The following is a 72089-nucleotide window of genomic DNA, read 5'->3' as shown; positions in this document are numbered from 1 at the left end:
CTTTTGCAACCAGCCTTGCTTTATTCCTTGTAATTATGCCATCACTATCAGTTTTGTTTCTGAGCACCCACTTTGTACCAACAACAGATCTGTTCTTTGGTCTTGGCACTAGGGTCCAGACTTTATTTCTTTCAAATTCATTTAACTCTTCCTGCATTGCTTGCACCCAATCAGCATCTTGAAGAGCTTCTTCCACTTTCTTTGGTTCAGTCTGAGAAAGAAAAGAATGATAGAGACATTCATTTAATGTACCTGTTCTAGTTCTAACACCTGCATCAGGATTTCCAATAATTAAGCCAGGTGTATGTGCTTCGGTCCAGTTCCTTGCAGATGGAAAGTTATCTCTAGAACTGGATGTTCCCCCATGATCCATGCTGTCTCCATCAACATTTTATGATGCCCCCCCTAAAATTATGCTCTCTGAGTTGGATCCTTCAGAATTTGAGTTTCCAGAAATATCAGAATATGAGTTTCCAGAATTATCAGAACTTGGCCCATCAGAACTTGATGAATCAGAACTTGAAGAGCCTGTTGTAGATTCTGATGCTTCTTGAGATGTGGTTAGATCTTCAATATGCTCCCCCTGCACAGGTGCATCTTGCTTTGGCGTAGTCACCACAGTTTCAATAACATCAGAGTTTAGTCCATCAGAATTTACAGTATCAGGATTTAGACTATCAGGATTTAGACTGTCAGGATTTACAAAATCAGAATTTAAAACATCATTTTCGAATCTCAGCTGATCAAGATCATTGAAATCTTCAAGTCCAGTAATCTTCTTATCATCAAAAGAGACATTGATAGATTCCATGACAACCCTTGTTCTTAAATTGTAGATTCTGAAGGATTTTGTTGAAAGTGGATATCCAACAAAAATTCCTTCATCAGCTTTTAGATCAAATTTGGATAGCTGTTCAGGATGAGTCTTAAGAACAAAACACTTGCATCCAAATACATGAAAATACTTCAAATTTGGCTTCTTTTTCTTCACCATCTCATACGGTGTCTTTCCATGCTTGTTGATAAGTGTTGCATTCTGAGTAAAACAAGCAGTCTGCACAGCTTCAGCCCAAAAATAGGTTGATAACTTTGCTTCATCAAGCATAGTTCGTGCAGCTTCAATAAGAGTTCTATTCTTTCTTTCAACAACTCCATTTTGCTGTGGAGTTCCAGGAGCAGAGAATTCCTTCTTTATTCCATGATTTTTGCAGAACTCTTCCATAATAAAATCCTTGAACTCAGTGCCATTATCACTCCTTATGATTTTCACAGAGTCTTTGACCAATTTATTCAGTTGTTTGACATGATCAATCAAGATAGATGCAGTTTCACTTTTTGGCACTCCTCTCACAAGATCTTTCTTGACGAGTTCATTTATATTGTTGAAATTTAAATGAGAGAGTTTCTGGTGCCAATTCCAGCTTTCTTCAATTGATGCTCTACTTAACAGACAGATTGCAGAACCATCAGTACTTGCTGAAAGCTTGGCTTCATAAATGTTACCATGATTGTATCCTTTCAGAACAACTTTGCCTGTAGATTTGCTTACAACTTCACAGTGTTCTTCAAAGAAATCCACATGATAACCTCTGTCACAGATTTGACTAACACTCAACAAATTGTGTTTAAGTCCTGAGACAGGAGCTACTTTTTCAATGATGACATTCCCAAGATTGATATTGCCATATCCCAGAGTTTTTCCCATGTTGCCATCTCCATAAGAAACACGTGGGCCAGCTTTCTCCACAAAGTCTGATAGCAGGGCTTTATGTCCAGTCATATGTCCTGAACATCCACTGTCCAGAACTAGGATGTTTTTCATGTTGCCCTGCAATCACAAAGACCACTAATGATTAGTTTTAAGGACCCAAACTTGCTTGGATCCTTTGGCATTATTAAGTTTGTTAACATATGCAGCGGATTTAGCATCAGAATTTATGTTAACAGTTTTCTTATCAGAATTTGCAATATCAGACTTTGCATCAGAACTTACACTAGAAGGAATAATGCTAACTTTCTTTAAAGAATGTTTTATTTGATAATAATCATAGTACAAACTATGATATTCCTTACAAGTATAAATGGAATGCCATAAACTACCACAATGAAAACAAGGATTTTATGGCCTATATCTAACAGACTGACTCTTAACTCCTGATTTTGAAGGTAAGGAGTTTATGTTCTTATTCTTCCTGCAAAAAGAAGCCAGATGGTTAAAATTTCCACAGTTATAACATTTCTTTCTAGGAGCATTAGGAACAGGCTTATAATCATTGCTTTTATTCACACCTTCCTTTCCATTCCTATTTTTCCTAGGTGGCTTTACCTTGTTTACATTCTTAACATCTTTCAGTTTATGCTTAAGCTGCTTCTTAGTCATTAAGCCTATGTTAACTTCAGTTGGCTTATCCTGTTTTGGTTTGTCAGAAGTTAATTTCTCTTTAGCTTCTGATTTATCAATATCAGACTTTATAGCTACAAACTTAATAGGATTTACCTTTGGCTTTTATTTAACAACTATATGCTCAATTTCCACAGTTCCTTTATCATTCTTATCATCTCCATAACCTAAACCCTCTTTCCAGTTTCCACTACTTAACAACTTCTGAGTTGTTCTTCCAGAGTTAGTCCAAGTCCTAATAATCTCTCTTTCCTTTTCTAACTCAGTTTTTAGAGATTCATTCATTTTAAGTACTTCATCCCTAACATAAAAGGCATCATCTCTATCTTTCTGAGTTTGATGGAACATGACTAACTTTTTTTCTAAATAATCATTCCTCTTTTTATAAGCAAGATTTTCAGAAGTTAATCTTTCACATATTAAAGTTTGATCTCTATGACTAATGAACATGGTTTTAAGATATCTTCTCAACTCAGTAATATCATCAGTATGAAAGGCATAAGTAGTTTGAGGTACCTTTAACTCAGCAGCATCAGAATTGCTATCAGCATTTACCATTAAGGCATAGTTCACCTCACTTTCAGAATCTGAAGTGTTTGTCCAGCTTTTCTTCTTTATGACAAGTGCCTTGCCTTTGTCACTCTTCACTTTCTTGCAATCAGGAGATATATGGCCTTTCTCACCACAGTTGTAGTTTTTGACATTTGAGTAATCTCCTCTGTCAGACTTTCCTCCTTTGCCTTCAGATTTTCTAAAACCCTTCTTATCAGAACTTGCACCTTTCCTGGAAAATTTCTTTCCCTTTCTAAATTTCCTGTATGCAATCCTTGTAATTCCTTTCACCATAAGAGCACACAACTTCATCATCTCTTCATCAGGATCCATCTCAGGTAAGGTTTCAGTTTCTGAGTCATCATCACTATAAGAACTTGATGACTCAATATCAGACTTTGTGATGAGAGCTTTTCCCTTTCCTTTTCTTGAGGCAGCTACTTTGGAGACATCCTCCTCAGCCTTAAGAGCAACTGTCCTTGACTTTCTTCCATTCCTCTTGCTTCTTTGTTCCATCTCAAGTTCATGAGTCTTGAGCATCCCATAAATTTCATCAAGAGTTATTTCATCAAGAACATAGTTGTCTCTTATAGTGGTGGCCTTCAAATCCCAACTTTCAGGAAGAGCTAACAAGAATTTAAGATTTGAATCTTCAAGTTCATATTCCTTGTCCACTAATGACAGATCATTCAAGAGTTTAACAAATCTGTCATATAATGCAGTTAATGATTCATCAGGTTTTGAGTCAAAGTGCTCATACTCTTGAGTGAGTATAGTCCTCCTGTTCTTCTTAATTGAATCAGTTCCCTGACATCTTGTTTCCAAGGCATCCCATATCTCCTTTGCAGTCTTGCAGTTGATTACCCTGTTTGACATGACATTATCAATGGCACTATATAGCAAATGTCGTACCTTTGCATCCTTAGCAATAGATGATATATCTTCAGCTGTACACTCACTTTTCTCCTTTGGTACTGTCTGTGCCGGCTGATCTGCAACTACAACAAAGAGCTTGGTTGGCTTATGTGGTCCTTCATTGATTCTGTCAAGGTATTCTGGATCTGTAGCTTCCAGAAACATAGACATCCTCATCTTCCATATGGGATATTCAGATGGTTTCAGTATGGGAACCCTAATAGTCTCATATCGATTATGGATTTGAGTCTTTGGAGGTTCTTCAGTTTTGGTGGGCTTGGCTGGAGTTTGTGTTTCTTCAGATATGATTGATTTTGGATCTTAAACTGTTTTTGTGTTAACAGATTGCTCTGATACCACTTATTAGGTCACACACACTGTAGAAGGGGGTTGAATACAGTGTTTACTACAATCAAATCGAATATAAGAACTCAAGTAACAGAAAATAGATTTTATTCAACATAATAAACTCTGTTACAATATGGAACTGTCCTCTCTCAGTGATGAACAAATTATCACGAGAGCTGCTAGGGTTACAATGAATAATATTTTCGATAATGATAACACATATAGTGTAAACCCTATACCTGTGTTTATATACTACACAGTTACAAGATAAACTTCTAATTGATATCGAATATAATTCTGCTTCCTAAAATATATCAATCAGTTATCTTTTTTTCCAAGTATTCTATTCTTCATAGAATTCCTTCTTCATGCATATCTCTTCTTGCGTTTGTCTTGATCTTCTTTCTTTTCAATCAGCCGCCTTCCTTATCTGAAAGTCTCCTTAAGTCCTGATATTATCTCCTGATAAATATCTCCTGATAACTTAAGTTCTGATATCTTAAGTTCTGACTTCAGTATAAGTACTGATTTCCAGTTAAGTACTGATTTGTCCTGTTAAGTAAGATCTGAAAACTAAACACAAATCATCATTAGACATGACATCACAAATATATCTAACACTCAATCTCAATAAACTAGGTGGCAGTATTACAAATTATCTAGGAAATGATCTCAAGATAAGGATTCAAGGGATTTGAGGTGCAAGTGATGATTATTCAGATTCTGGATCAAATGATAGGGTCCTTAATAGATTTCAACAATCCCAAGATGTTCCAATCTTTAAATGACAATTTCAAATTATTATAAGTCAAATTTAAATCAAAAATCAAGAGATAGTGCTTATTGCATAATAAAAACCTTTTTTCATTATTTAAACAACATAAAACCCTTTTTTATTAGATTTATCCATCTTTTAAATATAATACGGGTGATCAGCCCGTACTGACCTCCATCCGGTCATTATGGTACCTATGATATTATTTCAACCTATAATATTGGACTAGCCCCGCTAGCCTCCTATGCGACTGCACTTTCCCGCCTAGTATCTTAGGTCTCTATCCAATCCGTAGGAATTCATCGAAAACCTTTATATTGGAAAACAAAGTAAACTTAAATAAAGATTCTTTCTAATCATTACTAACCTTTGAAATCATTTGGACTCTTTCAAGTCGGAAATCATTCTTATTTTCAATTCAAGAAATTCAAGTGGAATAAGTGATGTGTTATTTTATATCTAACCGCAAGCGAACGATATCTATTGCTAGTATAAAGTGGCAAGTGCAGGTCGTATCCACAAGGAAACTAAGTTTTAAGAATTTCAATTTAATTATTATGAACTATTTCCAAGAGAAGAACGAATATTGAAGGTTTTTAACTAGCTTACTAATGCAAATTAAAGCAGAGATATGGTTTCTTTCTAAACCATCACCCAGTCTTATTACCTTTGGATGAGAAGAATTTTCATTGTAGCACAGACATTTCTCATTCAGTAACACTTCAAGCTTAGCAGAATCCTTCTTCATTGGAATTTCATCTCCATCATCTTCAACTATATTAGGAATGAATTCCGTAACCCTTGAACCGGAAATTCTTGCTTTATCTCTTATGGTCTTCAATATGAAATTTGACCATCTCCTGGTAATATCAGACTTTACCTCTAAAAGGTAATGAAAGAATTGAAGTTCTTTCAGTGATTTGTTTAGCACATCTGATTCTGACATTTGATATGTCCTTCCATCTTCAAGAAATAGAATCAGTTTTTCCTTGACATTATGCTTGTCATGAGCATCCAGTACCACTTGAATAGAAATAACCTTATCAAGGTGTTTCTATGTAACATCTTCAAGAGGTCCGTTAGTCAACAAAAATGGATCTCTTGTAAGCACTTCAACTCCTGTTTTGATCTTAGCTTCATCAGAACCTAGTCCAGCTCTGTCTCTTGCTTCTCTGGCTTTCAATCCAACAGTCATAAAATCAGATAACAATTGGCTTTTCTTTGGATATGATGGTTTGACATTTTTCCATAGGAGTTTCTTTTTATCAGCTACTTTCATCTTGTCTAAATCAACTTGAGCTATGTCAGAGGTTGATGTCTTGATGACTTTATCAAAACTTGCTGTTTCTTCTGTAGCTTGCTGTTCTTCACTCTGAACAACTTGAGCTCTGTCAGAGGTTGTCTTGGATTCTTCAGTAATCTTCCTTCTTTTCAGAGTTTGAATATCTTCATCTTCAACAAGAGTATCATCATGAACTTGAACCATTTTGCACACTGGTTTCATCGGGATTTGAGAAATTTTCATCTCCAGTGGCTTGGTTTATTCATCAACTTTTCCCTTCCCTTTGTCTTTGGGATCAATCTCAATCTGTAATCTTGTTTTGGGCTTTGATGCCTCAGTATTTGATTTCTCCTTGATCACAATGCCTTTTACCTCAGGCCTTGGAGGTTTCTTTGCAACAGAAGCTTTTGGCTTTAGATTTGTCTTTTCAGCTTTAAATCTAACTTCTTCCTCCTTGAGATTTTCTAAATCCATTCCAGGATTATGTTTCAGAAATAATCTTCTAGCAATCTCTTCATCAAGTGTCTGAATCTTGGGATCCTTGTAGTAGACTGTAGTCTGCTTTCCCTTGAGCTTCAGAGTTTGCAGAAACTTCTGAGAGTCTTGACTTCCACCTTGAATCAGAACATCAGGCTTTGTCATCAGACTTTGCTCATCAGAACTTGATATGAGATTTTGAGTTTGAGCAGCTTCAGAACCTGTCTTCTTTTAAATAGAAGATTTGCTTACATCCGTAATTAGTTTCCTAGAAGAAACCTTGTTGCTCTGCCCTTGACCTTGATCTTTTCCATGACCTCTACTCTTATCAGAGTTTCCCTGGTCATCACCTTTGTCATACTTCTTCTACAGTATCTGAGTGATTGAGCATTTGGACTTACTTACCTTCTCCCCCTTTTTGGCATCATCAGGTAGTAGGAGAGAGAGAAGAAGTTCAACTGAAGATTGGATTTCATCCAATTGAGCTTTTTGAGGAGCTTGATTCTATAGGACCTCATTAATTTGGGCTTGCTGCTTCTCCCGAACTTTCTCAATTGCTTCAACTTTTTTAGAAATAGGTCTGGTAAACCTCTTTTTATCAAGTTTGGTCTCCATATCCAGCTTTTCAGCCTTTGCAAGAAGTTTATCAACCTTTTCATGAGTAGCAGAGTGTAGACCTTGAAGATTTTTGGTAGACAGAGCTGTGACTTTGAGTTGTGTCTTGAAATCAGAATTTGTGAGCAACTCATCAGCTTTTCTAATATGGTCTGTCAGTACTTTGGAGCTTGGAATGAAATCAGTTTCTTTCACTTCTTGGTCCACTCCACACCTCTGTGAGTATCTTCCCAAGGAATAGGTGCAGCTTGCTCAACAAATTTCTCAATAAGTGCCTCCTTTCCTATAATGGGAGCTGTAGTATCAACAAAAACATTGTCTTCAGAACTTAAAGAAGACTCATTATCTTCTGACAGTACTAGTATGTGTGTTGCTGTTGGAGATTCTGCAGTAGCTTCATCTAAATTCTGATCATCAGAATTTATCTCCAGAATAGGAGTTGTTGGTATGTCATCCTGTAGAATAGGAGAATTGACTGTAGATGGCTGTGCTGCTATTGTTGGAGCTTCCAGATAAAGAACAATTGGTATATTCAAATTGTGAATATCTACTTCAGAACTTGCAGCTTGTTCTTCAACATTATATGTAGCTTTATCATGAATAGGAGCGACAGGAGGTGTGAGCACAGTATCATAAGCAGTGTCTTGAGTTTGAGTTGGAGATGGCAAAGCTTCAAGTACAATTGGCTGTGAGATCAGAGGTTCCTGATCCCCTTCCTCAGCTTCTTCAGTATTCTCTGATGAAGGCTTAGCCATGTGCCTTCTTGCTCTCATTTTCTTTAATCTCCTTGATAGTGAAGGAGTTGCTTTATCATCAGAACTTACAGTTCTTTTGTTAGGCACAAAACACGCGCTAATAATTCACACAAGTATACGCGTTCGCAAGTAATATAGAATGATTTCTAGTTCATTCCCACAGAGACTCAGACTAATTATATTTAATTAACGCTCACTCACCAATGTGTGATTACTTCTCAATGTCAAGACAATAAAACTTAAGGTTGATTAACTAATTATTAACTACAATTAACTACAAGAATAAAGCACTTAATTTATTACGTGAATTAACAATATTAAACACACATGAGATCATAACTTCATTACTACTTCATTCAACGGTTATTGTTATTACCCTTAGCATGTAATGGTGATGATATTAATCGAACAACACGAAACTGATAAAAGCCATCTTTCATTGTACTAGTACCATTCTACCAAACATCCACAATTAAGATAGAAGTTGCATAGGCATCAATTATGTTGAGACCCTATATGTCTACAGAATTTGACAACATTACGATTTAAGCGCAAGTTATTCATTATGATTACACAGGGCAAGTAAAACGGATAGAGTTACCCACTAATCATAAGAGATTAACAGGTTATCTTATATGTTCGCGACGCACATAAGACGAATAAGCACAACCTATACTATATATCATACAATCATCACACACCAAGGTTTTAAACAATTAACTAATGAAATCTATAGTAAATCCGCTACAATCCCATAATCACGATTAGCCCATGATAGAACTCATCGTCACCATGGGTTCATATAAAAACATGATAATAAAATGACAATATAAACTAAATAACTATTTATTAAAACCAGAGTACATCACAAGAGTATATAGGTTCAAAGTAAAGAAAACTAGCATCCACGGTTACAATGAATAAAAGAATCACAAATTATCGTATACTTCCTCTTCTTCATTGTGGTGTGCTAAAACGGTCTTCTTTTCTTCTCTCCTTGCTCCTTGCTTGATGAATACTTCGTGTTTTGTGAATGTCTTTGAAGATTACTTATATAGAGACCACAAGAATCAGCTGTCTCAGAAGTCCATTAGAATAAGGATTATAAAAATCAGAATTTAATTTGCCGACTCCGGGCGGCTGCCCCAGCTTCCCGGGCGGGCGCCCCAGCACTTTCTGGAAAAATCCTGCATTCTGCTCCTGATTTTGCTGCATTCTGCTCCTAACTTCCCACAACCAGTTCCAAGTACTTTCCTAGGCTTATTATGATGAATTCTTCCTACATACGCAATTTATACCCTGAAATGCAAAAACACTAGAAAAATGCATCAAATACACAAAATACTTGATTTCAAAACATCAATTCAAGCCATTATAAGACGTTCTAAGTGGTATAAAATGCCACTTATCACACCCCCAAACTTAAATCGATGCTTGTCCTCAGGCGTCACAGACTCAAAAATAAAAATAAAAACATGAATGAATGCAAACTACATGAAATGCAGCGATCCCCCTTTGCAATGACTGAATCAACCAACACATGACATCTCAACAAATGCAATTAGGTGACTAAAGGCCAATCAAATCATGCAAGCTAACATACAACTAGAAATGTGGTGTGTGCGGATGCTTAACGGATATGCTTTAAAACTAGATCAATCATCATGACTCAATTATCCTCAAGACAATCACATGATTATACAAAGAATAATATTCTAGACACAAAATGACTTATAACACTTCAAGATCACTGGAGCTTATCACGGAATCATGCTTTTATTCAACACAAAAAACAAATACTTATTTGATCGTGCAATGAGTGAGGTCCACAAAAGACTTATGCAATGACATCCATTTAGCGAGCGTTAGGTTAGCGGATCCCAGACTATAAAAGCCTTAGGTCACTACGCACAAAGTCCCCTAAGAACTTAATAACTCGAATACCAAAGAGCTCACTCGTGATCAATCATGCATTAAACCATATTTTTTTCTTTTTTTTCTTTTTTTTTCTTTTTTTTTCTTTTTTTTTCTTTTTTTTTCTTTTTTTTTCTTTTTGTGAGCAAGTGCGTTTCACTCCATCTTGCTCAACCCTAGACTACTCGCATACAATACGAGCCGGCTACTAGCCATTTGACGCCTAGCCATACTAGCAATGATTTCCAATTTTTACTCCAATTTTATCTTTTCATGCCTTTTATCATTAAGAGCCCATCATAAATTCTAAGCATAATCAATAGATTAACCTCAAAACCCATCAAACCATGACAACAATCTAGTCCTTAAGCATACTCTAAGACTTAGTGAAATTACAAGTGTTTCTAGCATGCATGTCAACCTACAAGATTCAACATCACTCTACCACTATCACTACACTCGCATCAATATCACATATTAATCGGTAAAGCAACACAAAAGGGATCATGGTATATGCATGAGCTAAATGACATGATAAATAAAGCTATAAAATAAATAAATAAAACTATATGGCAAAAATATGCAACTATATGAACTAAATTATCATGAATATGCACCTACATGACACACACACAAATATGCTCCTTAACTACCACCCCCAAACTTAAAATCTTCACTATCCCCAGTGAAGGTAGTAGAAAGGAACACAGGGTATACCTACTCAGAGAAATCATCATCATCACCCTCAGAGGGTGGAGTGTCAGGAGATGGATAAGCAGAGTCCTTACAAAAAATGGGCCACTGGATATCAGCTCCAAGGCCTCTAAAAGCAGTCCCAAGTGCTAGGGTGAGCTCCCGAGCAAACCTACTCTGTGACTCGTACATCGCATCATTCCTCCTCGATAGCCTCCTATACTGTGCATCAGCACCTCCCTGGGCCCTAGAAGAACCTGCCTCCTCATGAGCCTGACTAGGCCTAGCCATCGTAGCACCAGCTGCTGGACGTCCCCCTGGGAGACGATATCCCAAACCATGCTCCTCGGGCTCACCACCCGTCCACTCCTGCATCGTGTTCAGCGTCGATAAATCAATAGAAGCGGCCGGCATCTGCAGCTGCTCATAAGAAGGCCAGTGGACTCCAACTGCCTTGCACAGCCTCGTGACAGTAGAGGCATAAGGGATGTTGCTTTGCTTCCTCCCCCTCAAAAACTTCAAAATCCCTTGGTAGATGTACTCACCAAGGTCCACATAATACTCTTCATTCAAAATACCCCACAACAACCTGGTTCTCTCAACTATAACCTCATATGCATGCGAAGAAGGCAAAATATTAGCACAAATAAAGGCATTCCATGCACAGGCATACCTGTTCATCACAACAGCCGGAAAAGAAGGATACTCGTTAGATCCCATCTTAAACTTCCACACCGTTCCCGGCTGATAGAGAGTAGCCACAATCAAATTCAAATCAAAATCCTCGGGGGTCTTCTCATTCCAGTTCTCCTCCTCGGGCTTCCTTTGTCGCTGCCCAATAACACAGCGAATCGCCTCGGGCTGGTAATCCACTGTAAGCCCCCTAACAACAGTATACCCATTCTTGTCAGCCTTTGTATTCGCATAAAACTCGCGAACCACCCTCATCGGGAACGCCTCCGGTGACTCACAATAAGAAATCCACCCTTTCTCAGCAATCATCGGCAATAACTCACCATCCCTCCCCGATGGCAAAAATCCCCTCTCATTAAGAATCAGCTTAGTCAGAAGCCTTTTATACTCCTCCTCAGCAGCCCTGTCCACCAATCGGGGCCTCGCAGCAGTACCCCTCGAAGAATCAACATTAGGAATGGTGCTGGTGCTATCAACAGTGCGAGATCTCTTTGGGGCCATTGAAACTGAGAATAAGTGTTTGAGATTTGTGTTTTATGTGTAGGAGAGAGTTTTTAAGTTGAAAGTATGTGGGAGATGTATACGGGAGGATGTGTGTATATATAGGGTAAGATTTAGGTTTATAATTAGAATATGAGTGGGGTTATGGCTTGTTTGTGGGGGAAAATTCGTGGGTAATGGGGTTATGGTCGTGGGTTTATGTTTTTGTTTGTTTTTCTGTTTTTTTTATAAGGCCTAAAAAAAATTTCTAGCAGAAGAGCTCCAGGCGGCTGCCCGGGCTTTCCAGGCGGGCGCCCCAGCTTCTAGGCGGCCGCCCGGGATTGCCAGGTGGGCGCCCAGGGGGTCTCTGGAAAAAAAAAATTCTGCCCATATTTTTCTGATTTTTTTGGGTTTTTGGATAACGTACCGACTTCTAAGGATTCCTATAGTATCAAATATTGGGTTGCCTCCCAAGAAGCGCTTCTTTTACGTCATTAGCTTGACGTAGAGTAGCTCGATCAAGTTGACAATAAAACGGCACTAACCACTTCCCGATTTGCCGTGTCTGCATAATAATGCTTCAATCTCTGACCATTAACCTTGAATGCTTGGCCTGGATCATTCTCAAAAATCTCCACCGCTCCATGTGGAAACACAATTTTGACGATAAATGGTCCAGACCACCTTGATTTCAACTTTCCAGGAAAAAGTCGGAGTCGAGAGTTGAATAAAAGAACTTGTTACCCCGACACAAATGACTTAGGAGATAACTTCCTGTCGTGCCACCTTTTAACTTTTTCCTTGTACATTTTGTTGTTCTCGTACGCTTGCAGTCGAAATTCATCAAGTTCATTTAACTGAAGCATTCGCTTTTTCCCAGCTGCATCTAGATCAAGATTTAACTTCTTTAAGGCCAAATAAGCCTTATGCTCAAGCTCTGCAGGTAAATGACATCCCTTACCATAGACAAGTTGAAACAGGGACATCCCAAGTGGAGTCTTGTATGCTGTTCTATAAGCCCAAACAGCTTCATCGAGCTTCAAAGACCAATCTTTCCTTGACGGACAAACAACTTTCTCTAGAATGCGCTTGATCTCTCTATTAGACACTTCAGCTTGACCATTAGTTTGCGGATGATAGGCAGTAGTAATACGATGATTGAATTGTAGCACTGCATCATAAAAGTGAACTTACGGTTGCAGAAATGTGACCCCTCATCACTTATGATTACTCATGGTGTTCCAAACTTTGTGAATATCTGCTTATGAAGAAAATTCAACACTACCTTTGCATCATTCGCCGGCAGAGCCTTGACTTCTACCTATTTCGAGACATAATCGACTGCCAGCAAGATGTACTAATTATTGCAGGACGAGATAAATGGTCCCATGAAATCGATTCCCCAAACATCAACGACCTCAACTTCAAGCATCATATTTAAAGGAATCTCATCCTTTCTAGTGAGATTCCTAACTCTGTGGCAACGATCACACCTTAAAACGAACTGACGTGCATCCTTAAACAATGTAGGCCAGAAAAAACCTGCTTGCAGAATACGAGATGTTGTCTTTTCATCACCATAATGTCCACCATAAACTGTGGAATGGCAGTCTCGTAATATCCCCTCAGTCTCACAGAATGGGATACATCCCCTGATGATCTGGTCAGCTCCTTGTCTAAACAAATATGGTTCATCCCACATGTACCACTTCACCTCATGCAGAAACTTCTTCTTTTAAGCTATATTCATATTATGAGGTATTACATTGCTGACAAGATAGTTCACAATGTCTGCGAATCATGGTTCTTCCTCCTGAAATGCGAACAACTGCACATCCGGAAAAGATTCGTTGATCAATGTCTTATCATGTGAAGTAGAATCGGGATTCTCCAATCTAGAGAGATGGTCAGCTACTTGATTCTCAGTACCTTTTCAATCCTTGATCTCTAACTCAAATTCCCGTAGCAAGAGCACCCAACAAATAAGTCTAGGCTTCGAATCCTTCTTTGAGACCAGATAGTGAATGGCAGCGTGATCAGTGAATACTGTCACCTTTGTCCCAAGTAGATAAGATCGAAATTTTTCAAAACCAAAAACTATAGCCAAGTGCTCCTTCTCAGTAGTGGTGTAGTTCAATTGAGCTCCATTAACCATCTTACTAGCATAGTAGATCACATGAAAGATATTATTCTTGCGCTGCCCAAGAACTGCTCTCACTGCATAATCACTTGTATCGCACATCATCTCAAAAGGTTCTGTCCAATCAGGTGCCGTTATAACTGGTGCAGTTATTAAACTCTTCTTGAGAGTCTCGAATACTGCCAAGCATTCATCATCAAATTTAAAAGGCACATCTTTCTCGAGCAAGTTGCAAACGGCTTAGATATCTTAGAGAAATCCTTAATAAAACGCCGATAAAAACCCGCATGACCAAGGAAACTACGGATTCCTTTCACAGAAATAGGTGGCGGAAGATTTTCAATGACCCCCACCTTAACCTTATCAACCTCAAGGCCCTTACTAGAGACTTTATGCCCAAGAATGATGCCTTGTTACACCATAAAATGACATTTTTCCCAATTGAGCACCAAATTAGTTTCCACACACCTTTTGAGCACCGAACAAAGATTATTCAAACATTCATCAAAGTAATGTCCAAAGACGGAGAAGTCGTCCATGAACACTTCGACATTATTTCCAATCATATCAGAGAATATAGCCATCATGCATCTTTGAAAAGTGGCAGGTGCACCACATAAGCCAAATGAAACTCTGTGAAAAGTAAATGTGCCAAATGGACAAGTGAAAGTAGTCTTTTTTTGGTCTTCTGGTGCAATGAAAATCTGATTGTAACCCGAATAGCCATCCAGAAGATAATAATACTCATGACCATCCAACCTGTCAATCATCTGATCAATAAATGGAAGAGGGAAGTGATCCTTCCTTGTGGCTTTGTTCAACTTTCTGTAATCCATGCATACCCTCCATCCTGTGACTGTTCGAGTGGGGATGAACTCGTTCTTCTCATTTGCTACCACAGTAATACCTCCTTTATTAGGTACACATTGCACGGGGCTCACCCAAGAACTGTCAGAAATAGGATATATAATTCCTGCATCCAGCCACTTTAGAATTTCTTTCTTCACCACTTCTTTCATGATAGGATTAAGTCTTCGTTGTTGCAAAACAGTCGGCTTACTACCTTCCTCTAGCAGAATTTTATGCATACAGTACGAAGGGCTGATCCCTTTTATATCTGCTATAGTCCATCCGATGGCCGATTTGAATTCTCTCAAGATCCTCAAGAGCTTGTCCTCCTCACTACCTGAAAGGTCAGATGCAATAATAACAGGCAAAGTATATGCATCACCTAAAAAAACATACCTCAAGTGTTCAGGCAATGGTTTAAGCTCCAAAGTAGGTGCTTCCTCAATAGATGATTTGAGCTTTCCCTCAGCATTCTTGAGATCAGTATTACCCAGAGATTCAAATGGCATGTCTAACTTTCGTCTCCAAGGAGAAGCATTTAGATATTGTAATTGCTCATTGTCTTCCTCATCTTCACTGTCAAACTCCCCCACTAAGGTTTTCTTTAAGGCATTAGATATTAGCACATGATCAAGTTCTGAAGTTACCGCAGAATCAATCAAATCCACCTTTAAGCACTCCTCGTCTTCTGTAGGGAATTTCATCGCCTTGAATACATTGAATGTCACATCCCGATCCTGCACCCTCATAGTAAGTTCACCTTTCTGCACATCTATCAAGGCATGGCCTGTATCTAAGAAAGGTCTTCCCAAGATTATGGGAATCTTCTTATCTTCCTCGAAATCTAGAATGACAAAGTCTGCAGGGAAAAAGAGCTTATCCACCTTTACAAACACGTCTTCCACGATGCCTCGTGGGTATGTAATAGAACGATCAGCCAATTGTAGAGACATGTAGGTGGGCTTTGGATCAGGAAAATTCAGCCTTTTGAAGATAGACAACGGCATCAGATTGATGCTTGCTCCCAAATCGCAAAGGCACTTGTCAAAAGACAACTTGCCAATGGTGCAAGGAATGGTGAAGCTACCTGGATCTTTAAGTTTTAGAGGTAATTTTTGTTGCAGCACAACACTACACTCTTCCGTTAGAGCAACGGTATCAAGGTCATCCAGTTTCACCTTCCTCGAAAGAATACTCTTCATAAATTTTGCATAACTAGGCATTTGCTCCAGAGCCTCAACAAAAGGTATGTTGATGTGAAGTTTCTTGAACACCTCCAGAAACTTACCAAATTGCTTATCCAGCTTTTGTTTTTGCAATCTCTTAGGATAAGGTAGTGGAAGATAGAGCTGTTTCTCCCCTGTATTACCCTCAGGAAGAGTGTGTTCAATAGTAGTCTTCCTTAGTTCCGCCTCTTTTTCCTTTTGCTTCTCTTCTTCATCTACAACTTCAGCTCCTTCATCTTTTGCTTTTTCAGCATCAACAACTTTTCCAGACCTTAAGGTAATAGCTTTGACCTGCTCTTTAGCTTCCTTCCTACCTGGAACTTCAGTATCGCTGGGAAGTGTGCCAGGTTGATGATTGAGCACGACATTGGCTATTTGACCGATTTGATTTTCCAGGGTCTTGATGGAAACAGCCTGACTTTTGCACAACAACTTTAGCTCCTCGAAATCAGCACTAGAAGGTGGAGCAGCATCTCCTTGTTGAGGATATGATTGCCTTTGAGTATATTGTTGAGATTGCGTGAATCCAGGTGGATTAAACTGTTTACTTACACCTTACTGATATGTGTGCTGAACCGTATTCTGACTATTGCTCCAGCTGAAATTGAGATGATTTCTGTTATTAGGATGATAAGTAGTTGGCACAGGCTGCTGTGGTCGCTGATAATTGTTCACATACTGAACAGATTCATTAACGAGAGAACATTGATACGTGGCATGAGAGCCTGCACAAAGCTCACAGACCATAGCTATCTGATTGACTCCATAGTTGGCTAAAGAATGGACCTTCATAGATAGCGCTTGGAGCTACGCTGCAATAGCTGTGGCTGCATCAACTTCCAAAATACCTGCTACCTTCCTAGGCATCATCCTTTGAGTTGGGTTTTGATGCTCGTTTACAGCCATAGTTTCAATAAGATTATAGGCTTCATTATAGCTTTTAGCCCACAAGGCGCCTCCAGCTGCTACATCGAGCATGGGCCGAGATTGAGCCCCCAAACCATTATAGAGCCCAGTGATCATCATCCAGTCAGGCATACCATAATGTGGACACTTTCTCAACATCTCTTTATAGCGCTCCCAAGCTTCACACATAGATTCTATTGGTTGTTGCGCAAACTGAGTAAGAGCACTCCTCATAGCTGCAGTCTTGGCCATTGGATAGAACTTCACCAGAAACTTTTGTTCAAGATCTTGCCAAGTAGTGATGGACCCAGCTGGTTCAGAATGTAACCAGTCCTTAGCTTTATCCCTCAGAGAGAATGGGAAAAGCCTCAGCTTGATAGCCTCATCATTAACACCATTATATTTGAAAGTACTACATATCTCGACAAAATTCCTGATATGCATGTTGGGGTCTTCAGTGGCAGCACCTCCAAAAGAAACAGAATTTTGCACCATCTGAATAGTGCCCGACTTGATTTCAAAAGTATTATCCTGAATAGCCGGATGAAGGATGCTTGACTGAATGTCATCAATTTTAGGCCGAGAAAAGTCCATAAGAGCTGGATCTGCCACTGGAACTATAAGATCACCCATGATTACCGGTTCTTTCTGCTCACTCTCTTTATCCGAATCTTCAAAATCTATCTTCTCCGGAATATCAAGAACCGAGTCTGTCTCCTCAGCCGTATCTAAAGTCCTCTTGTGAGTGCGAGAACGTGTTTGAATAAACGCTCGCTAGAGTACCTGAAACACAACCGGAAATAATAAGTAACAAGTATTAATCAATGAGTCCTAATGACCACTGATGGCAAGTACATAAACTAAACAAATTAACACCGAGTCCCCGACAGCGGCGCAAAAAACTTGTTAGGTACAAAATACACGCTAATAATTCACGCAAGTATACGCGTTCGCAAGTAATATAGAATGATTTCTAGTTCGTTCCCACAGAGACTCAGACTAATTATATTTAATTAACGCTCACTCACCAATGTATGATTACTTCTCAATGTCAAGATAATAACACTTAAGGTTGATTAACTAATTATTAACTACAATTAACTACGAGAATAAAGCACTTAATTTATTACTTGAATTAACAATATTAAACACACATGAGATCATAACTTCATTACTACTTCCTTCAACAGTTATTGTTATTACCCTTAGCATGTAACGGTGATGATATTAATCGAACAACACGAAACTGATAAAATCCATCTTTCGTTGTACTAGTACCATTCTACCAAACATCCACAATTAAGATAGAAGTTGCATATGCATCAATTATGTTGAGACCCTATATATCTATAGAATTTGACAACATAATGATTTAAGCGCAAGTTATTCATTATGATTACACAGGGCAAGTGAAACGGTTAGAGTTACCCACTAATCATGCATACAATACATGAACCTATGCTAGCATGGCAAGTTTTAAATCTCAAGATTCACTGTCGCTTCACAAGAGATTAACATGCTATCTTATATGTTCACGACACACATAAGACGAATAAGCACAACCTATACTAGATATCATACAATCATCACACACCAAGGTTTTAAACAATTATCTAATGAAATCCATAGTAAATCCGCTACGATCCCATGATCACGATTAGCCCATGATTGAACTCATCGTCACCATGGGTTCATATGAAAACATGATAATAACACAACAATATAAACTAAATAACTATTTATCAAAACCAGAGTACGTCACAAGAGTTTATAGGTTCAAAGTAAAGAAAACTAGCATCCACGATTACAATGAATAAAAGAATCACAAATTATCATATGCTTCCTCTTCTTCGTTGTGGTGTGCTAAAACGGTCTTCTTTTCTTCTCTCATTGCTCCTTGCTTGATGAATACTTCGTGTTGTGAAACGTCTCTGAAGATTACTTATATAGAGCCCACAAGAATTAGCCGTCTCAGAAGTCCATTAGAATAAGGATTATAAAAATCAGAATTTAATTTGCCGACTCCGGGAGGCCGCCCCAGCTTCCCGGGCAGGCGCCCCAGCAGTTTCTGGAAAAATCCTGCATTCTGCTCCTGATTTTGCTGCATTCTGCTCCTAACTTCCCACAACCCGTTCCAAGTACTTTCCTAGGCTTATTATGATAAATTCTTCCTACATACGAAAGTTATACCCTGAAATGCAAAAACACTAGAAAAACGCATCAAATACACAAAATACTTGATTTCAAAATATCAATTCAAGCCATTATAAGACGTTCTAAGTGGTATAAAATGCCACTTATCATCTTTTCCTCTTCAAAGTACCTGAACCCTCATCTTCATCTAAATTCTGATGGGTTGACCCTTCAGCTTCTTTCTGAAAAACCACATTTTCAGCTTCAACAGTCACAGGTTCTGATGCATGAACCTGTACTTCATCATCATCTGACTCATCCCTTAGAATCATCTTCCTTCTCTTTAGTGGAGCTTGAGGAACAGACTTTTCCCTCTTAGGCCTGGAAGATGAAGGTATGATGGTAGGTGTAGATGGTTGTTGTTGTGAGGATTGAGCTGGTTGGAAGTATGTTCTGATGGTAGGTTAAGTTGGTCGAGGTTGAGAGGTGGTTGGTTGTGTAGTGGTTGGAGGTGCTGATGGAGGTTGGGTTGGTTGGACATCAGGATATTTAACAGTGTATGTGGCTGGGTCAGAGTTTACTAAAGACTGTTTGACTGATTGTGGAATTTGGAGGGGTCTTAGAACAGTTTTCTTATTATCAACAGATAATAAGTCGGTAAATGCTCTATTAGCAAGTTTAAATGGTGAAATTAACTCACTTGCTAGTTGGGGTGCATCAGAGTTACAAAAGCTGTAAATAAGTTGACAGAATCTAGCAAAATATACAATATTTCTATCTTCTGTCATCCTATCCCCTATGAATCATAGTACAGCAGTAGCATAATCAAAATGAGATTGAGTAATCAGAGCATACCCAATTTGCCGACTTAGGATAGGAATTACATTAAAGTTTGAACATTTGTTTACAAAAGTTCTGGTGATGCAGTCAAAGAAAAAACTCCATTCCCTCCTTATGCGGGGTCTCTTCAACTGTCCAAGCATTGCCAAAGTCTTTTCATAGCCCAGATTAGCCATTAGCTGTTGAAGAGCTGGCTCCTCAACTATTGAATAAGTGCATTTTTCTGGAAATTGTAGTGCTTGGCGAACTGTAGCAATAGTCACCACATGCTCATCATCCCCTGTAGTAAAGATAATACTTGGGGACCCATTGACACCACCATCATCATACACACCACTCCTCTAAAACTCCAGCACTTGAGTTCCTGAGAGTGTGTCTGGTTGGGTCAGTGCATAGCCTATTTCACTTCGAGACAAAAAGTCTTGGATGAAGTGAAGTTCTGATGGAGCTTCATCTTTAGAGAGAATAGCTGAGTAGTTGTTAGGAACAAACTTAGCTCCATTGAAAACTATGTCTTTTGGTGCCATTTTTGTAAGAAATAAGTGATAAAATAGAGTGTGCACAAGGTGTTTGATAAAAGTCCTATAATAAAAAGCTTCAGAGAATATTAGAGAGAGAAAGATAATAAGAGAGATTAGAGAAAGAAAAGTAGGTAAAAGATTATAAAATCTTTTAACTCCCATATATATACTCTCTTTTTGACAACTGTTATGATTGAAGTAGAACAGACTTTAGACACCTGGAAGCATATCATTAGTCAAAACATTATTAGTGGGCACGGGTAATAAGCAGTAATAAATGTGCACATGCAGTGTTTCAAGAAAAACACGCTTCCCACTTACTAAATGATTATGACTGTTTTTATCTCACCTAATTATATTCTGATAAAATATGATCGTTACAATATTTACCACAAATGAGTCAAGTAAATAAATAATGCACGTAAGCATCAGAGTTTGCATCAGGATTTAATATCAGAACTTGACTATTATCAGATTTTAACGGTCATTAGAACATGGCTTCTGTACTCAAAAAGTGAATGTCTGTTTCTGTGATTCTTCATACAAATACTGACTTGTTTCTTCAGAGTTTAAGCATCAGAACTTCCATCAGAACTTGTCCTCAGAATTTATGCAAATGACACTTAACTGTTTATTTAAAACAACTTAATCACCACAGTAATTTTCATTATTCATATGGAGTGAGAGTGTGTGCATTTAGCAAAGTATTAGATAAAGATTAAATTCCGATAAACTTCAGTACATCTTAGAAATAAGACATAACTAAGAAAAATGCTTAAAATCTGTCATTAATAATGAAGTCTACTATAGAACAAATTTATGCAAGAGTTCACCTCAACTGTTTGTGCTCATTTTATGCATCTTTTGAAATTCCTTTTTACAGTGGCTTCTCAGTGTAAGTGAGTCACAACTGCTATCAGAATTTATGCTATTATCAAAGTATTTCTCCAGTAATCAGAGAATGTGAAAAGTCACCAAAAAAAATTTATTTGCTTTTCTAATGCATATAACTTAATACCAGCAATGCACTTGGGTCTTCCCTTCCACATATTTACTCTAGATCTCAAAAGAGTACCTGACTTCAATTTTCTTTTCTTTTCTTTTCTTCAGATAAGTGAGGCTTATCAAGCATATAGTTCATCCTTAAGATTTATTGACATCAGAATTTGACAGATAAGAAGCAAGAATCTAGTTTGTGACTTAGTAATAAGATACACAAAGTAAATTTGACTAAGCTCAAAATCAGAATTTGCTTGTGTTAATGAATTTCCACATAAACAACTAATTCAAACATGGGATTTCTAGTATGTTACTAGGTCAGAATCTAGCACAATAATCCTCATTGGATTGAATAGTCACAGAATATTCAAAACACTATCAGAGTATATAGATCCACATCAGATAACAATCAGTATTTAATGTATTTCAATTTAAGCACAGATTATATAGAGATAAGACAATCTGTAAACACTGATCATAAAGTCAGATACATTAGAACAAAAACTAAGCAGATTTTGAGGAAGAACCTGAAACCATTCCAATTTCATTTACCAGTCTTGTAAAAGTAGCTTCACATAGTGGTTTTGTGAAGATATCTGCTAGTTGTTGATCTGTTGGAACAAAATGCAATTCCACAGTACCTTCCATCACATGTTCCCTTATGACATGGTACCTAATGCTGATGTGCTTTGTCATTGAGTGTTGAACTGGATTACCTGTCATAGCAGTAGCACTTTGATTATCACAGTAAATAGGTATTTTAGAAAATTCTAACCCATAGTCCAGTAACTGATTCTTCATCCAAAGAATCTGTGCACAACAGCTTCCTGCATCAATATATTCTGCTTCTGCAATTGATGTGGAAATTGATTTCTATTTTTTGCTAAACCAAGAAACCAATCTGCCTCCAAGAAATTGGCAGCTTCCACTAGTGCTTTTTATGTCTATTTTGCATCCTGCAAAATCTGCATCTAAGTAACCTATTAGCTTAAAATCTGATTCTCTAGGATACCACAACCCTAGATCAGCTGTACCCTTGAGGTACTTGAAAATTCTTTTCACGGCTATTAAATGAGGTTCTCTTGGATCAGCCTGAAATCTTGTACAGAGACAGGTAGCATATTTGATATCAGGTCTACTTGCAGTTAAATGGAGTAAAGAGCCAATTTAGCAAAAAAAAAAAATAGAGTAAAGAGCCAATCATACCTCTGTAGTTAGTAATATCTACTGATGAACCAGTATCTTTATCTAACTTGGTTGCAGCGGCCATGGGAGTGGATGCAGTTGAACGATCTTGCATTCCAAATTTCTTGGGTAAAGTTTTGGTGTACTTGGATTGATTTATGAAAGTACCTTCTTCATTTTGCTTGACTTGAAGTCCCAGAAAATAGCTAAGTTCTCCCATCATACTCATTTAATATCTTGACTGCATTAGCTTTGCAAACCTTTCATAGAGTTTGGCATTTGTAGAACCAAATATGATATCATCAACATATATCTGTACCAAAAGTAAGTCCTTTCCATGGTTGAGGTAGAACATTGTTTTATCAATTGTACCTTTGTGAAATCCACTTTCCAGAAGAAATTGAGCTAAAGTCTCATACCATGCTCTTGGAGCTTGCTTAAGGCCATAAAGTGCTTTATCAAGTCTGTAGACATGATTAGGAAATTTTGAATCTACAAGTCCTGGAGGTTGTTCAACATATACCTCTTCTTCCAATTCTCCATTGAGAAAGGCACTTTTCACATCCATTTGAAAGACTTTGAACTTTTTGTGAGCAGCATAAGCCAAAAAGATTCTTATGGCTCCCAATCTAGCGACTGATGCAAATGTTTCATCATAGTCAATACCTTCCTATTGAGAATAACCTTTGGCAACCATCCTTGCCTTGTTCCTTGTAATTATGCCATCACTGTCAGTTTTGTTTCTGAACACCCATTTTGTGCCAACAGTTGATCTGTTCTTTGGTCTTGGCACTAGGGTCCAGACTTTATTTCTTTCAAATTCATTTAACTCTCCCTGCATTGCTTGCACCCAATTAGCATCTTGAAGAGCTTCTTCCACTTTCTTTGGTTCAGTCTGAGATAGAAAGGAATGATAAAGACATTCATTTGATGTTGCAGTTCTAGTTCTGATACCTGCTTTAGGATCTCCAATTATTAAGGCAGGTGTATGTGCCTTAGTCCACTTCCTTGCAGATGGAAGTTGTTCTCTAGAACTGGATCCTCCCCCATGATCCATGCTGTCTCCCTCAGCATTTTCTGATACTCCCCCTGTAGTTATGCTCTCTGAGATTTCAGAATTTGAGTTGGATTTTTCAGGATTTGAAGAATCAGAGTTTTCAGAATTATCAGAATTTGGCTCATCAGAACTTGATGAATTAGAACTTGAAGAGCCAGTGAAAGGTTCTGATGCTTCTTGAGAGTCTTGAGATGTGGTAGGATCATTAGCTTACTCGTCCTGGACATGTGCATTTTCCCTTTCAGTAGTTACCACAGTTTCAATGACATCGGAACTTAACCCGTCAGAACTTACAGGATCAGAGTTTAAGTCATCAGAATTTACAGAATTAGAATTTAAATCTTCATTTTCAAATCTCAGCTGATCATGATCATTGAAATCTTCAAGTCCAGTAATCTTATTATCATCAAAAGATACATTGATAGATTCCATGACAACCCTTGTTCTTAAATTATAGACTCTGAAGGCTTTTGTGGAAAGTGGATATCCAACAAAATTCCTTCATCAGCTTTTTAATCAAATTTTGACAGCTGTTCAGGATGAGTCTTAAGAACAAAACACTTGCATCCAAATACATGAAAGTATTTCAGATTTGGCTTCTTTTTCTTTACCATCTAATATGGTGTTTTTCCATGCTTGTTTATGAGTGTAGCATTCTGTGTAAAACAAGTAGTCTGCACAGTTTCATCCCAAAAGTAGGTTGGCAGCTTTGCTTCATCAAAGCATAGTTCGTGCAGGTTCAATGAGAGTCCTGTTCTTTCTTTCTACAACTCCATTTTGCTCTGGAGTTCCAGGTTCAGAAAATTCCTGTTTTATTCCATGCTCTTTGCAGAACTCTTCCATGATTGAATTCTTGAACTCAGTACCATTATCACTTCTTATAAATTTGACAAAATCTTTGACAAATTTATCCAGCTGTCTGACATGATCAGTTAGAGTAGATGCAATTTCATTCTTTTTGTGCAAGAAATACACCCAAGTGTATCTTGTGAACTCATCCACTATAACCACAACATATTTCTTCTTTGCAATTGACCAGACATTAACTGGATTAAATAGATCAACATGCAGTAGGTGATAAGGCTCAAAAATTGAGGATTCAGTTTTGCTCTTAAATGAAGATTTTCTTTGTTTTGCCTTTTGACATGAATCACAAAGGCCATTAGGAGCAAATACTGATTTTGGCAGTCCTCTCACAAGATCTTTCTTTACTATCTCATTTATGTTGTTGATATTTAAATGAGAGAGTCTTTTGTTCCAATTCCAACTTTCTTCAATTGATGCTCTACTCAACAGACAGATTGTAGAACCATCATAGTTTATTGAAAGTCTGGTTTCATAAATGTTACCATGCCTGTAACCTTTCAGAACTACTTTGCCTGTAGAATTACTTACAACTTCACAGTGTTCTTCAAAGAAATCTACATGATAACCTCTGTCACATATTTGACTCACACTTAGCAGATTATGTTTAAGTCCTGAGACAAGAGCTACTGTTTTAATGATGACATTCCCAAGATTGATATTGCCATATCCCAGAGTTTTTCCCATGTTGCAATCTCCATAAGAAACTCATGGGCCAGCTTTCTCCACAAAGTCTGATAGCAGGGCTTTATTTCTAGTCATTTGTCCTGAACATCCACTTTCAAGAACTAGGATATTTTTTCTGTTGCCCTGCAATCACAAAGACCACTATTGGTTAGTTTTAAGGACCCAGACTTTCTTGGATCCTTTGGCCTTTTTAAGTTTGTTAGCATTTGCAGCGGATTTAATTTCAGAGTTTATGCTAACATCCTGTTTATCAGAGTTTATATCAGAATTTGCATCAGACTTTACACTAGAAGGAATAATACTAACTTTCTTCAAAGAAGGTTTTATTTGATAATAATCATAGTACAAACTATGATACTCCTTACAAGTATAAATTGAATGCCATAAACTACCACAATGAAAATAAGGATTTTGTGGCTTAAACCTAACAGACTGACTCTTAACTCCTATTCCAGGAGGTAAAGAGTTTATATCTTTATTCTTCCTGTAAAAAGAAGCAAGATGGTTAGAGTTTCCACAGTTATAGCATTTCTTTCTAGGAGCATTATGAACATGCATATAGTTATTTCACTCCTTCCTTTCCATTCCTATTTTTCTTAGCTTCCTTTACCTTGTTCACATTTCTAATTTCTTTCAGCTTATGCTTAAGCTGCTTCTTTGTCATTAACCCTATGTTTACTTCAGCTGGTTTATCCTGTTTTAATTTCTCAAAAGTTGACTTTTCTTTGACTTCTATCCTAGACTCTTTCATCTTTTCAGAATCAGACTTTATGAAACCTTTCTTATCAGAACTTCCACCTTTCCTGGAAAACTTCTTGCCCTTTCTAAATTTCCAGTAGGCTATCTTTATGATACCCTTCACCATAAGAGCACACAGTTGCATCATCTCTGCATCAGCATCCATTTCAAGTAAACTTTCAGTTTCTGAATCATCATCATCAGAATATGATGACTCTGAATCAGACTTTATGATGAGAGCCTTTCCTTTGTCCCTATTTGAGGTAGCCACTTTAGGAGATTCCTCCTCAGCTTTAAGAGCAACTGTCATTGACTTTCTTCCATGCCTCTTGCTCCTTTGATCCATCTCAAGTTCATAAATCTTGAGCATACCATAAATTTCATCAAGAGTAGTTTCAGTAAGGTCATAGTTGTCTTTCATGGTAGTAGACTTCAAATCCCAATTTTCAGGAAGAGCTAAAAGGAATTTTAGATTTGAATCTTCAAGATTATATTCCTTGTCCACCAGTGACAAATCATTCAAGAGTTTGACAGACCTGTCATATAAATCAGTTAATGACTCATCAGCTTTTGAGTCAAAGTGCTCATACTCTTGAGTGAGTATAGTCCTCCTATTTTTTTTGATTGCATCAGTTCCCTGGCATCTTGTCTCCAAAGCATCCCATATTTCCTTTGCAGTCTTGCAATGAATTACCCTGTTTGACATAACATTATCAATGGCACTATGCAGCAAATGCCTTACCCTTGCATTCTTGGCAATAGATGAGATGTCTTCAACTATGTAATCACCTTTATCCTTTGGTATGGACTTTGCTGGTTGATCAGCAACTGCAACAGCGAGCTTGGTAGGCCTATATAGTCCTTCATTAATCCTATCAAGGTATTCTGAATCTGTAGCTTCCAGAAACATAGCCATCTTAACTTTCCATATGGGATACTCAGAAGGTCTCAGTATGGGAACCCTAATAGTCTCATATCGACTATGGATTTGAGTGTTTTGAGTTTCTTGACTTTTGGTGGGCTTAGTTGGGGTTTGTGTTTCTTCAGACATGATTGTTTGGATCTTTACTGTATGTGTGTTAACATAAAAGCTCTGATACCACTTGTTAGGTCACATAACACTGTAGAAGGGGGTTGAATACAGTGTTTATACAATCAAATCGATTTAACACAAGTATGTAACAAAGATCAAGTATATTGAATAAACTCTATTACAATAAGAACTGCCGTTCTCTCTCAGTGATGAACAAATATCACTAAGAGCTGCTATGTTACAATGTATAATCTTCTCGATAATGATAACACATATAGTGTAAACCCTAAGTCTGTGTTCAAAAAGTAACAGTTACAAGATATATTCTAATTGATATGGAATACAATTCTGTCTCCTAAAATATGTCAATCAGATATCTTCTACGAGTCTTCCAGTCTTCTAACTCTTTTCATGCATATCTTCTATTATTTCAGTCCAGATCTTCTCTCCTGTAAATCAGCCGCATTCCTTATCTGAAAGTCTTCCTGCACTTAAGTTCTGATATTAAGTTCTGACTTCCAGTAAGTCCTGATTTCAGTAAGTCCTGATTTGTCCTGTTGTTAAGTTCTGAAAACTAAACATAAATCATATTTGACATTGACATCTCAAATATATCTAACATTTTCAATCAATTAACTTAACGTCTAAGGCGATGCAGGTTCACCATGTTTACACCAAGCTAATCATAAAAGTATAGCAATTCAGTGGGTCAAGTAATTAAAGTAAAAGTTAATTTGTCCCAAGTATTAACACTTTCAGAAATCCAGTGATGCTCCCGCTCTAATTTTCAATTCTGCTATCGTATGTGTGCCTCTAGTGAGTAAAATCTCCCGATCTATTACCCCTATTGTATATAGATAATCTATGATATTGTCCAATTACACAGATTATGTATTAAAACATATCAACTAGAATTACTTTTTACCCATTAAACTACTAATCAAATTTAAGCATATTCATGGTGCAAACATGGCTTCCCTTTGCACCCTATAATTAAACTACTTACTCATGCTAGATGTAAAAACAGTAAAAATAATGATGAACGCCATGTAAAACATATACTAATTGTTGTGTAAGACATTCCGGTACTTTAACAAGACTAAATCAAATTGATAACCCTAAGTAAGTTGTATTGTAATCTTAATTTATATTTTGTACTTGTAACATTTAAAGTCTGTAAAAATGTCAAAAGATCAGACTGGAGTATTTTTCTGTAAACAGTGTCAAGCCTAAGAATTCTATCTGGAAGAAGATCAAGAAGATTATGCCTCAAAAGAATTATGAAGAAGCTTGGGGTTGAATAAATCTATTTTGGGAAAAATGTTCTAAATCAAGATCTCTACAAATCACAGATTTAGTGTTATAGAGAAGTCATTCGAGAACTCCAAATGACTTATCGAGAAGTAGCTACTAGAGAACTCAGAGAGATATCGACAAGTCATTTTTTCACTAGAGAACTCAGATTTATCAAAAAGTCAAAATTCATTAGAGAACTCTGAGTTATCGATAAGTCAAATTTCACTAGAGAACTCAGAGATATCGACAAGTCAAAATTCACTAGAGAACTCTGAGTTGTCGACAAGTCAAATTTGACTAGAGAACTCTGAGCTATCGACAAGTCAATAAGTCAATAAAGAACTCAGAGATATCGATAAGTCAAAGTGAAGATATGAAGATTAGAGATCTCGATAAGCAAAATTCTCTTATAGAGAACTCAGAGAGCTCTACAAGTCAAATCAACTATGGAGTATTAGAGATCTCGATAAGCCAATATACTTATTGAGATGTCAAGATCTCTATATGCCTAACTGGAGATCTCGAGGTAAAATCTCAAAGTACAAAGTGTAGACCAGTTCAATATCCAAGATTAACAATCAAAAAACAATCCAACCAGCTGGATTGACAAGTCTACAAAAAGCAGCTTGAAGAGTGTGCAAGATCAAGGATGAAGATTAACTGACAAAGAAAGATCAAAGTTAACACTGTGTAAACCAGTAGTTAACTAAATTATAAAGTTAACATATGTCCTTTGTTAGATATAACAACTTTAGATCAGGAACTCTTATATTCTCTCAACAAAGAAGCTAAGCTCTTTATCAACAAAGAGCCTAAAAATTTTGTAGCAAAATATTCTTAATTTTAATATAAAATTAAGTGAGTTTTGAAAGATCTGTGTTCTTTATTATTGCATGTTTAATTTCTGCATGAACACATTTCACTACAAGATTTAATTTACTTTGCTCACAACCAAAATAGTTCAAGAAAATCATTAAAACACAAAAACACATTCACCCCCTGTGTGTAATTCATTACCTAACAAGTGGTATCAGAGCAAAATCTAAAAGTAAACAGATTGAAGATCTTGAAAGAATGAATACACAACAAATCAGTAGCATTAAAATTCCTACTTTTGACAAAGCTAACTACACTCTTTGGAAAAAGAAAATGTTGTTGTTTATCAGGATGGCCAATCCACTCTACATTCAGATTCTCAAAATTGGGCCCTTCACTCCTATGGTTAGAGTTGAAGAATTAACAGATGGTGATATGGTCATTCCAGCTCATTATGCTTCAAAAGACCCTTTTGAGTACACTGAGCCTGAAAAAGAGAAAGTTTCCCTGGATAGTGGTTTGCAGCTGATATTGATAGAGTCACTTGACAATTTAATATACAACAACATTGTCAACCGTGACACTGCCAAGCAAATATGGGAAAAGATTGAAATACTCTGTGAGGGAACTGTGGAAGTTAGATCTAATCAAAGAAGGATACTGATTTCAAAATATGAGGGTTGTATGGCCAAGCCAAAAGAAAGTATCACGGATGTGTTTGAAAGGTTTAATAAGATGATAAATGACTTGCAGCTCCATGACAAATACTATGAAGCTGAAGAAGTGAATCTAAAATTTCTGCTTACACTTCCTGGCCATTTGGAACAGAAAATTTCTGCAATGAGAGAAGGGAGAGATCTAAGCAGGATAACACTGGAAGTTCTTTATGGAATCTTAAAAACATATGAATTAGAAATGATTCAAAGAAAATCATCAAGATCTAGTCAAGGGCATGTTGTAGATGGTTCAAGTGCTCTAATTGTCAATGAAAACCAGATCTCTAATGATGAGCTAAGATTCCAAACACCAATTACCTCAACAAGTGAGCAAAACACCAATGGTTCACAGGAACAAGTCATCCTGGAATTGGAAGAAGATGAATTCTATACCCTAGATGAACTTTATGAGCTTGATCAGTCAATGGCCTATCCGGAAAGAAAGTTCTCTAATATTAGAGTAAAGAACCCAAGATTCTTTAAGGGTAAAGGATAATCATTCAACAAAGACAACAGCTGGAAAGGAAAAGGGAAGTAGACATCTGATAGCAAAAATGGTTACAAAACTGGATTTGTTGATAGATCAAAGATAAGGTGCTTCAACTGTGATGGACTAGGCCATTTTGCTACAGAATGCAGGAAACCCAAGAAAGCAAAAAAAGACAAAGTTTATCTTGAATCAAAACACTAAGTAATAAAACACAAGCTTTAAAACTTTCTGGTGGATTTGAAGTATCCACCAGATATATATATATATATATCAAATTGAGAACTCTGTAATACTTTGAATAGCACACAACTACTTTACAAGTGAATAAACAAACTACAAAGAAATTCTTAAAAAATACAGGTTTATCTATCACTCTGAAAAATGTGCTGGCTTAGTTAGTTAGTTCTACTTGCTACACTTGGTTTATATATCACCAAGTTACATGACAGTAACATAAGATAATAAAACAAAATAAATCTAGTCTAATATCATGCTACAACATTACTATATCCAACATCTTTGAATATCTTCACATCTGCATGGAAATGGTAATGCTTCTTTGTTCTCAAAATCCTGCTTAACAGGCTGCCACATTCCTCTTGCAAACACACGACGCATGTGACTGTATTGTCACTGTCAACATCTATTTTGAATATGATCATCCGTCGGGATTATGTTGAACATCCGTCGGGAATATGTTGATCATCCGTCGGGAGCCTTGTAGATCATCCGTCAGGAGTCTATCTATCACTTGACTCTATTTCACTTATACAGAATTACAAGACATCTCATATTTACAATTAGCCAACCTATTATGTATATCATTCAAGTAGTCAACATGACTTAGAGAATCCTACAGAATCTACTAGACTAAAACATGTTGTTTGCAGAAATATGCTACAGTACTTATTTGTTACATAAGCTACACTCTTGATGAATGTTAAATTATCATCCGTCGGGACTATAAAGTTCATCCGTCAGGACTATATTAGAACATCCGTTGAGAGCTACAAAATTCACTAGGTTAAATCTACTAAGGTGTTTTCTTTAACTTATCATCAAGTTCACAATATATTCCTAACAATCTCTCCCAATTTATGTCTACTGGAATTGTAGCCATAAATTAAGAGAAACTTGATGATAACAAAACACCCTAAATGTACAGATTAAAATGTAGTAGATAAAACTGATAAGTGCTACAAGTTTATTGAAAATTAAACAAAGTAAAAGTGTACAAAGAGTTTTCATAATCATTATCAAAGAGCTCCTCTAGTCTGAGTAGATGATTTCTATTTCCATGATTGTATGGCTTTCTTCCCAAGCTTCCTATTGTATTCCTCTATTTGATTTTGGAGCTGCCTGTGGAATTCAAGTTCTTCAGCATCTGACAGATCCAGCTTTTCTTATATTTCCAATAGAGTCTCATTGCTAGAGATACTCAATTGGTCATCCAGTGTGAAGAATCTTCTAACACCCTTGTCATCCCTGAATTCCATCAGCCAATAAGGCCTCAAATGTCACGCCCCCAACTTAAACAACAAAATAAATATAACTATTACAACATTTCAAGAAGAAGTAAACATAACCAACTCCAAGATCTTACAGTTTAGGGTTTGGATCAGCCCAACACTACCATCTATTACAACTGTTTTTAAATAGCGAATCCTCACACAAAACTACTATCTCTTATTCTACCTGAGCTCGAACATAAGCATCAACATCACAGGTCTTACGGGTAGTCTGCTTGAATCTAACCATAGCTGCTAGCTGAAATATCAGGGTAAAGCAAGGAGTGAGCCAAATGCTCAACAAGTGCTAAATAATATGATGTAAAACATAAATCGAGATATATGTTAAGGAATGACAGTGAGAGGATATAACCAATGATATCGAGAGATAAAACTTTTGGGTGGTGGCATCATTCTGTTTGTATCAAAACAATTTCAAAATCATACTTTTTAATCAAAATCATTTTATGACGCTACGGATTACAGCCGGTGATCAGCCGCGAAGTAATCCCGAACCTCGCTGGGTTCTAAAACATTAATGGGAATCCCTATGCAACTTTTAAGCCTAATATAAGTGTGGAAAAGACTCGCGTCTCAGTCCAGATCCACTATTCAAAGAAAACATTTATCCCCCTTTGGGACTGAAAACCCACATTTTATTTATTTCAAAAACTGATGCCGAATTATAACAAAATCTCTTTTTACAGTAAACATTTTTATTAAGGGATTATAGATCAACTCGAAACACGGGAAAATGGTACTAAATCTCAGGGCCATGATTCACAAAACTACACTATATTAGGGTAACTGAATGGTTTTCATATATCAAAGTTTGGACAAGGGGATTTAGTGAGGCTATTGGATATTATGAAGGGTAATGCCAAATTGGGCTTAAAGCAATGGTTTCTCGTTAAGGTACAGGTGTTGGATCATCAAGAAGATAAGCTTCATGAATACTAAGGGTGTTAAGGTATGAAGAAATGATCTTTTGCTCAGGATATATCAGAATTGTCAAGCTTTAGGATAATAAAGAGGGGTATCAATCGATGAGGAATCACTTTGATAAATATCTGGCCTTTAGGATTCAAGGTAAGTTTCTATAGGGGTTCAAGTATCAGGATGAGATATCAATGTTTAGGAATCATTAGCATGTTAATCAAGAGAATCAACCAAGTGTTATAACAACCCTTTATTCTATCATGGCAACAAATTACTTTATCATAATAGGACTACTTTGCAATAAGTACTCGAGGGTTCATGGCATCTTTATATAATTCAAAGATAAACATAAGATACGCTTGATTTAATATATCAAATGACACAGGATAGTTGCAGCAATGTATGAACTATTAGCAGTGAATATGAAGGACAAGTTGAATCACTTACCTTGAGAAAGGCTGGTCTGGTCTGACTGATAGGAGCAACTGGAAGCTTCACTTGACCTTTATGGCAAGTTTTCCCTCGTCTCGAGATCCTACATAAATAATAATAATAATCCTCATTATAATATATTTTCACCAACTTAACCTTTTTACAACCCGAATTTAAACACGGATGACACTTAGGCCTATATGCACTTAATTATAATTGCACACACATAGCCACATAATCACATATCATATATTAATACCAAATAACACTATATACACCATAATGCAACACTAGGCTTGGATGATCTCGATCCCCCAACTTAAGTCAGTTGGTCGCTAAACTAGACAAAGTCTTCAAATTTTGGCTTCCAAACTCGATGTGCCTTTTCTAAACTATCGGAGACCTATTGACCCTCACTTGTGCCTTTTTCTCTACTGACCTTATATTATCTTACAACTATGGTGGTCAACCTAAATCTCAACCTAAATCTCACTCCTAAGTGTTCTAAAACTTTGTGCTAAGTGAAAGTGCTCACAGGTGCAAATTTCAGAATGACAACTATGGTTTCTTGAGTGCATTAGACACTCTTAAACTACAAGTTTTCCTTCAAAACTTTTACAAAAGACTCTCCTGACCTAAGGGCATCTCCCAAACTTGATGTGGCTCAAGGGCCTGGCTTGGGCCTTCTTGGGCCTAAGCTTAAAGTCCATGGTTCCCCTGTTTTTCTGGGCAGAAAACACCCTGACTTGAATTAACTTGTGACACATGGTTCTAACTCATATCCTATGAACTATGGTTGGAAAAACTTCTCTGACACTCCCTCTAACTAAGGCCCAACAGGGACTAATGAGGGCCTACCCATGACATGGTCAAATCTCTCTATTTCTAAGTTGTAACAAAACTGTCCCCTGCTGGACAGATTTTGTTATTCTACTTGTGCACCTAACCAAATGACATGCAAACCTCAAACGAACACCTAAAACCTTTTATATACTCCCAATACTAACTTCTGGTGGCTTGGGCCTCAAAGTGCACATCAATGACATGGTCAAAACTCACTCTAAACCTCAGGGTACTAAACTGATTTTCTGCAGAAACTATGACTCTCCTTTCTCCAAGGTTTTGACTTGACAAACTCAACTACCAACAACCCAATACCCAAACCAAGACTTAAACATGGTGATCTACTGAACTAACTCCCTTATACTCAAAATAATCTTGGTGGAGATCATCCTTACCTAAGGTGCAATCATGGCAAAATAAAAGAAACCACATTTCACAATTCACAAATCATCAAGTTTTTGAAACAACAAGATATGCATTTTTATAAAAGATAAACACGAATTATTACCATGCATCAAGGAGCATTAATCAATATTAACACATTATTCCTACTGAAATTAAAGCTTACTAATAAAATCTTTCCGAATGATCAAAATCTTATAACATTCTAAGAGAAATCCACATGCATGCATGCCTTTGAGTTTAAATAACACAAAACAACATATTTTCTAAATATATTCTACCATAAAATTGACATACAAGCCTAGAATAAGCTATACCTAGATGATCACTTAGGATGCAAGGAGTTTCATCAAATTTTCAGTACAAAATTCAAGCCATTATCACATAAACGTACTAAAATTGAACAAAGTAACAAGAATAATCTCAAGGACTATTCATTCGGCTCCCTTAAGGTCATGGCCGAATGAAATGGAAGGGAATGACCATTTAACATCAAGAGTTTCCTTCTCAAGACTTGGCACTTCACCATTCCTTGTAGTCCTCTCAAAAACAACCTTAAATCCACAAGAATCAAGGTTGTACTTTGAGTTTCAACTAAAATCTTAACATGCAACTTTAAAACTTAAACTTTTTACTCAAAACTCTTTGGAATATATGTGATCATGGTATGGGAAGTAACATTTACTTGAGTAGAAGGTGGAAGCTTGGTTGAGGAATGAAGAAAATGGGGAGGGGGTTGATCTCGGCAAAACCCGAGAGTGAGGGGGGTAGCAGCCGAGAGTGAGGGAGAGGAGGGAGAGAAGAAAGAGTGTGGTGGTGATTGGAGTGTGAAATGATCATGTCTTTTACTTGTTTTATGGTTTTTGTTTTGACAAATGTGAGTGGAAATAGGAATTGACAAGACTATCTCTCCACTTATACTTGGATCATTTTGCATGCAAGGGTAAAGAAGGAATTTGGCTAGAAAAATAAGAGTTAGTGGGGTGGTAATTGTCTCTTTAGCCCTTTTGGATTGAATAGAAAGGATTTGCATGCAAGGACAACTATGTAATTTGCTAATTATGACAATTAACATTTATAAAGATTTATTTTTATAAAATAAAATACAAGTTCAAAAATTATAAAATTTATACCATATAATAACTTGGATTTTTAGAAATTTTATAAAACTACTTTTGAAATTTGTGAACAAAATATCTTTTAGAAAGAAATTTATTCAAGGTTTTAAATATTCCTTATAAATCAAAAATAAAAGAAATAAATAAATTTTTGATTTTAAAAAAATCATATACCACATAACGAAAATTTAAGACGCAGAAATTCTCATTCACACAAGCATACAATAGTTGAATATATTGACATTCAGCTTTATAATTACACCAAATTTACAATTAATATTACACAAAAATGCCGGTTGTAACATCCTCTCCCCCTTAAGGGATTCTGTCCCCAGAATCTAAGAGAACAGATGAGGATACTGGGAACGCATATCAGACTCTAACTCCCAAGTCGATTCTTCGACCTTAGGGTTTCTCCAAAGTACTTTTACTAACTTTACTGACTTATTTCTAAGACTCTTCTCTTGCCAGTCGAGTATTTTGACCGGTTGCTGTAACGACCGAGAAATTACGCTTGCATTATATTATAATAATGATAAATTATGTGTATTATTATGTGATAAAATGTGTTAAGTCATTAAACCCTAACTGCTATGTGTTACGTGTTGGCTGTTTTGATTCAAACGTCTTTTGGATATTTATCGAACGTTTTATAGTCCGTTATATATTTTATATCAAAACCCGTACAGCTCAAAACTATATTTTAAAAGCCCGTATTTCAAACAAAATCATTGGCCCTATTTTATTAAAAATGCCCTATACCATATCGCTATTCTGAACCCCTAGACGTTTTACAAATTGACCTTTTTCGCGAAAAACGACTTTTCCGGACCCCTTCAGGTACAAAAAAACCCCACAAAAATTACATTTTTATTTTTATATGATCATGAAATTATCATATATCATTTTTCTTTGTATTTTTGTAATATTCACAATTTTTGGGAATTTTTAGCATTTATTTAGTATTTATTGGATATTTAAAAATTCAATATTAATACCCAAAAATTATAAAAATTGGGGCCAAATATTTTTATTAGGAGTGTAATTAGACCCTTAATTTTACTTAGGGGTATTATTTTCATAAATATAAATACCTGAATTACTATTAATTTTTCAGTTAATTATAAATAAAAATCAGAAAATAAAAAGAAAATTCAGAAAAAGGAATTAGGGTTCTTGAGTGTTCTTGCGGATCAAAGCCGATTTGATCGTGATTCCGGTGACAGAAATTGAAGTGTGAGTAACCGATTTGAAGCCCAAAGCCTGTTCTATTAGATTATCACGTCAAAATCATCAACCGAGGTATTAATTTGTGTTTCGTAATTTTCAGATTAATTTCTTGAATTCGGGTTTCGTTTTTGGTTGTTTGTTTGATGATTCTGTTAGTATAGATGTATAGATCGTCGTTTTGTGAGTCGATTGTCACCAGTTTCGTCGAGGTTGGTTCCGGGTTTGTGCTCGCCGGAAAACGCCGTCAACGGCGGCTGTTCTTGGTTTCCTGGGATGGTGGTCGACGAGAATGAAGGGGAAAGGAAGGGGGACGACGTGTGATTGCTGTGGAACAAGAACGGGGAAGAATCGAACTCAAAGCACGACGTTTGGCCGTGTTTTTCGTCTCGCCGAAAAATCCCCGCCGGGCCGGAATCTGGGCAGCGGCCGGTCTGTTCTTCCCGACCCGATTGGGTTGGGGACGACCCGGTTTGCAACCCGGAAACGACCCGGGTTCGATCCTAAAAACCCAAAGCCTGTTCTGTTTTTGTGTTTTTAGTTAATTAATTATTTAGTTATATTTTAATATCTTAAAATTAGTTTTTAATAATTCTAAAAATTAATTAAAAAATAGTTTTGAATTCTGAAAATTAGTATTATTAATTTTTAAATTATTTTATTAAATTATAAATTTGAATTTAATTATTTAATTAATTATTTAATTATTTATCTAATTATTTATTAATTATCTAATTAATTAATAATTGGGTAATTAATTAATAATTAGGTAATTAATTAATAAATAAGAATTAGAAATAATTAAGTGATATGATTAATAATCTAATAATTAGTTAATAATGCGAATAGCGATTCACTAATTAGAATTAGTATTCGAGCGATAGTTATTCGAATAATATTGCGGTAATTATTTATATCGTATAATTAAATATCGGTAACTAATTGATTAACGAATCGTATGAGTTTCAATAATAATATAATAGTTCGATAATTATGCGAGAATTGCGAGTAGCTCGTAGTTATACGAGTGATTAATCGTTAAGTTGGTTTATAATTCGAGTAATTCGTAGTTATTCGATAAATAGCGTATCAGTTAATTAGATCGATTGATTATTTGTAAATAATCAATCTGATCGAATAAGTAATAATAATTTGTAATAAATAGTAATAATTCCTAATAATTAGGGATTAATTATTTTAAAATATAATAATTATTAATTAATTAATTAAAAATGTAATTAAGGATTGTTTAATTATAATTAATTATTTATAATTAATTATTAATTAATTAAATCTTGTTTAATTCATAATAATTCAACCGTTAGTCCGATTTGAGTGAAACGAAGACCCCTAGACTCAGAAAAATGAGACGAATCCAATAAAAATAGTTGTAAGTTATAATTTCTTCCGAAAGACAGTGGTTTGGTGATAATTAATAGTTCATAGGTCCTAATAGGGGTATAATTGAGTCGAATAAATCCCGAAAAATTATAATAAAATCAGATAGGGCTAGTTAATGCAGGTATGAGTCTAGAATCGATTCTAAAAATAATTATAAGTCTAAAAATTGATTATATGCTTTATGTGCTATGTGCTGTACGTGATTATGTGAACCTATGTGCTATATAAATATATGTGTATATATGCGAGTCAGATAGAAACGCATGGGTAGACTGATAAGGTTGCGTGATATCAATTCAAGATACACGTATATAGTAAGTTATCCAAACGACTATCTTTCCATGATTGGTTCAGTGTTAGCCAGGCAGAGCAAGCTAGGGACAGAAGGCGGTGAGTTGAACCAGGTTAAGTACGCGCAAGGCAAGTTTTTCCCCTATTCTAAATTCAGAATAGTGAATTATATTTCCTTTTATCATATCAGTTACCTTTGATAATCATTGTTCATATACACTGTTACCCATTTATTAATGCTTGTTTCAATTTCATTTCGATTCTTGATTTCTCCCAATTTATTGAATTCCCTATTCATATTTCAATCCTTTTTACCCTTGTTACATATACTCTGGTATATCCTGGTATTGGGATATATCAAAAGCATTTCGATTATTCCGGATGCTATACCTTGGACTGGATGGTTACTATACGGGCTGGGTTTTACCCAGACCATTATTTAATAGGCCATAGTTGCCTGAGTACTCTTTATGTTGGTTGGGTCTATGCAGTTGGGTATAGATCCGCACTATATCCTGACTGATCAGCGGGTTATAGTGCATATATTGGTTCTTGTTTCCAATCTTGTTCATTTGGTACTCGCCAGCATTGGCAAATTACTATCCTATACAGATTCAGATGGTTGTTCCAACCAGCAGCTTATTGGTTCACTTATTTCTCTCTCTTTATACTATATATATTGTTGCAGGCTTGTTGAGCAATTTTGGCTCATCCCCTTTTATTGTTATTCCTATTGTTTTACAGTTAAGGTAGAGAATGAAACCCATCAGGACCCGCATAGTCAAGAAGCGAGTCAAGTAGCGGGACCCTCTTATACCAAGAGTGTTCCTTCCCATTCCCGAAGAGAGCTTTGAATTGCCAGATCAGGTGTAACAGGATAAGTAGTAATGTTGGGTTGAATAAAAGTCTTGTGTATTTTGAATAAAAGTTGTGTGGTGAGATTGTAGATAGAATAAAGTTTTGTAACAAAGAGAGTTCTTGAGACAGGTTTTATTTATTTGGGTTTGTAATAAAGTGTAGTATGTGGTTCTTATTTTCAACTCAACCCTTAAAAGATCCTGAGTAGTATTAGTTAGGGGTAATTATTATATTTATATTCCGCTTGTGCAGCTTTAGTTGTAGTTGTTGTTAATAATGCCTCAAATCTATACCCCGGATTTGGAGGGTGTTATAGTTGCTCCACAAATGACAGGTCTGCCTGAATTTTTACAGGTTCATATTCTATGACATGGTTAGCGTCAGGATTATATTTCTTAAGCAACGACACATGGAACACATTATGTACATGCTGATACTGAGGTGGTAAGGCCAACTCGTAGGCCACCTTCCCCACTTGACTCAAAATTTCAAAAGGGCCTATATATCTAGGTGCTAACTTCCCTTTCTTGCCAAATCTAGACAACCCTTTTCTAGGTGACACCTTCAACAAAACAGCTTCGCCAATTTGGAATCGAACATCCTTACGCGCTGGATCCGCATACTTCCTCTGTCTATCTTGAGCAGCCAGTAACGTTTTCTAAATTAATTTGACTGTGTCATGCAACTGTTGTACCAATTCTGAGCCGAGAATTCTTCCTTCTCCGACTTTATCCCAACTTGTTGGTGATCTACATTTTCGCCCGTACAAAGCTTCGTATGGTGGCATACCGATACTGGAATGATAGCTACTGTTATAAGAGAATTCAATCAAGGACAAGTGGTCATCCCAACTTCCTGCAAAATCGATTGCACAACTGCGCAACATGTCTTCGATTGTTTGAATTATCCTTTCACTCTGGCCATCAGTCTGCGGGTGGTACGCCGTGCTCATATTCAACTTCGTGCCCAGACAATCCTGAAATTGCTTCCAAAATCTCGAGTTAAATCGGGGATCTCTGTATGAAACTATTGATACGGGTACTCCATGCCTTAGTACGATTTCGCGCACATACAGATGAACCAATTTGTCTAATGACGACTTCTCATTAATTGGAAGGAAATGCGCTGACTTGGTAAGACGATCAACTATAACCCATATAGCGTCATGCCCAGATTTCGTTCACGGTAGTCCTACTATAAAGTCTATAGCGATATTTTCCCATTCCCATTCTGGAATCTTTAGGGGCTGAATTAATCCGCTTGGTCGTTAATGTTCTGCCTTCACTTTCTGACAAGTATAATACTTCGCAACCCATTCCGCTACGTCTCACTTCATATTTGGCCACCAAAAGTTTTTCTTTAAGTACCGATACATATTGGTACTTCTCGGGTGGATTGAAAATTTCGAATTGTGGGCTTCGTGTAGGATCTCATTCTTTAATTCAGGTACATGAGGAATCCATATTCTGGAAGAAAACCTTAGTATCCCTTGCTCATCCCTTTGAGTATTAATCTCCTCTCCAGATTACTAATTCTTCTCTTTCTCCATTACTTCTCCTTGACATTTCTTTATCTTTTCCACCAATGTTGGCTGAAAAGTCATTGCACGATAAACTTCCTCAACTTTTCCACAAGTACAAAGTTCCAATTCAAATCTCTTGATTTCTTCAGATAACTCCTTTGATGTTGCCATCATATTCAATCTCTCCTTCCTAATTAGAACATCGGCCACAACATTCGCCTTTCCAGGATGGTAATTTATCGAGCAGTCATAGTCCTTGATCAATTCCAGCCATCTCCTCTGCCTCATATTGAGCTCCTTTTGAGTGAAAATGTACTTTAAACTCTTGTGATCCGTGTAGATTTCACACTTTTCTCTGTAGAGGTAATGTCTCCAAATCTTTAGTGCGAACACTTTGGCGGCTAGTTCCAAGTCATGCGTCGGGTACTTCAACTCATACGGTTTCAACTGTCTTGACGCATACGCGATCACCTTACTGTGTTGCATTAACACCCAACCCAATCCCTTATGTGAAGCATCGCTGAATATCATAAAGTTTCCTTGGTCATCTGGAAGTACTAACACCGGAGCTGTTACCAATCTCTACTTCAACTCTTGAAAGCTATCCTCATATTCTGCACTCCATTCAAACTTTTGATTCTTTCTGGTTAACTTGGTCAATGGTGTGGCGATTTTCGAAAAATCCTTGACAAACCTTCTGTAGTATCCTGCCAACCCTAGAAAACTTCGCACTTCCGTAGGAGTCTTTGGCCTCTCCCAGCTCATAACTGCCTCAATCTTTGCCGGATCCACTTTAACTCCTTCATTTCCAATGACATGCCCCAAAAATTGAACTTCCTTTAACCAAAACTCACATTTGGTAAACTTGGCATACAACTTCTCTTGACGGAGTATCTCCAATGCTATCCAGAGGTGCTGTTTATGTTCTTCTTCCGACTTAGAATAAATAAGGATGTCATCAATGAACACCACGACAAACTTGTCCAAATACTTCTTAAATACTCGATTCATCAAATCCATAAATGTGGCCGGGGCGTTGGTCAATCCAAATGACATTACTAGGAATTTATAATGCTCATATCTGGTCCTAAATGCTGTCTTGGGAATATCTTCTTCTTTGATCTTTAATTGATGGTATCCCGATCTCAAGTCGATCTTTGAAAAGCATTTTGCTCCCTTCAACTGATCAAAAAGGTCATCTATTCTTGGTAGCGGGTAGCGGTTCTTGATCGTTACCTTATTCAACTCCCGATAATCTATGCATAATCGCATACTCCCATCTTTCTACTTTACAAACAGAACAGGTGCTCCCCATGGCGACGTACTTGGCCGTATCACTCCTTTATCCAACAACTCTTGAAGTTGGCTCGCCAACTCTTTCATTTCTGCTGGTGCCATTCTATATGGGGCCTTTGAAACTGGTTCCGTGCCTGGAGCAAGGTTGATCTCGAACTCGATTTGTCGATCTGGTGGTAAGCCTGGTAGTTCGTCGGGAAAGACATCTTGGAACTCGTTAACTACAGGGATATCTTCTATGCTGGGGTTGCCCTTTTCTGAATCCACTACATACGCTAGGAACGACTCACAACCTTTTCTAAGTAGCTTCTTAGCCTGAACAATTGTAAAAAATAGTTGCTCTTGCCTCTGCCCCTTAAATACTACCTTCTCTCCACTCTTCACCTTTAAATACACTTTCTTGGTCTTACAATTAATCTGAGCGTTATTTTCTCCTAACCAATCCATGCCTAAAATTATATCAAACTCTCCCAACTTGAAGAGTATCAAGTCGGCTGAAAACTTATACCCCGAAATATCAATCTCACACTTCAGACAGAATTGTTTCACAGGAATCTTCACTTGGTTTGTAATTACCACATTTACTACCTTACTCATAATCATTTTATCACATTGAAGCTTATCAATAAAAGATTCTGATATGAAAGATCTTGTTGCTCCCGAACCAATCAATACTTTAGCTTTGACATTATTGAGTAAAAGTGTACCTGCTATCACCTCAGAATTCTGAACAGCATCTTTCATCTTCAGATCAAATATCCTTGTTGTTGCTTGCGGGGTTGGTGTAGGTGGTGGAGGTAATGCCAATACCTCAGCTGGCACGCTCGCACTGGTACTTGCCACGTTCATTAGAGCTTTGACTAGTCCGATTGCCTTACACTCCCTAGCCATGTGTCCAGTCTTCCCACACTTGTAGCACGTAACTCCTGGCTTCGGCATCTTGCACTCATTCGCCAAACGTCCCTTCTGATTGCACCTATAGCATGTCATGCTCAACTTATTACACACTCCGGGGTGCCTTCTTCCACAGTGCTTGCATTCGGGTCTCTGGAACCTGTTTTCTCCAACTTGTCCTTGGCTTGCCTGGTTGTTCCCCTTTGATTCTTGCCTTTTACCCAAATTTCCCTTCTTTTGAAAATTTCCACCCTTTTGGAATCCGATCCTCTTTACATTCCGATCTTGTGAACTTCCAGCTTCAGACTTTTCTCCATAAAATGGAACCTTCCTCTTCTTGTTATCCCTATCCTTGACTACATCCCATTATTCTCAATCAGAGCAGCTTTCTGAACTACTCCCGCATAAGTTTCAAGCTCAAATATAGCCACTCTATCTCTGATCCAAGGCTCCAATCCTTGCTGAAATTTCTTTGCTTTTTCCTCCTCAGTGCTGGTATACTTTGTCACAAACCTTGACAACTCAGTAAACTTCTTCTCATACTCCAGTACAGTCATGTTCCCTTGCTTCAGCTCCAAAAATTTAAGCTCCATCTGATTCTGCATGTACTTAGGGTAATAATTATCCAGAAATAACTTCTTAAATCTCTCCCAAGAAACCTGCTGAGTTGCTTCCATAGCTTTTACTGATTCCCACCAATAGATGACTTCGCCCTTCAAGAAGTAAGTAGCATATGGCGTCTTCTGATCATCTCCTAATTGTACCAACTCAAAAGCCCTTTCCATTTCCTTAATCCATGTGTTAGCTATTACTGGATCAGTGGTATCATGGAATACAGGTGGATTCACATGCTGAAATGCCTTGAAAGTGACAACTTGTCTAGGTGGTACTGGTGGTTCAGGTGGTTGGTGTGGTTCGCGGTTATCTTGGTTTTCAATTCGTTGTTGAAGAGTTAGTTGTTGTTGAGCTATAGCATTGGTTTGTTGTTGCAAAGTTTCCAGTAGTCGAAGAATATTTGGGTCTGTGGTGGATGTGGTTGTGGGGTTCTTCTTTTTGGGAGGCATGTTCCTGAAATACGAGTTATGTCAAAACAGATATGAATAATAAAACAATTCGAGGGTATCGCATGGCATTCTTATTTACATGTGAGGTCAAGTTTCAAATTAAGCAGATATGGTGATGCATATAAAAGCGTATAATAACAGTTGAGAGCAATTAGAACAATAGAGCATGATTATTGAAATCTAAAGGTCACAATACATGGGATTAGAACAAAGTCTGATTCTAGGATCAACAGGCTTATTTAAAGGAACAATGGAAACAACTGGGGGATTCTACAGAGTCTGATAGTACAACAACATGAAAGGTAAATGGAAAGAACTAAGGCTCCACTCCATCTGAACGGGGCTTGGTAGTCTTTTCCTCTCGAAGCGTCTTCACAATGCTCTGGAGCTCATCCGCCACCATCTGAATGATATACTGGCTGGTGCGGTCCCGGTGCGCTGGCATCTCCTCAAGCTTAGTGTTGACGTACTGAACCAAGGTCTCAAGTCTCGCAGTCATCTGCTCCTTGGGCTTCCCTTCATAGTTTCGGTTGTCCGGGTACACGTTCTTCAGTCGGTCATACTTTCCCTGAAGCATGTCAAACTCGTGCATCAACTCAGCATACACGGAGAAAGCAATAGTGTCGTCCGAACCAGAGGATGACGAGGAATGCGCCCTTTGCTGACAACCAATAAGAGGAGTATTAATAATAAATTTACTTAACCTACTCTCTCGCGTATTATCTATAGTCTATATATATATATCATATAACCTATTTGGGCTGTCCAGGGACTATAAACCATAGCTCTGATACGAAAACCTGTCACGCCCCCAACTTAAATAACAAAATAAATATAACTATTACAACATTTCAAGAAGAAGTAAACATAACCAACTCCAAGATCTTACAGTTTAGGGTTTGGATCAGCCCAACACTACCATCTATTACAACTGTTTTTAAATAGCGAATCCTCACACAAAACTATTATCTCTTATTCTACCTAAGCTCGAACATAAGCATCAGCATCACAGGTCTTACGGGCAGTCTGCTTGAATCTAACCATAGCTGCTAGCTGAAATATCAGGGTAAAGCAAGGAGTGAGCCAAATGCTCAACAAGTGCTAAACAATACGATGCAAGACATAAATCGAGATATATGTTAAGGAATGACAGTGAGAGGACATAACCAATGATATCGAGAGATAAAACTTTTGGCTGGTGGCATCATTCTGTTTGTATCAAAACAATTTCAAAATCATACTTTTTAATCAAAATCATTTTATGACGCTACGGATTACAGCCGGTGATCAGCCGTGAAGTAATCCCGAACCTCCCTGGGTTCTAAAACATTAATGGGAATCCCTAGGAAACTTTTAAGCCTAATATAAGTGTGTAAATGACTCGCGTCTCAGTCCAGATCCACTATTCAAAGAAAACATTTATTCCCCTTTGGGACTGAAAACCCACATTTTATTTATTTCAAAAACTGATGCCAAATTATAACAAAATCTCTTTTTACAGTAAATATTTTTATCAAGGGATTATAGATCAACTCGAAACACGGGAAAATGGTACTAAATCTCAGGGCCATGATTCATAAAACTATACTCTATTAGGGTAACTGAATGGTTTTCATATATCAAAGTTTGGACAAGGGGATTTAGTGAGGCTATTGGATATTATGAAGGGTAATGCCAAATTGGGCTTAAAGCAATGGTTTCTTGTTAAGGTACAGGTGTTGGATCATCAAGAAGATAAGCTTCATGAATATTAAGGGTGTTAAGGTATGAAGAAATGATCTTTAGCTCATGATATATCAGAATTGTTAAGCTTTAGGATAAGAAAGAGGGGTATCAATCGATGAGGAATCACTTTGATAAATATCTGGCCTTCAGGATTCAAGGTAAGTTTCTATAGGGGTTCAAGTATCAGGATGAGATATCAATGCTTATGAATCATTAGCATGTTAATCAAGAGAATCAACCAAGTGTTATAACAACCCTTTATTCTATCATGGCAGCAAATTACTTTATCATAATAGGACTACTTTGCAATAAGTACTTGAGGGTTCATGGCATCTTTATATAATTCAAAGATAAACATAAGATACGCTTGATTTAATATATCAAATGACACAGGATAGTTGCAGCAATGTATGAACTATTAGCAGTGAATATGAAGGACAAGTTGAATCACTTGCCTTGAGAAAGGCTGGTCTGGTCTGACTGGTAGGAGCAACTGGAAGCTTCACTCGACCTTTATGGCAAGTTTTCCCTCGTCTCGAGATCCTACATAAATAATAATAATAATCCTCATTATAATATATTCTCACCAACTTAACCTATTTACAATCCGAATTTAAACACGGATGACACTTAGGCCTATATGCATATAATTATAATTGCACACACATAGCCACATAATCACATATCATATATTAATACCAAATAACACCATATACACCATAATGCAACACTAGGCTTGGATGATCTCGATCCCCCAACTTAAGTCACTTGGTCGCTAAACTAGACAAAGTCTTCAAATTTTGGCTTCCTAACTCGATGTGCCTTTTCTAAACTATCTGAGACCTATTGACCCTCAGTTGTGCCTTTTTCTCTACTGACCTTATACTATCTTACAACTATGGTGGTCAACCTAAATCTCACTCCTAAGTGTTCTAAAACTATGTGCTAAGTGAAAGTGCTCACTGGTGCAAATTTCAGAATGACAACAATGGTTTCTTGAGTTCATTAGACACTCTTAAACTACAATTTTTCCTTCAAAACTTTTACACAAGACTCTCCTGACCTAAGGGCATCTCCCAAACTTGTTGTGGCTCAAGGGCCTGGCTCGGGCCTTCTTGGGCCTAAACTTAAAGTCCATGGTTCCCCTGTTTTTCTGGGCATAAAACACCCTGACTTGTATTAACTTGTGACACGTGGTTCTAACTCATATCCTATGAACTATGGTTGGAAAAACTTCTTTGACACTCCCTCTAACTAAGGCCCAATAGGGCCTAATGAGGGCCTACCCATGACATGGTCAAATCTCTCTATTTCTAAGTTGCAACAAAACTGTCCCCTGCTGGACAGATTTTGTTATTCTACTTGTGCACCTAACCAAATGACATGCAAACCTCCAACCAACACCTAAAACCTTTTATATACTCCCAATACTAACTTCTGGTGGCTTGGGCTTTAAAGTGCACATCAATGACATGGTCAAAACTCACTCTAAACCTCAGGGTACTAAACTAATTTTCCGCAGAAACTATGACTCTCCTTTCTCCAAGGTTTTGACTTGACAAACTCAACTACCAACAACCCAATACCCAAACCAATACTTAAACATGGTGATCTACTGAACTAACTCCCTTATACTCAAAATAATCTTGGTGGAGATCATCCTTACCTAAGATGCAATCATGGCAAAACAAAAGAAACCACATTTCACAATTCACAAATCATCAAGTTTTTGAAACAAGAAGATATGCATTTTTATAAAAGATAAACACGAATTATTACCATGCATCAAGGAGCATTAATCAATATTAATACATTATTCCTACTGAAATTAAAGCTTACTAATAAAATCTTTCTGAATGATCAAAATCTTATAACATTCTAAGAGAAATCCACATGCATGCATGCCTTTGAGTTTTGCAAACCAAAACAACATATTTTCTAAATATATTCTACCATAAAATTGACATGTAAGCCTAGCATAAGCTATACCTAGATGATCACTTAGCATGCAAGGAGTTTCATCAAATTTTCACTACAAAATTCAAGCCATTATCACATAAACATACTAAAATTGAACAAAGTAACAAGAATGATCTCAAGGACTATTCATTCGGCTCCCTTAAGGTCATGGCCGAATGAAATGGAAGGGAATGGCCATTTAACATCAAGAGTTTCCTTCTCAAGACTTGGCACTTCACCATTCCTTGTAGTCCTCTCAAAAACAACCTTAAATCCACAAGAATCAAGGTTGTACTTTGAGTTTCAACTAAAACCTTAACATGCAACTTTAAAACTTAAACTTTTTACTCAAAACTCTTTGGAATATATGTGATCATGGTATGGGAAGTAACATTTACTTGAGTATAAGGTGGAAGCTTGGTTGAGGAATGAAGAAAATGGGGAGGGGGTTGATCTCGGCAAAACCCGAGAGTGAAGGGGGTAGAAGCCGAGAGTGAGGGAGAGGAGGGAGAGAAGAAAGAGTGTGGTGGTGAGTGGAGTGTGAAATGATCATGTCTTTTACTTGTTTTATGGTTTTTGTTTTGACAAATGTGAGTGGAAATAGGAATTGACAAGACTATCCCTCCACTTATACTTGGATCATTTTGCATGCAAGGGTAAAGAAGGAATTTGGCTAGAAAAATAAGAGTTAGTGGGGTGGTAATTGTCTCTTTAGCCCTTTTGGATTGAATAGAAAGGATTTGCATGCAAGGAAAACTATGTAATTTGCTAATTATGACAATTAACATTTATAAAGATTTATTTTTATAAAATAAAATACAAGTTCAAAAATTATAAAATTTATACCATATAATAACTTGGATTTTTAGAAATTTTATAAACCTACTTTTGAAATTTGTGAACAAAATATCTTTTAGAAAGAAATTTATTCAAGGTTTTAAATATTCCTTATAAATCAAAAATGAAAGAAATAAATAAATTTTTGATTTAAAAAAAATCATATACCACATAACGAAAATTTAAGACGCAGAAATTCTCATTCACACAAGCATACAATAGTTGAATATATTGGCATTCGGCTTTATAATTACACCAAATTTACAATTAATATTACACGAAAATGCCGGTTGTAACATCAAATGCACTCTATTTCCTGTGAATGGAATTGATAAAGTATTTGGAAGTGCATCTTTGGCTTTATTACTCCTTAGATCTTCTATCTTCTTTAGGACCAATTTCCTTGCAGTTACATTAAAACCAAAGTTTTTCTTGAAGGATGAGAAGGCCATTATCAGTACATATTGGCTTTCTTGAAGAATCCTGTGAAGAGGCCATGTGATCTCTTTCCCTCCCTTGTACTTAAACACTAGTCTTTTAGGAAAATGTCTGTGAGCATCAATTCCTCTTACCTCTTCCAATTCATCCAAGTAGAGATTCATATCAGAAAATTCCTTGATGTCACAGATGTAGAGTAGATCTCCCTTATTGACAGTTGGTTGAGTTTTAGCTAAGGTTTTAGTTCTGACAGTCACAGGCTTGACCTTCTTGATTGCTCTAGACTTTGTTCTCTTTGGCTTTTTGAAGATAGGTAAATTGAGTTCAGGAATTGGCAAACTTTCCCAGTCTATTAGCTCATCCTTGGGAATTATAGGCTCTCCATGAAAATTCTTTATTGAATCCACCTTGAATTCCTCATGCACCACTGAGGGTTTAGATGTTTGAGTTGTAGAACTAGACTGTTTGGGAATGTAGTCTTCTAATTCCTCATCACTGAAGTCCAATTTTCTCTTGATTCTTTGCTTGTATCTTGGTTTCTTTGTCTGTTGGGGTTCATTTAGCATTTTATGATCTTGAGCTTTAGTAATCACAAGCGGTTTCTCAGAAATCTCAGATGTAGTTTTTACAGCTTCAAGTTTGGCCAAGATAGCAGCTTGCTTCTTCTTTTGTTTGAGCTTTTTAGCATCTAAGGCAACCTGCTTCTTTTCTTGCTTAATTATTTCCTTTTATTCCTTATTGGCTTCTAAAAACTGAGGGTGTCCAGCCACCACACAGATTTCCTTACCAATTCCTGTATATCTTGGCAATTCTTCTTTTCAGCACTAAATCAGTTGGATCTTTGAAGAATGCAATTGACCTTGCCAACAGCTTCTTTTCATCTGGCATTGGTGTCTCAAATATAAGATCCACACGATTTTTGTCTAAGAACTTTGGATAGTTCTTTTTAGGCTTCAAAATCAGATTGGCTTTTGGAGACTTGATGCATGAAGTTTGGCCTTTTTCCAAGCTACCTAGACTCATTTCATTCACTGAGATTTGCTTGACTTGAGAGTAGTGAAGAAAATCTTGTCTGGTTTCTTTATCTGACCAAATTTCTTCTAAATGTCATCATCAATCTTCTTCCATTTATCAGCTAAATACTTCTCAGCTGTTGCTACATCAATATTTTTCAATTTATCATTTGATTCCAGTGTTACTGCTGCTAGATTGATGAGATCAATGCTATCCATAGCTTGTGGCTTATTGAAAGCAATTGCTGGCACAATTACTTTACTGACTTGGATGTTGATCACTTTCTCCCCCTTACTTGTTGAGTCCCCTTGTTATTCCCTAACAATACAACAAGAATTACAGAAGGGGGGTTGAATGTAATTCTGGCTACTTTTTCAAGATTTAAAACAGTTCTAACTCGATGAATATATAAGTGTTTGATTTGCAGATTGCAGAATGAAGTAGTTATATAATCAAAACACAAAGTAATAAAAACGCAAGCTTTTAAAACTTTCTGGTGGATTTGAAAGTATCCACCAGAGATATATATATATCGAATGAGAACCCTGTGAAGCTTGAATATATATATCTCTCTTTGAAATGTGTTTGCTTAGTTAGAATGTTCTACTGGTTACACTTGGTTTATATATCACCAAGTTTACATGATAATAAGATAATATAATAAAACAAACATATCTAGTCTAACTCCATGCTACTTCACTACTCTATTCCAGCAATTTTGAATACCTTCATAATAGCATGGAAATGGTAATGCTTATTTGTTCTCAAATTCCTGCTTAACAGACTGCCACATTCCTTTTGAAAACACCCAACGCATGTGACTGTGTTGTCACTATCAATAGATATTTGAACTTGATCATCCGTCGGGTACATGCTTGTCATCCGTCGGGTAGCTTTGTTGATCATCCGTCGGGTAGCTTTGTTGATCATCTGTCGGGTAGCTATATGTCACTTGACTCCATTTCACTTATATAGAATTACAAGACATCTTATATTTACAATTAATCAACCTATTTAGCATATCCACTAGTAGTCAACATGACTCATATGCTCCTACAAAATCTACACAAAATAATTTGTAGAAATGTGCTACAGATCTTATTTTTACATAAGCTACTCACCCGGTGGATGTCAAATCATCATCCGTCGGGACTATATTAAATCATCTGTCGGGACTATATTTGATCATCCGTCGAGTGCTATAAAATACACTAAGTTAAATCTACTAAGGTGTTTTATTTAATTTATCATCAAGTTCACAACATATTCCTAACAATCTCCCCTAATTTATGTCTACTGGAATTGTAGCCATAAATTAAGAGAAACTTGATAACAAAACATCCTAAAGATACAGAATAAAAATAGTAGATGAAATTGATAAGTGCTACATTATTTACTGAAAATTGAACAAAGCAAAGTATACAAAGAAGTTTCTCACAATCATTATCAAGGTGCTCCTCTAGTCTGAGCAGGTAAGTCTATTTCCTTGATTGTCTGGATATCTTTCCATGCCTCCTGTTGTTCTCTTCTATCTGATTTTGGAGTTGTCTATAGAACTCAAGTTCATCAGCTTCTGAGAGATCTAGCATTTCTTGCATTTCCAATAGAGTCTCATTGCTAGAGATACTCAACTGGTCCTCCAATCTGAAGAATCTTCTTACTCCCTTTTCATCCCTGAATTCCATCTACCAATAAGGCCTCAAATGCACTCTCTTTCCTGTGAAGGGAATTGACATAGTTTTTGGTAGTGCATCTTTAGCTTTATTACTCCTCTGCTCCTCAATCTTCTCTAGAACTAATCTCCTTGCAGTCACATTATATCCAAAGTTCTTTTTGAAAGATGAGTAGATCTTTATTAGAACAGATTGGCTTTCTAGAAGAATCCTGTGAAGTGGCCATATTATCTCTTTTCCTCCCTTATATTTAAACACCAGCCTTTCAGGAAGATTTCTGTGAGCATCAATTCCTCTTACTTCTTCCAATTCATTTAAGTAGAGGTTTATGTCAGAGAACTCCTTGATGTCACAGATGTATAACAAATCTCCCTTGTTGACTGTAGATTGAGATTTGGTTAGGGTCATGGATCTGAGAGTCACAGGCTTCACTTTCTTGCTTGCTCTGGTCTTTGTCTTCTTTGGCTTGTTGAAGATTGGAAAGTTTAGTTCAGGAATTTGGCAAACTATCCTAGTCTACTGGCTCATCCTTTGAAATTATGGGCTCACCATATTTATTCCTTGTTGGATTCACCACCTTTAATTCTTCAAATACCATTGAGGGTTTTGATGTTTGAGTTGAAGTTGTAGACTTTTTGGGAATGTAGTCTTCCATTTCCTCATCACTAAAGTCCAATTTTCTTTTGGAGTGGAGCTTGTATCTGAATCTTCTTTTCTGTTGTGGTTCATCTTGTACTTTTTGATCTTGAGGTTCAGCAATTACAGATGGTTGTGCAGAAATCTCAGTTGTAGTCTTTACAACTTGAAGTTTGGCTAAGATAGCAGCTTGCTCCTTCTTTTGTTTAAGCTTCTTAGCATCTAAGGCAGCTTGCTTCTTTTCTTGCCTTATTCTTTCAGTATCTTCCTTTTTAGCTTCTACAAACTGAGGGTGTCCAACCACCACACAGATTTCTTTACCATTTCTGTAAATCTTGGAAATTCTTCTTTTAAGTGCTGAATCTGTAGGATCCATGAAAAATACAATTGACCAAGCCAACAGCTTCTTCTCATTTGGCCTAGGTGTCTCATACACAATATCCACAGGATTTTTGTCTGAAAACCTTGAGTAGTTTATTTTAGGCTTCATGATAAGATTTTCTTTTGGAGATTTGATGCAAGATGTTTGGCATTTTTAAAGATAATTCATACAAATTTTATTCACACAAATCTGCTTGACTTGAGAGTGATGATTGAAGACTTTGTTTGAATTCTGAATTGGCCCAAACTTTTGTTGAATTTCTGCATCTATCTTTTTCCATTTATCATCTAGTTCCTTCTCCACAGCTGCAACATCAAGCATCTTAGGAATTGAATTTGACTCAAGCTTAGCAGCTGCTATGTGGATCAGATCAATGTTGTCCAATACTGGTGGTTTTGGCAGAGTAATTTTTGGAACAATTACTTGGCTGATTTGTACGTTTACCACTTTCTCCCCATCACTAGATGGATCTGCTTGACTGACTTAAGATAATGATTTCTCCCCCTTTTTGTTATCATCAAGTAGATTGGAGGAAGAAGATTGTGCAGCAGTTGAGTTTGCTGTGCTTGATGTAGATGTATAGCTGTGAGAGAAGCTTCCATAGCAGTCATCCTTTTTTCCAAGGACTCCAATTTTGTGGCAAGATCAGAGTTCTTCCTTAGTTGTCTTTTAATTTCAAGCATTGTTACTTCTGGAAGTTTAGCATCCAATCTTTCAGAAATATCCTTCTTCACTTGATCAATCTTAGTCTTGATAGAAGTGACATCCTGATTAAAGTTGAAAGCCTTAGATTTGATGCATTTGTAGAGAATTGAGATGTGCCTGTAAGAGCATCCTTGTGCCAACATCTGTTGTAGATTGAAGGGCATTATGTGTCTCCTGGATTTGATGGATGAGAGTGATCTTGAAATGTTGAAGATCACATTCCATGGAGAATGCCCAAGATGGCAGCCAGATCTAGAATTCTTTAGAATTGAGTGGTGTGTACCAAGTTAAGAATTCACCAGTGCCATAGTCTATATCATCATCAGCGTTAGGTGGCATGGCTTTGATGACATCCTTAGCTCTTTCCATGGATTGAGTGGTGTGCACCAAGTTAAGAATTCTTTCAGCCTCCTCATTGCCCTATATAGCTAGTGTTTGATAAGCTGTAATATGATGAGTAAATGTCTCAACATCTAGGGAAATAGAATCTAAGAAAGCTTGATATTCTTGCTGAAATAGTCTTTTCCTTTATGCATCATTATCATTCATTGACTCACTTGCAATGGTGTCCATCCAAATCTCTCCTGTACCTGCATTTCTCTCAATATCTCTCTCTTTTTGCATCAAGGGCTCCCCTTGGATTCCAACCCTCACACCCTCACCTTCACCATCTAAGGTGGGACTCCTCTCACTTACTTTTGCCAGTCCTGAAGAAGTGGACTGCATTTGGTCACTCATATTCTCTCCTTTTGCCTGGGAGCAACCCAGCCTCTCACTCAATTCACTCCCTTTCCTCAATCCTAAGAGTGGTTGTACTACCACTAAGTCCTCTGCACTTGTGATAATTGAAGAAATTTGAAGTTGTGCAGAGACTCCCGACGAATGAGGAATATCCATCGGGATAGTAGTTTGGCTAACCGATGGATGACTGCTGTTAGGCACATCCATCGGGATACAATCACTACTCGACGGATGAATGATATCTACCGGGATAGAAGAAATGAATGAGTTTGGAGTGGAAACTATTGTAGACTCTGTGCAGATTGATGAAAATTTGGGCACAGATGTCTCAACAGACTCAGAAAGAATTGGCAAGTGAGCCAACAAATCATCTAAAAGATGATGCTCACTTGCTTGGATTTTTGGCTTCTCCAACAGAGTTAAAGATGGAGAATTTGGAAGTGATGTATTGATCATGTCAACATCCAGCGAGTGTGTAGGTGAATTTGGTGTTTCAGGTGCTTCAATTGTTAAGGATTTTGGCCGTGACTCCATATTTACTGGAGTCACATCAATATGACTTTGAGAAGGAGCAGTGACTGGGTCTTTAGCTCCAGTTTGCATTGTGCGTGTTCCCTGTGCATCCCCAAGGGTTTTTGATCTTTTCTTTCTAGCATGAGTTTGTGGTGAACTAGTGTCCCTAGCCCTCTTGGCCAGTGCTCCTGGTTGGGAGCTTGTTTCAATAGTAACATCCTTTTGGGAGGATGAAACTAGAAAAGAGCTAATTTCCTTATTAACAACCACAGTTTGTTGGGAAACTGTGGTGTGGCTAGGCTTGGGTACACTCATCTCACCAGCCTTATCCTTAGGGTTTCTTTGATTTTCACCCTGTCCCTCACCTTGCTTACTCACCTTCACACTCCCCTCTTTGTGTTTAGTAGATTTTGCAACTGGTTTCTTTTGAAAGAAACCAGAGGGGGCTTTCTTAGATTTAGATTTTGAAATTGTTGGTTTGGTAGCTTGGGTAGCCATCTGTTGGGTCATTGACACAGATGCCATAGCTACACTAGAAGGCAAATAAATGTGTGAGGTTGGAAGAGTGGAGACGGTAGAGCTTACCTCACTTACCTGAGGACCCTCCATAACTGGAAAATAGAAGAGGGGCACCTCTTTGTGGTGATTAGCTCTATTAAGATCTGCAATAATCCTCCTTTCTTGAACCCAACAATTTAGCTTGTTGGTTGGGTTCTCAACAACAATGTTCTCAATAAGATGGTGAGCAAGCATCATAAAGAATCTAGCATAATAGACACTTTTACCTCTCTTGTTAAGCTCTCTTAACTTATATCCTAACTCAAACAAGACCAAATCACTGAAATTAAAGTACTTATCAATAACTAGCATGTAAAGCATGTTTAGCATGGAAATGTTAACAGAGTCAAAATTGCTAATTTTACCAGAGAAAACCTTAGTTACCATATCACACAAATAACTCCATTCTTTTTTAAGACCTAACCTCCTAAATTTACTTAACTTCGAGGTAGAAAGTGCATAGCCCATGGAATTAGCATGTTAACTATATCAGTGTCTGTGTGTGGAACAGTAGTAGTATTATCTAGAATTCCAAAGCATGCTTTGACAATGTCACTATTAATGCAAAACTGCTTACCTTTGAGAGTGAAAGTTGTGGTCTCGTCAGTAGAGTTGTACACTGCAGTTGTCCATATCTCCTCCATAACTTCACAGTAGATTGTGGGTGATTCCAGTATAGCATAACTGAGTTTACAGCTCTTCACAAAATCCATCATCTTGTGAAACTCTCCAGACTGTTGAATGTCCTTGTTCACAAGAGCTGTGAAGTTCTTTTCATAGATAAATCCAGTTTGAGACATGATTTTGACTACTGGTGCCATTGTTAGACAATGAGAAATTCACAGAGAGAATATTTGCTTTGGAGAAGAAAGGAAGTTAGAGCAATTGAATTGAGAATGATAAAAGAGTAGAATAAATATGAATTATGCTTTTATACTATCTCAGAAATAAACTGTCAAAAATAATAAAGTGAAATAAAGTAACCAATCAAAACAGCCCAAAATAGCCGTTTAAAAATAAATAAACTATAAAAAATTTGTCACTTATCCTTCGTGTTATGCTTACAAACTGTAAGTATACTCGATGGATAACGTTCAGAATTTTAACGGCTAAGATTGAGACAATTCGATGGATGAGGATAAATCAATTATCCGTCGGGTTATGAAATAATCCAGAAAAGTAATTAATTTTTATTAACAAATAATATCCCGACGGATGATCAAACTCGATGGATAATGAGCATCCGTCGGGATGTAAATTTTGACTTAGCCAAAATTTCATCCAAAACAGAAAAATCAATTAAGTTTCTGGCTGCATTAAAACTTGCAAAAATATCTGAAATAATTCAAGAATAATTAAGCATACCTAACTCACTTACCAACCTTGAAAAGGTGGATTCATCAAGTGGCTTGGTAAATATATATGCAAGCTGCTTTTCACTTGGAACAAAATGAAGTTCCACAGTACCATTCATCACATGCTCCCTAATGAAATGGTATTGATGTTTATGTGCTTTATTCTTGAATGCTGCACCGAATGTTCAGTGATGACAATTGCACTTGTGTTATCAAAGAAAATGGGAATTCTATCCACTTGTAGACCATAGTCCAAAAATTGGTTTTTCATCCACAAAATCTGTGCACAGCAATTACCAGCAGCAATATATTCAGCTTCAGCTCTAGAAGTACAAACTGAATTTTGCTTTTTACTGAACCAGGACATAAGCTTGTTCCCTTGAAATTGACAAGTTCTTGTTGTGTTTTTTCTGTCTATTTTACAATATGTATAATCTGCATTTGAATAACCAGTTAGATCAAAACCAGAATCTCTAGGGTACCAAATGCCAAGTTTTGGTGTTCCCTTGAGATATCTGAAAATTCTCTTAATAGCTACTAAGTGAGATTCCCTAGGATCAGCCTGAAATCTAGCACAAAGATAGGTAGCAAACATTATATCTGGCCTACTAGCTGTTAAGTACAGAAGTGAGCCAACCATGCCCCTATAGCTTGAAATATCCACGAACTTTTCAGTAGTGTTTAATTCAAGCTTAGTTGCAGTGGCCATGAGAGTTTTTGCAGATGTGCAATCCATTATATCAAACTTCTTTAAAAGATCATGAATATATTTAGTTTGACTAATGAATATTCCATCACTAACTTGCTTAACCTGTAAACCAAGAAAGTAAGTTAGTTCTCCCATCATGCTCATTTCATACTTACTTTGCATCAATTTGGCAAACATTTAGGTTTTTCATCTGTAGAACCAAATATAATATCATCTACATATATTTGAACAAGTATACTAGAGCCACTAACATTTCTAAAGAATAAATTTTTATCAACAGTACCTCTTGTGAAGTGATTTTCTAAGAGAAACTTGGTCAAAGTATCATACCAGGCTCTAGGTGCTTGCTTCAATCCATAAAGTGCCTTCAAAAGATAGTAGACATATCCTGGAAAATTTGGGTCTTCAAAACCAGGAGGCTGACTAACATAGACTTCCTCCTCCAAATCTCCATTCAGAAAAGCACTTTTGACATCCATTTGATAGACCTTGGAATTGGCATGGGCTGCATAGGCTAAGAAGATTCTGATAGCTTCAAGTCTTGCAACAGGAGCAAAGGTTTCATTAAAATCTATTCCTTCTTGTTGACAGTAGCCCTTAGCAACCAATCTAGCTTTGTTCCTGACCACTATGCCATTTTTATCCATCATGTTTCTGAATACCCACTTGGTGTCAATTGGATTCTTTCCTTTAGATTTGGGTACCAGCTTTCATACCTTGTTCCTTTCAAATTGGTTTAGCTCCTCTTGCATAGCTAAAATCCAATCAGGATCCAACAAAGCTTCTTCTACATTCTTTGGTTCTTCCTTAGATAGGAAGCTGCTATATAGACATTCTTCTTGAGTTGTTCTTCTTGTTTGAACTCTAGAAGATGCATCACCAATGATTAGCTCAAAAGGGTGATCTTTAGTCCATTTTATTTATTGAGGTAGATTAGCTCTAGATGAAGAGGCCTCATTGTTATCCTGATGTGTGACTGAGTTTTGATTATTAGAAACTCCCCCTGAGTTTATGAATCTTTGATTTGAGAAAGGGGAACTTTCTGTAGGTGATCTATTCTGACTTTCAGCTTCTCTTAATGTTCCGACGGATGATGAACTTTGTGTCTCGACGGATGAAGCTTATTGTTTCCCAACGGATAAGGAAGATTGTCTCCCGACGGATGAAACATTTTGCAACTCGACAGATGTTGAATTATGTGCTTCATTAGTTGTAGATTTTTCTGCATTATCCATATTTACTGTTTCTTGATCACTTTAATCATCACTGTCATCACTAACCATCTCCATATTATCAAACTTGAGGCTTTCATAAAAATCTCCATCTTGCAGTCCTTCAATCTTTTTGTCATCAAACACAACATGTATTGATTCTATAACAATGTTGGTTCTTAGATTGTAGACTCCATATGCCTTTCCCACAACATATCTAAAAAAATTCTTTCATCTGCTTTAGCATCAAACTTCCCATGTTTAAGCTTCTTAGCATCTAAGGCAGCTTGCTTCTTTTCTTGCCTTATTCTTTCATTATCTTCCTTTTTAGCTTCTACAAACTGAGGGTGTCCAACCACCACACAGATTTCTTTACCATTTCTGTAAATCTTGGAAATTCTTCTTTTAAGTGCTGAATCTGTAGGATCCATGAAAAATATAATTGACCAAGCCAACAGCTTCTTCTCATTTGGCCTAGGTGTCTCATACACAATATCCACAGGATTTTTGTCTGAAAACCTTGAGTAGTTTCTTTTAGGCTTCATGATAAGATTTGCTTTTGGAGATTTGATGCAAGATGTTTGGCATTTTTAAAGATAATTCATACAAATTTTATTCACACAAATCTACTTGACTTGAGAGTGATGATTGAATACTTTGTTTGATTTCTGAATTGGCCCAAACTTTTGTTGAATTTCTGCATCTATCTTTTTCCATTTATCATCTAGTTCCTTCTCCACAGCTGCAATATCAAGCATCTTAGGAATTGACTTTGACTCAAGCTTAGCAGCTGCTATGTGGATCAGATCAATGCTGTCCAATACTGGTGGTTTTGGCAGAGTAATTTTTGGAACAATTACTTGGCTGATTTGTACGTTTACCACTTTCTCCCCATCACTAGATGGATCTGCTTGACTGACTTAAGATAATGATTTCTCCCCCTTTTTGTTATCATCAAGTAGATTGGAGGAAGAAGATTGTGCAGCAGTTGAGTTTGCTGTGCTTGATGTAGATGTATAGCTGTGAGAGAAGCTTTCATAGCAGTCATCCTTTTGTCCAAGGACTCCAATTTTGTGGCAAGATCAGAGTTCTTCCTTAGTTGTCTTTTCATTTCAAGCATTGTTGCTTCTGGAAGTTTAGCATCCAATCTTTCAGAAATATCCTTCTTCACTTGATCAATCTTAGTCTTGATAGAAGTGACATCCTGATTAAAGTTGAAAGCCTTGGATTTGATGCATTTATAGAGAATTGAGATGTGCCTGTAAGAGCATCCTTGTGCCAACATCTGTTGTAGATTGAAGGGCATTATGTGTCTCCTGGATTTGATGGATGAGAGTGATCTTGAAATGTTGAAGATCACATTCCATGGAGAATGCCCAAGATGGCAGCCAGATCTAGAATTCTTTAGAATTGAGTGGTGTGTACCAAGTTAAGAATTCACCAGTGCCATAGTCTATATCATCATCAGCGTTAGGTGGCATGGCTTTGATGACATCCTTAGCTCTTTCCATGGATTGAGTGGTGTGCACCAAGTTAAGAATTCTTTCAGCCTCCTCATTGCCCTATATAGCTAGTGTTTGATAAGCTGTAATATGATGAGTAAATGTCTCAACATCTAGGGAAATAGAATCTAAGAAAGCTTGATATTCTTGCTGAAATAGTCTTTTCCTTTATGCATCATTATCATTCATTGACTCACTTGCAATGGTGTCCATCCAAATCTCTCCTGTACCTGCATTTCTCTCAATATCTCTCTCTTTTTGCATCAAGGGCTCCCCTTGGATTCCAACCCTCACACCCTCACCTTCACCATCTAAGGTGGGACTCCTCTCACTTACTTTTGCCAGTCCTGAAGAAGTGGACTGCATTTGGTCACTCATATTCTCTCCTTTTGCCTGGGAGCAACCCAGCCTCTCACTCAAATCACTCCCTTTCCTCAATCCTAAGAGTGGTTGTACTACCACTAAGTCCTCTGCACTTGTGATAATTGAAGAAATTTGAAGTTGTGCAGAGACTCCCGACGGATGAGGAATATCCATCGGGATAGTAGTTTGGCTAACCGATGGATGACTGCTGTTAGGCACATCCGTCGGGATACAATCACTACTCGACGGATGAATGATATCCACCGGGATAGAAGAAATGAATGAGTTTGGAGTGGAAACTATTGTAGACTCTGTGCAGATTGATGAAAATTTGGGCACAGATGTCTCAACAGACTCAGAAAGAATTGGCAAGTGAGCCAACAAATCATCTAAAAGATGATGCTCACTTGCTTGGATTTTTGGCTTCTCCAACAGAGTTAAAGATGGAGAATTTGGAAGTGATGTATTGATCATGTCAACATCCAACGAGTGTGTAGGTGAATTTGGTATTTCAGGTGCTTCAATTGTTAAGGATTTTGGCCATGACTCCATATTTACTGGAGTCACATCAATATGACTTTGAGAAGGAGCAGTGACTGGGTCTTTAGCTCCAGTTTGCATTGTGCGTGTTCCCTGTGCATCCCCAAGGGTTTTTGATCTTTTCTTTCTAGCATGAGTTTGTGGTGAACTAGTGTCCCTAGCCCTCTTGGCCAGTGCTCCTGGTTGGGAGCTTGTTTCAATAGTAACATCCTTTTGGGAGGATGAAACTAGAAAAGAGCTAATTTCCTTATTAACAACCACAGTTTGTTGGGAAACTGTGGTATGGCTAGGCTTGGGTACACTCATCTCACCAGCCTTATCCTTAGGGTTTCTTTGATTTACCCCTTGTCCCTCACCTTGCTTACTCACCTTCACACTCCCCTCTTTGTGTTTAGTAGATTTTGCAACTGGTTTCTTTTGAAAGAAACCAGAGGGGGCTTTCTTAGATTTGGATTTTGAAATTGTTGGTTTGGTAGCTTGGGTAGCCATCTGTTGGGTCATTGACACAGATGCCATAGCTACACTAGAAGGCAAATAAATGTGTGAGGTTGGAAGAGTGGAGACGGTAGAGCTTACCTCACTTACCTGAGGACCCTCCATAACTGGAAAATAGAAGAGGGGCACCTCTTTGTGGTGATTAGCTCTATTAAGATCTGCAATAATCCTCCTTTCTTGAACCCAACAATTTAGCTTGTTGGTTGGGTTCTCAACAACAATGTTCTCAATAAGATGGTGAGCAAGCATCATAAAGAATCTAGCATAATAGACACTTTTACCTCTCTTGTTAAGCTCTCCTAACTTATATCCTAACTCAAACAAGACCAAATCACTGAAATTAAAGTACTTATCAATAACTAGCATGTAAAGCATGTTTAGCATGGAAATGTTAACAGAGTCAAAATTGCTAATTTTACCAGAGAAAACTTTAGTTACCATATCACACAAATAACTCCATTCTTTTTTAAGACCTAACTTCCTAAATTCACTTAACTTCGAGGTAGAAAGTGCATAGCCCATGGAATTTAGCATATTAACTATATCAGTGTCTGTGTGTGGAACAGTAGCAGTATTATCTAGAATTCCAAAGCATGCTTTGACAATGTCACTATTAATGCAAAACTGCTTACCTTTGAGAGTGAAAGTTATGGTCTCTTCAGTGGAGTTGTACACTGCAGTTGTCCATATCTCCTCCATAACTTCACAGTAGATTGTGGGTGATTCCAGTATAGCATAACTGAGTTTACAGCTCTTCACAAAATCTATCATCTTGTGAAACTCTCCAGACTGTTGAATCTCCTTGTTCACAAGAGCTGTGAAGTTGTTCTTTTCATAGATAAATCCAGTTTGAGACATGATTTTGACTACTGGTGCCATTGTTAGACAATGAGAAATTCACAGAGAGAATATTTGCTTTGGAGAAGAAAGTTAGAGCAATTGAATTGAGAATGATAAAAGAGTAGAATAAATATGAATTATGCTTTTATACTATCTCAGAAATAAACTGTCAAAAATAATAAAGTGAAATAAAGTAACCAATCAAAATAGCCCAAAATAGCCGTTTTAAAAATAAATAAACTATAAAAAATTTGTCACTTATCCTTCGTGTTATGCTTACAAACTGTAAGTATACTCGATGGATAACGTTCAGAATTTTAACGGCTAAGATTGAGACACCTTGATGGATGAGGATAAATCAATTATACGTCGGGTTATGAAATAATCCAGAAAAGTAATTAATTTTTATTAACAAATAATATCCCGACGGATGATCAAACTCGATGGATAATGAGCATCCGTCGGGATGTAAATTTTGACTTAGCCAAAATTTCATCCAAAACAGAAAAATCAATTAAGTTTCTGGCTGCATTAAAACTTGCAAAAATATCTGAAATAATTCAAGAATAATTAAGCATACCTAACTCACTTACCAACCTTGAAAAGGTGGATTCATCAAGTGGTTTGGTAAATATATCTGCAAGCTGCTTTTTACTTGGAACAAAATGAAGTTCCACAGTACCATTCATCACATGCTCCCTAATGAAATGGTACTTGATATTTATGTGCTTTGTTCTTGAATGCTGCACCGAATGTTCAGTGATGACAATTGCACTTGTGTTATCAAAGAAAATGGGAATTCTATCCACTTGTAGACCATAGTCCAAAAATTGGTTTTTCATCCACAAAATCTGTGCACAGCAATTACCAGCAGCAATATATTCAGCTTCAGCTCTAGAAGTACAAACTGAATTTTGCTTTTTACTGAACCAGGACAGAAGCTTGTTCCCTTGAAATTGACAAGTTCTTGTTGTGTTTTTTCTGTCTATTTTACAACATGTATAATCTGCATTTGAATAACCAGTTAGATCAAAACCAGAATCTCTAGGGTACCAAATGCCAAGTTTTGGTGTTCCCTTGAGATATCTGAAAATTCCCTTAATAGCTACTAAGTGAGATTCTCTAGGATCAGCCTGAAATCTAGCACAAAGATAGGTAGCAAACATTATATCTGGCCTACTAGCTGTTAAGTACAGAAGTGAGCCAACCATGCCCCTATAGCTTGAAATATCCATGAACTTTTCAGTAGTGTTTAATTCAAGCTTAGTTGCAGTGGCCATGAGAGTTTTTGCAGATGTGCAATCCATTATATCCAACTTCTTTAAAAGATCATGAATATATTTAGTTTGACTAATGAATATTCCATCACTAACTTGCTTAACCTGTAAACCAAGAAAGTAAGTTAGTTCTCCCATCATGCTCATTTCATACTTACTTTGCATCAATTTGGCAAACATTTTGGTTTTTCATCTGTAGAACCAAATATAATATCATCTACATATATTTGAACAAGTATACTAGAGCCACTAACATTTCTAAAGAATAAATTTTTATCAACAATACCTCTTGTGAAGTGATTTTCTAAGAGAAACTTGGTCAAAGTATCATACCAGGCTCTAGGTGCTTGCTTCAATCCATAAAGTGCCTTCAAAAGATAGTAGACATATCCTGGAAAATTTGGGTCTTCAAAACCAGGAGGCTGACTAACATAGACTTCCTCCTCCAAATCTCCATTCAGAAAAGCACTTTTGACATCCATTTGATAGACCTTGGAATTGGCATGGGCTGCATAGGCTAAGAAGATTCTGATGGCTTCAAGTCTTGCAACAGGAGCAAAGGTTTCATTAAAATCTATTCCTTCTTGTTGACAGTAGCCCTTAGCAACCAATCTAGCTTTGTTCCTGACCACTATGCCATTTTTATCCATCTTGTTTCTGAATACCCACTTGGTGTCAATTGGATTCTTTCCTTTAGATTTGGGTACCAGCTTTCATACCTTGTTCCTTTCAAATTGGTTTAGCTCCTCTTGCATAGCTAAAATCCAATCAGGATCCAACAAAGCTTCTTCTACATTCTTTGGTTCTTCCTTAGATAGGAAGCTGCTATATAGACATTCTTCTTGAGTTGCTCTTCTTGTTTGAACTCTAGAAGATGCATCACCAATGATTAGCTCAAAAGGGTGATCTTTAGTCCATTTTCTTTGTTGAGGTAGATTAGCTCTAGATGAAGAGGACTCATTGTTTTCTTGATGTGTGACTGAGTTTTGATTATTAGAAACTCCCCCTGAGTTTGTGAATCTTTGATTTGAGAAAGGGGAACTTTCTGTAGGTGATCTATTCTCACTTTCAGCTTCTCTTAATGTTCCGACGGATGATGAACTTTGTGTCTCGACGGATGAAGCTGATTGTCTCCCAATAGATAAGGAAGATTGTCTCCCGACGGATGAAACATTTTGCAACTCGACAGATGTTGAATTATGTGCTTCATTAGTTGTAGATTTTTCTGCATTATCCATATTTACTGTTTCTTGATCACTTTAATCATCACTGTCATCACTAACCATCTCCACATTATCAAACTTGAGGCTTTCATGAAAATCTCCATCTTGCAGTCCTTCAATCTTTTTGTCATCAAACACAACATGTATTGATTCCATAACAATGTTGGTTCTTAGATTGTTGACTCCATATGCCTTTCCCACAACATATCTAAAAAAATTCTTTCATCTGCTTTAGCATCAAACTTCCCATGTTGATTAGTTTGATTTCTCAAGATATAACATTTGTAGCCAAAGACATGAAGAAAATTTAGAGTTGGCTTCCTGTTCTGGAACAATTGGTAGGGTGTTATACACTTAGCTTGATTAACCAAAGAAATATTCTGAGTGTAGCAGGAAGTATTCACAGCTTCAGCCCAGAAATATGTTGGTAACTTTGATTCTTCAAGCATTGTCCTTGCAGCTTCAATAAGAGATCTATTCTTCCTTTCCACTACTCCATTTTGTTGTGGAGTTCTTGCTGCAGAAAACTCATTTATAATCCCATTCTCTTCACAAAATATTCTCATCACATAATTCTTGAACTCAGTACCATTGTCACTCCTGATTCTTTTTACTTTAAAATCAGGATGATTATTGGCTTACCTTATGTGATTGATGATGATTTCACTAGCTTCATCTTTAGACTTTAGAAAATATGTCCAAGAGAACTTTGAGAAATCATCCACAATTACTAGGAAAAATCTTTTCCTTGAGATAGACAACACATTGACTGGTCCAAACAAATCCATGTGTAACAATTGCAAAGGTTCTTCAATAGTTGAATCAAGCTTCTTTCTGAATGATGCTTTGATCTGCTTTCCTTTCTGGAAGGCATCACACAATCCATCCTTAGTAAACTCCACTTGAGGAATACCTCTAACTAGTTCTTTCTTGACAAGCTCATTTATGGTCTTGAAGTTCAGATGGGACAACTTCTTGTGCCATAGCCAACTTTCATCTTGACTTGCTTTACTGAGAAGACAAGTGACAGATTCTGCATTAGATGAGTTGAAGTCAGCTAGATACACATTTTCTTTTCTCACTCCAGTGAGAACCACTTTGTTGCTCCTTTTATTTGTCATAACACAGGCTTCTGAGTTGAAGGTTACTGAGTTGCCCTTATCACAAAGCTGGCTGATACTCAACAAATTATGCTTGTGACCATCCACTAGAGCAACCTCTTCAATGATGACATTGTCTTTTGAAATCAAGCCATATCCCACAGTATAACCCTTGTTGTCATCTCCAAAAGTAATACTTGGGCCAGCTCTTTCCTTGAACTCAGTGAGCAGGGTAGAATCTCCAGTCATGTGCCTTAAACAACCACTATCCAGATACCAAAGATTCTTTCGGTTTCCCTGTACATATCAAAATCAAATCAAGTTGATTTTGGTACCCAAGATTCCTTGGGTCCTTCCTTGTTAGCTTTCTTCTTTGGTTTCTTAGGTTTGATCTCATTTGACTTGAGAATTTCTGATTCATCCTTAGTCATTTGAGTTGAATCGTTGAAACTAGTCATTAAAACAGAATTGTCATGCACATTTTGATTAACATGAAAAGGCATGCTATTTGCAAACATGTTATTCTAGTAAGGCATGCTAAATGACATTTGAGGCATACTAAATGCAGCATAATAAGGATTATTTGCAAATGGCATATTAGCAAATTGTGCATTCATATTCTGAGCAGACATAGCATTCATAGGCATGGTAGGCATGGCAGTCATGTTGGGAAAAGAGGGAGGTGCAGACATAGGAGTACGCATGGCAAGTTTGCAATTAACAGACAAGTGATTAACACCACCACACTTAACACATATTTTTCTTGGTGCATATTTATCAGGTGTGTAGTTGTTATGTTTGTTAATTCCTACTTTCCTATTTCTATTGTTTTTTCTTTATAGTTTTTGTTTTAACCTCAATCTTTTCTAATCTATCATTCAATTGCTTGATGGACAGATGACCAACATTAACTTTCCTATCTTTCTTAACTTGACTAGATTCTCCTGGAATAAAGTTCTTAGAAACTGATCCATATTTCTCATTTAACCTAGCTAGTTTAGCTTTGCTAATATGTTTACTCACAGCCAACGGATGTGGCTCTTTGTCACTCGACGGATAATCCTTCTGATTATCCGACGGATGATCTTCATCATCCATTGAGTCCACATCTGTCAACAATCCTTCAACCAAATTGGACTCATGCTTCTCTTTACTCTTCTTCCAGGCTGCATCACAAAATGACTCAATACCTTGAACTTTAGTGATTCGAGCATGGACATCTCTGGAAGATTTCCATGCTTTAATCACTTCCTGTTCTCGTTCAAGCTGCTTCTTTAAAATCTCTTCTTTCTTCAAGGACTCAGTTAATTCATCCTTAGCAATCTTGCACTCAATTCTCAAATTTTCAAATTCAATAAACTGAGACTCTAGCACATTATTCCTCTCACTTAAAAACAAATTGTTTTCTTTAATTTTAGCATTTTCCTTAGTGAGGGACTTAAGTGTAACACGCAAGTGATATAATTTTGTGGACATGTCATTTATGGCATCATTACACCCAGCTTTAGATAAATGTGCTAGGTTAGTGGTGATTACCTGATTACTTGAAGAACTTGTTTCTGTTTTATCAGACTTGGCCATCAGGGCTAGATTGACATAGTTTGTATCTTCATCTTCATCCAAACCATCTGCAGCCCAGTCATTCTCCTGTGTGATGAAAGCCCTTTCCTTTTGTTTGAGCAACTCAAAGTATTTCTGTTTATAATCAGCAGGCTCAAATTTCTTCTTAATAGAATCAGACTTTCTATATTCACTTGCAAAATGCCCTGCCAAGCCACATTTGAAACCTTTAAATTTGGATTTATCCACCATGTTTCTACTTGGCTTGGATGATCCAAAATTCTTTTTGAATTTGAGCTTTGAAAATCTTCTGGATAGGAATGCTAGATTTTCATCAATATCATCCATGTTATCTTGGCTCAAGTGATCTTCACTTTCAGCTACCAGCCCTTTACCATTGCTTTCACAGACCTTTGATGTAGACTCAACAGCTTCTACCTTCATCTCTTTCTCCTTCTCTATCTCAGTGACCAGTGCTATAGACCCTCCTTTCTTCCTTCCTTTTTCCATCCTCTCATCTTGCTCTATTTCAAGTTCATAGATTTTTAGGATGCCATACAGTCTCTCCAAGGTGAACTCCTTATAATCCTGAGAATTTCTCAATGAGACTGTCATTGGCTTCCATTCTTTTGGAAAAGATCTAAGGAACTTGAGGTTAGAGTCTTTTGTTTGATCGACTCTTCCATGCAACTTCAGAACATTTAGTAGCTTTTGAAATCTATTGAAAATATCAGTGAGAGACTCACTTTCTTCACAGTGGAAATGCTCATATTGCTGAATCAGCAGCTGCATCTTGTTCTCCCTTACTTGCTCAGTACCATCACAAATAATTTGGATTGTGTCCCAAACCTCTTTGGATGTTTTACAGTTAATGATGTTATCAAACATATCACCATAAACTCCATTGAACAATATGTTCATGGCCTTCTTATCTTTCCTGACTTGCTCAATATAAGGATCTGACCACTCATGCCTAGGTTTGAGAACATATGGTTCATTACCAGTTGTAGCTCTCATTGGTACATGAGGACCTCTCTCTATGCAATCTACATAGGCCTCATCTTGAGAAAGAAGATGGAGGTGCATCTTCACCTTCCAGTGGTGATAATTGTCTTTGTCCAGAAATAGAATTTTGACTCCAACATCCTTCTTGTTCATCTTGCTATTTGTTGTGATATTTACACTCTTTGTACTTCAAGAGCTTGCTCTGATACCAATTGTTATTCCCTAACAATACAACAAGAATTACAGAAGGAAGTTGAATGTAATTCTTGCTACTTTTTTAAGATTTTAAAACAGTTCTAACTCGATGAATATATAAGTGTTTGATTTGCAGATTGCTGAATGAAGTAGTTATATAATCAAAACACAAAGTAATAAAAATACAAGCTTTTAAAACTTTATGATGCATTTAAAAGTATCCACCATATATATATATATATATATATATATATATCGAATGAGAATCCTGTGAACCTTGAATAGCTCACAGCTTCTTACAAGTAGAACAAACAAACTACAGAGAAATTCTTGACAAGTACAGCTTTTTCAATTTCTCTTTGAAATGTGTTTGCTTAGTTAGAATGTTCTACTGGTTACACTTGGTTTATATATCACCAAGTTTACATGACAATAAGACAAGATAATAAAACAAAACATATCTAGTCTAACTCCATGCTACTTCACTACTCTATTCCAGCATCTTTGAATATCTTCATAATAGCATGGAAATGGTAATGCTTCTTTGTTCTCAAATTCCTGCTTAACAGGCTGCCACATTCCTTTTGCAAACACCCAACGCATGGGACCGTGTTGTCACTGTCAACAGATATTTGAATTTGATCATCCGACGGGTATAATCTTGTCATCCGTCGGGTAGCTTTGTTGATCATCCGTCGGGTAGCATTGTTGATCATCCGTCGGGTAGCTTTGTTGATCTTCCGTCGGGTAGCTATTTGTCACGTGAATCCATTTCACTTATACAGAATTACAAGACATCTTATATTTATAATTAATCAACCTATTATGCATATCCATTAGTAGTCAACATGACTCATATGCTCCTACAAAATCTACACAAAGTTGTTTGCAAAAATGTGCTACAGGTCTTATTTTAACATAAGCTACTCACCCGATGGATGTCAAATCGTCATCCGTCGGGACTATATTAAATTATCCGTCGGGACTATATTTGATCATCCGTCGAGTGCTACAAAATACACTAAGTTAAATCTACTAAGGTGTTTTGTTTAATTTATCATCAAGTTTATTACATATTCCTAACACCCCTTGACTGACTGGGATGAGTGAGTCTGTCTCCCCCTTTTTATTAGCATCAAGTTGATGAGAAGTGGGGAGTTGTGCAGCCACTAACTGTTGGAGCAGAGCAGTCTAAGCTTCCTGATGGGCAAGAATTTTGGCCACTGACTTCTTCACATTTGTCGGTCTAGAGGCCATAGCCTCAACCTTCTTGTTTAAATCAGTTTCTTTTCTTAATTTTTGAGCTATTTCAGTCATAGTTGTTCCAGGAAGTCTAGCATCCAACCTTGTAAAAAAATCTTGTTTGACTTCTGAAATTTCTTGCTTAATTTCATCCACATTTTGACTCTGTTGGATAGCCTGAATTTTGTGCAGCTGTAGAGATTCCAGATGTGCTTTGAGTAACCTTTTTGTGCTGGCACTTGTGAATTCTTGAATGGCTATTTGGGTGTCATTAATAAGCTTGAATAAGGTGGATTGGAGATATGAATATGAACATTATTTGCCTAGCATCCAGGAAGGAATATCCGCATCTTCCCCTATGCTCATGCTATCATCCTCATCATCCTTACCATCACCCCCAAAAGATTCTTCAGCCAGTTCAAGGTCACTGCCAGTTGTGGATGGCATAGCAGTGATGGCATCCTTTGCCCTTTGCATTGAGGCAGTTGTATGCACCAGGTTCAACATTCTCTCAGAATCTTCATTGCCCTGTCTAGCTAGAGTTTGATAAGCTGGAACAGGATGAGTAAATGTGTGACACCCTCCAAACCCGGGTCAAAAGTTTGGGGTTCACAACACACACACACACTCAATATATAAATGTCTGCTTATGAAAGTAATATATGCAAAGACCCTTCTTACCATAACCATGGATCACAATAGGTTAAAGTATAAAAATAAGCCACAACCTTAACTTTTATTACATCGTACCAAATCCCAACTAGTTCCGCTTACAACTGATAATGATATTATTCTTACAATCTTACAGAACTCATCTACATTATAAAGCTCCTGCTAAATCGGCCCATCATATCCTGGAATCCTAGCTCGCACACTGGACTGGGAATCCTCGTTACCGACAATTTCCTTTTCAACTTATCATAGATGATTTCCAACTTTACTTGTACTCATCTAACAGTTCTCCTCATCAATCACTTTCCTTCTTTTTCTATGCCTTGCTTCTATTCCTCAATCACTTGCCTTCTCTTTCTATGCTTCAATTCTATCTACGGATCACTTACTTTCTTTTTCTATGCCTTGCTTACTCTTGATTCTTGCACTAAAATAGATGGTGGATTCAGAAAGAGGTTTTCGAGAGCTTCGTTTTGATATATTGCACACCCGAATCAGAGTTAGATAACACCTTCGTTTTTGCGATTGATTTTCAAGAACACGGTATTTTATTACTTAGCCCCTAAGTAACTATAAATACGATCCTATCGGATAACCATTATCCTGTTTTGGATAAGCGTTATCCTGTTTTGGATAAGCATTATCCTGCTTTGGATAATTATATTTACGGAATATTAGTACATTCTAGATCGTGTTGGATCGATAAATACGTTACTTAGCCCCTAAGTAACTATAAATACGATCCTATCGGATAACCATTATCCTGTTTTGGATAAGCGTTATCCTGTTTTGGATAAGCATTATCCTGCTTTGGATAATTATCAAAACCGGGCTTTTATAAAATGATTTGTACGAATATACACATATAAACACCCTATGAATCATCTATACGTGTGGCGGTGAAGCCAACTCACTTACACTTATCTTGCCTCTTTTACCGTTTCAAAAGGACCATCATAATGCCTATTAATTCTCTTTTCTTTCTAATACTAGTAATTGGTGCTCATGAACGTTTGCAATAATTACTGGTTATTGAGCCCAATTCCCACATGTTTCTCTGTTCAATTAACTTAGTTTGTAATCGCTTCCAATCACATTCAAGGCTCTTTAGTCATTCTCTTAATCTTCTCGTTCATCTGCGAATGATATACTGAAACCATGGCATATTCAATTTCTGACATTCTCGAAATTACACTAGAGTTAAGAATTAACAAGAAAATCCCGACTGGATATGATTGGCGCACAGCCGTAACATCATAACTTAATTTTCTTGAATCACAATCGAGTAGATTCGCCGAGCGAAATTCTCTTACTACTTAGAAGAAATTATACTAATCTGGAGGCATCACCCACTTATTCTAATCCATATTATCATTTTTGGTTTTAGGGAGTTGTCATACGAACTGACTGCAATGCTCTTCCTCGACG

The sequence above is a fragment of the Apium graveolens genome, chromosome 5, assembly GCF_009905375.1.
Source record: "Apium graveolens cultivar Ventura chromosome 5, ASM990537v1, whole genome shotgun sequence".
Taxonomy (NCBI): Eukaryota; Viridiplantae; Streptophyta; class Magnoliopsida; order Apiales; family Apiaceae; genus Apium; species Apium graveolens.
Note: the sequence above shows the minus strand (reverse complement) of the source record.